This window comes from Elephas maximus, chromosome 12, assembly GCF_024166365.1.
Source record: "Elephas maximus indicus isolate mEleMax1 chromosome 12, mEleMax1 primary haplotype, whole genome shotgun sequence".
NCBI classification, from domain to species: Eukaryota; Metazoa; Chordata; class Mammalia; order Proboscidea; family Elephantidae; genus Elephas; species Elephas maximus.
In genome coordinates this window covers 90,757,184-90,816,490 of record NC_064830.1, presented here as the reverse complement: position 1 = coordinate 90,816,490, position 59,307 = coordinate 90,757,184, and the positions used below count along the sequence as shown (strand labels likewise).

Here is a 59,307-nt window from a genome sequence, read left to right as displayed (position 1 = left end):
TCAGCTGTGCAACCCTAGCCTTGATAAATGCCATTTTTCCATCACTGTAAACTGAACCACAGTACTCTGTAAGCAATAACCCCTCCTTCCCCCTCCCTCCTGCCCCTGGTAACCAAGAAACTTTGGTCTCTATATGCTTGCCTGTTCTTTTTAAATGTGAGGACATGCAATATTTGTCTTTTGTGATTGACTTCCCTCACTCAGCATAATGTAGTCAACCTCCACACATTGTAGCATGTATCAAGACTTTGTTTCTCTTACTGGCTACCTACTATTCCATTGCATGTATATACCACATTTTGTTTATCCATTCATCTGTTGATGGGCATTAAGGCAGTTTTCATCTTTTGGCTATTGTGAATAGTGCTGCAATAAACATTGGTGTACAAGTATCTGTTTGAGTCTCTTTCAAGTCTTTTGGGTATATACCTAGGAGTGGAATTGCTGGGACATATGGTAGTTCTATTTTTAGGTTTTTGAGAAATCATCACACTATTTTCCACAAAGACTGTATCACTGTGCATTTCCACCAGCCATGGATAAAGTTTCCAATTTCCCTACATCCTTGCCAGCATTTTTTTTTTTTTATCTTAGCCATCCTAGTGGGAGTGAAATGGTTTCTCTTTGTGGTTTTGGTTTACATCTCGCTGATGACCAATGACATTGAGCATCTTTTCATGTGTTTGGTGGCCATTTGAATGTCCTCTTTGGTGAAATGTCTACTCAAGTTCTTTGCCCACCTTATGATTAGGTTGTCTTTTTGTTAAGTGCATTTGTAATTTTTCAAAGTTCTCTGGGTGGTTCTAATGTACAACCTGAAAACCAGAGACCTAGACAAATACCCACAGAAGCATAGAGACAGCAAGTGCCAACCTTAGCCCCCTAGAGGCAAAGCCCAGCCAGTGCAGTCCAGCATTCTGAAAGTCAGAGATTGTCCCTTGAGGGTTCAAGGGGATGTGGGAACCGGGTGATGGAGACCCTACCTTGGAAATCAAAGCATTGTGAGTCCTCCCTCATCTGAGTACCAGCCCAGAGCTTTGGCTCTCTCTGAGCATGACCAAGACAGGGCATTAGAGACACCAGGAGCACAGCAGGTCTCCCCTCTGGCAGATGCCAGAACACTTGGCCCAAGAGATGGAAATAGACCTAGACACTTGAAGGCCCAAGGACAAAGTACAGTCAGGAAATGTTAATACCAAGGTCTCAGACACACATGCCTACACACTCTCAGCATCTCTTCTGCATGACCGTCTCAGTCCTGACCAATGGCTGTATCCTCTGGTAGCTGTGTCTGAGCAATGAAGTCCCATGAGCAGGAAGCAGACTTGCCCGGGGCTCAAAACCATATCCTTGGGAGATGCCTGTGAACTGTATCCTATCCCAGGACTCAAGGAACCAACGGATAATTACTTATTAAACTTCTACATGTCAAGAATGGACTATGTCCAACCACAAGAGACCAGGACAAGACCCTGCTTGATGGTTAAAGGGTGGAGGGACTCCCACAGGAAAGTAAGCAGAGACATCACACAATGGGGGTGACCAACTCCAGAGTCTTTTAATCTCAACTCTAGAGGGTTGGGTCAGGCCAGGTTTCTGGGGCCCTGGGCCACTCTTCATCTCTTGGGCCCCATGACCAGGCTCTGGCCATGCTTCTCACTCCTGGGTCTTCATATCCTGGTGTCTGGTTCCATCCTCTCCTTGGTCCTTGATGGTGACTCCTTCTGCTCAACCTCCTCCCATGCCAGGAGCCCTTCAATGTCACCACAGAGGGAGGCCTCCCTCCCAGCTGATCCAGCTGCAGATCCCCTCCCAGGGGGCATCAATAGTCTACACCGGGAATCTTGCCCCCTGCCTCAGCCCCCATCACCACAGCCAGTAAAGCCTCAGTCAGAGGCCCTGCCTCCTCACCCGCTGCCTCCACAAGCCCCACCAGGGCCAGAGCCCGCTTCCGTGGGCACTGGCCCGGCCCCAGTGTCCAGCGAGCACAGTGGGCAGCCAGCCGGGGCCGTCCCAGGCGGAACACCTCACCCACCGACTCTGGGCCACCCTGGGGCCCCAGGTGAATACGGCCCACAGCCTCTTCCAGCTCCTCCTCCAGCCCGGGCAGCAGGAAACGACCAGCAGCCTCCAGGGCCTCCTCAGCCTCTGAGCCGAGCAAGGGCTGGCCCAGTGAGGGCACAGGCCCTAGAGCAGCCCCGCAGCCCCGGCAGCCATGCAAATGATGCAGGACAGGCCAGGCTGCACTGGGTGACAGGCCTCGAAGTGGCACCAGGTCCATCTGAGCTTCAACAAAGCTGCCAGCAAGCAGGGCCCGGAAGAATGGGGAGGCGGTAGCTGAGGTGGCCCGCTGGGCAGGGAGTCGTAGGCCTGAGTCCAGTAGGAAGTGCAAGTCAGGGGCTGGGACAGGGGCCGGACCCAGCAGAGATTCATAGAGGCAAGGGGAAGGCAGGTCTAGGTCCACAGGGATTGCAGGTGGGAGGACTGGGCTCACAGTGGGAGACAACAGGCCTTGGAGACAGGAAAGGGAGTCCGCGGCAAAGAAGAGGAAGAGTGGGTGTGGGGCCGGCCGAGTCAGTGCTGCGAGGAGGAGACGGAGGCCGCCCTGGTCCAGAAGTAGCCGACGCCACAGAGAGGGTTTCCTACAGGGAGAAGGAGTGCCTTTCAGGAGGGCAAAAGGGATGGGATTGGGAAACGGCAATGTTGCTACCCTGACGCCCACAGGCAGGCCCATCCCCCTTACCGGCAGATGAAGGGGAGGGTCAGTGCGCAGGCCACACGGTCCTCAGGGCTCCCAGAGAGCAGCAGATGGGTGAGGGCACCCACTCCAAAGGGAGATTCGGCCTGTACGGTCAGGTTCTGCAGCAGCATCTCGCCTGCAGGGATGGGTAGAGCAGGTCAGGTTGGGAGCTGGTGTCCAGGGCAAGATTGGGGTGGGATGGGCAGGACAGAACTCCAAACCCCCGAAAGGAAGGAAAGCAAAACTTCAGGGTAAGAAATCATGGTGCAGAAGAGGGAGCTGACTGCAGGTTCTGGAGGGGTAGAGTTAGGATGCTAGGAACTAGAGGTCAAAGGCAAGAATAGAAAGTGGGTAGTCAGGGTACAAGTCTGGGACCTCAGGCCTGAAAGGTCTGTGGTTAGAGCACAGAAGACGGGGAAGTCCCTGAAGCATTGGAAGGGGAACAGTGGGGACAACATGGTTCCTGCACCTGGGTTCACAATGTGCCTATGAAGAGGGTAGTCAGGACAATGCACGACCAAGAGTCAGAGTGTGAAAAGAAGTACAGACAGGCAAGATTCTAGTCGTGGGGTCCAAGCCTGGAGTCAGGGTATGTGGACTCCATGGCTGGAGGAGAAGAAGGGGCAGAATTCTGCATGCTGGGGCCACAGAGCAGTAGGGAGTGTGAAGCCTTTCCTTCCCCCCACCCCCTGTGGCCGGGGCTGTGGGAATAGTGGGCTGGAGAAGACAGTGAGAATGCCTGTGAGTGGTAAAGCAAGGTTCTGGGCTGAGGGGCCTCAAGTGTGGATGGGGAGGAGTAAGGACACACCTAGTTCCCGGTGCTGACTGCGGAGGGCAGGCCGGGCACACGGTGCAGGCCAGTCATCAGGAGCGACACCGAGCACAAGCCAGGCTCGCAGTAGCGCTGCACCATAGCTACGCACAAAGGCCTCCAGGCAAGCAGGGTTGCAGGTGAGGCGCGCCAGGATGCGCAGGGCGCGCGGGTTTGGTGGGCCAGGTGCACCTGTCACGTAGGCTAGCAGGCCGCACAGCGCTGGGCCTGTCACAAGCGCCCCACTTGGGTCGGGCACCTGGGAGAAGCGTGACAGCAGCAGAAGCGCTGGCCCCTCACGACCCCAAGGCTCCTCTGTGCTGGTGGCAGAGCTGCGTCTGGGGGTGCACACTACACGTGGTGTCTGCAGCTGGGTCGGGCCTGGGGTAGGGCTGGATGGCTCAGAGGGCTCCAGTGGCGGGCAGCGCTCAGGGGACCAGTCGGGAGAGATGTCTCCAGGGCCAGCAGCATAGCCCTCTGAAATGAGCCATGACCTGCAGAAGGTGAGAAAGTAGGGAAAAGAGGAGATGGGTCCAGAGCTCAATCAATAGAGCAGTAGAAAGGAGGTGAAGCCAAGGGAGAGGAGGTGGGCCCACAGGGGCAGGGGAGAAAGAGAGTTAGCAAAATAAATACCTCTAACAACATTATGTGCCAAGCCCTATTCTAGGTGCTGAGCAGAACTCCACCTGGAGCTTATAAGCAGCTACAGTCTAGTGAGGGAAAACAGACAACAAAATATGTAAGGAAATTATATAACATGTTAGATAGAATAAGGAAACTCTGGTGGCATAGTGATTAAGAGCTACAGCTGCTAACCAAAAGGTCAGCAGTTTGAATCCACCAGGCGCTCCTTGGAAACCCTATGGGGCAGTTCTACTCTGTCCTCTAGGGTCGCTATGAGTTGAAATCGACTCGACAGCATGAGGTTTTGGTTTGGTTTAGGTGGCATAAAACGACATGGAGAAAAATGAGGAACAGAAAGAGCTAGGGGAGGGGAAAGGAGCCCTGGTGGCACAGTGTTTAAGTGCTCAGCTGATAACTGAAAGGTGAGCAGTTCGAATCCACCAGCCAAGAGAAAGATGTGGCAACCTACTTCCGTAAAGATCACAGCCTTGGAAACGCTATGGGGCAATTCTACTCTGTCCTACGGGGCTGCTATGAGCGGGAATCAACTCCACGGCAATGGGTTTGGTTTTTTTTGGTTTAAGGGGAAGAGGGATCTAAAATTGTAAATAGGGTGGTAATGGTAGCTCCCACGGAAAAGGATCAAGTCATACAGGGATGTAAGAGACCAAGGTATGTAGGAGAAACAGTGTTCTAGGTGGAGGGAACAACAAGCAAAGAGGCCCTGACGTGGTAACCAACCTGTTACGTTTATAAACTAGCCAGGAGACCAGTGCAGAAGAATGTCGTGGTCACTGGGGAGAGCGGTGGGAGATGAAGTCAGAGCTGACAAGAAGGCTGACGTTCACTGAGCACTACTAAGTGCCAGGCAAGGTGCAAAATACCCTCATTTAATCCTTACAACCACCCTGTGGGGTAGATATGTTACAGACTCCATTTTACAGATGAGAAATTAAAAGGCTCAGAAAAGTGAATTAACTTTCCCATAATGTCTCAGCTTGAGAATCCACAGTAAGAACTTGGACTCAGAGCCGGTGAACATACTGCCTTCCAGTGAACCTGTCTGGGGCCCAAAGTTCGAGGTACTGGGGTAGGGCCAAGGACAAAAGATGAATCCATGGGAAAGGGGACATATTTAATGGAGACTGAAAAGAAGTCACGTCAGAGAATAATGAATTAGCCGACAGCCAATAAAAGTCATAAACTTTCCCCCAAAACACAGAAAGGTATTTAAAAAAATAAATAAATAAAAGTCATACTAGGCAAAATTGGGTGTGCGTGGGAATAGTGAAGGGGACCAGGGCAGATGCAAAACCACACCCCCCAGCATGGCCCACCCTCCCAAGCCCTGAGGTAGGGCTCACCTGAGGCTTCGGAAGCTTCCAGCCTCTGTCCGCTCGGGGGTCCGCTCCTCAGGGAAGTCCCAGGAAGCAGCTTCTCTACCCTCTTCTTCTTCATCACCAGCCTCACCACACAGCTGCCCAGCCAGGAGGGGAACAAGTCCCAGAGCCTGCAGCCGGCCCAGGGCCCCAGTATCATAGAGGAAGCCCACGAGGGCAGCAACAACACGAGGGTGCCAGGCTCTGGCACGAGAGTCACGAAGCAGGCCCATCAGCAGCTCCAGACCACCAGCGTCACGCAGCCGGGCCCGGTTGATGGCCTCCCTGCACAGCAGGCAGACAGCCCGCACCAGGGGCTGCTGGGAGGCCGGATTGGCCCCATTAGGGCCCCGGCGCCGCCGGAGCTCTCCTAGCAGCACCTCCACGCCACCAGCATTGCCCAGTGCAGGCCGGACCAGGCCCTGGGCACACAGGTTGGCAAGGGTCAGGATGGTTGCCTCACGCACGGCTCGTTTGGGGTGAGAGGCCAGGCTGACAAGTGGGCCCAGCCCGCCGCCCAGACTTAGCTGCTCAGCACAGGCCCGGGAACAGCCTCGGCTCAGCTCCAGGAGGGCACGGACTAGGGCTGAAGTCAGTGCAGGGTCTGGGGCAGCGGCCAAGAGCTCAGCCAGTGGACGCACTGCTCCCTGCTGTGCCAGGGCCAAGCGGTGCTGGGGGGAGTCTGCAAGGTTGCGGAGGGCACGCACCACGCTCTGCAAGCACTGAGAGTCCTGGCAGGCCGTCAGGCTCTCAAGGAGCAGGGGAACAGCACCTAGAGAGGGAAAGGGGAAGTGAGAGGGTCAGCAAGGCCAGGCACCCAAGCCCTTCTCCTACCCCAAGCCCCAGCCCTAACCCCATCCTCTCAGCCTTCTCACCAGCAGAGTGGATGTCCCTACAGCTCTCAGGTTCCATGGCTAAGTTCCCCAGAGCACGGGCTGTTCGGTTCTGGATGCTGTCTGTCTTCACACACTGAAGAATGGTCACTGCAAGGAGAGTGTGGCCACCTATTTTCTCTCTCATCAATCACCTCAGGAACGTAGCCTGAGAGGCTCAGGGAAGGCCTCCAGAAGACAATAATACTTGAGCTAGGTCTGGAAGGCTAAATAGGTAAGAATTTGCTAGAAACATTGGAGGGGTGGCGTGTTCCAAGACATTTCAGGTTTGGAAGCAGTCTACGAAAAGGCCCAGAGGTGAGGCTAGTGTCTGTGCTAGGGCCTCATATGCCAGGCCAAGGGGTCAGGTGAGGACACTGGGAGGTACACAAGGTTTTCAGATGAGGAGTGGCATGATACAATCCAGCAGCCATGTGGAGAAAGGAATAGGGGTGGCGGGGGGTGGTGGGGGGGAGCAGTGAGGAGGCTGCTGTACTAGTCCAGGTGAGAAATGACAACAGCCCGAACCAAGTCAGCTACCAGCACTCTCAGCACACTGGTACCAGTCCCTGGGCATATGGTGGAAGTGGCGATAGAAAAAAGTAGATGGATTCAGCAGATATTTAAAATGCAGAACAGATAAACTGAATGATGTGGGGGTTATAGTGTAGTAACAAAACCTATAATTTATCGAGGACTAATTAATGTGCTCGAAGCCCTGGTGGTGTAGTGGTTAAGAGTTCAGGTGCTAACCAAAAGGTCGTCATTTCGAATCCACCAGGCACTCCTTGGAAACCCTGTGGGGCAGTTCTACTTTGTACTATAGGGTTGCTGTGAGTCGGAATTGATTCAACAGCAGTGGGTTTCGTTTTTTTGTTAATTAATGTGCCAGAATCCCTGCGGGGGGCAAACGGTTAACATGCAAGTTTGAGTCCACCCAGAGGTGCCTCGGAAGAAAGGCCTGGCAATCTAGTTCTGAAAAATCAGGCATTGAAAGCTCTATGGAGCACAGTTCTACTGTGACACATATGGGTCACCATGAGTTGCAATCAATTGGACAACTGGTTTTAATTAATGTGCTAGGCCCCTTGTCAAACAAATTAGGATCCAGATGCATTTTATGCAAATTTGAAATATATTAGTACTTCACTTTATCCAAAACATTAAAATTTTCTCGAAACGGGCATACGGCAATGATGTGTATTGTGTCTGCATCGTTGCCACTCCACCAAAAAAAAAAAAAAAACCCACTGCCGCCGAGTCAATTCCGACTTACAGCGACTCTACAGGACAGACAACTGCCCCATATAGTTTCCAAGGAGCGCCTGGCAGATTCCAGCTGCCGACCTCTTGGTTAGCAGCCTTAGCACTTAACCACTCTACCACCAGGGTTTCCATCGTTGCCACTAGGAGGCGCCAATTAAGCTGGTAAACAGAAAAAAAAACGCTTATTGTTAGGATTTGTTCTTCTGCGCTAGTTCTTAATAACTCGAGGCACCCAGCTCACGCTTAAGAGTACCTGTGTTCTGTGTTTGTATTTCATTTTCTCCCCACTCCAATTGTGAGAGGTAATTATTACTATTTCATTTTACAACAAGGAATCCTAGCATCGGAGGGGCTAGGTGAGTTGGCCAGGTGGAGGCAAGGCAACCCATGTCCGGCTGGCTGCAGAGCCCACCTTTCTGAACCGCTACATCCTCTAGCCTCTAGCTCATCAAGTGGGGTGTCAAAGCCCAGCACAGGGTCGTACACACAGTAAGCACTCCGTGTCTGCTTACGAACGAACATCATAAATGGAGAATAGGAATCATCTGAAAAAGTCACCAAGTTATCCTCTGGTCTCCACTAGCCCAGATGCGAGAGAAGCTCAACAAACCATATCCAGATAATTAAGCGGTCGGGGTCTGGGATTTTTTGAGGTCTGGGAGGGTCGGGTGTAACAGAGTGAGCGTGACGCCAAGGGGCATGACAGCGTGAGAGCTGGAGCACTGCCACGTCACAAAGCAAGTTCTCCCTGGCACACAAAGGACTCAAGGCCCCGCCCAGGCTCAGAGAGGGAGCGGAGGGCGGGTAAGGCCGTTCTAGGAAGTTGAAGCAGAGCACTTACCCAAAGGGAGAATGCCTCCGAGTCTGCGCACTTCCGTCCGGCACGCCCCTTCCGTACAGCAGTTGGCTAGGATGCTGAGGCCCAAGTCCAGCGTCTTGCGCAGGCGCGCTGGCAGCGAAGACGTCGCTGAGGACGCAGAAGGGGCGGAGCCCGACGGGGAGGCGGGACCAGCAGAAATCGCCGAAGGGGCGGAGCCAGGGCTTGCCTGGGGCGGGGCGGGGTCCGCCGCAGCCGCTCGCCGTAGCAGCGCAAGAAGGGGGCGGAGCCCGCCGCGTGCCCGGAAGCGTTCGATTCCCCCTGCTGCCTTGACGTGGCGCGTGCGGAGGGCTAAAAGCGCACGGCCTAAGGGTGTCTCGTTGGTAGCCGTGTCCTTTCCCCCACCCAGACCCTCCCCGGCCGCCGCCGTGAGCTGCGCGAGGCAGAACGAGAGCGAGTCCGTGGGGGCTGGCCTTGCAGCCGCCATCTTGGCTCGGGCCGAGGCTCCGCCCCCCTCCGCCGCTCATCTGAAGAGCGAGACTGAAAGAGAGGGCGTGGCCAGGCACCTCCTCTCTGACGCTTTTTAAATAGCGTCGCCGCGATTATCAAGCAAGTCGGAATTTGTAGTTCTCGATGCCGGAACTCTGATTCTTGCACAGTCGCAGGGAGCACGTCGTGGTTCACTAAGCGTTGTGCGAGTCCAAGAGGGGCGCGCGGTGCGTGCTAGGATATGTCGTCCATGACAAGCTTAACACGCCTAGTTTAGGACGAATGGGAAACTCTCCTAGAGGCCTCCAAATGGGCTGGTGCCCCTGGAGAACCCAGACATACGACCATGAAGTCTCCCTACGGTGCTGCTCCAGGTGATTCGACTACTCCGCCTCTGGTGTGTCCCCGGCAGCGACCGCCTTTCCTCTTCCAGGATCACTTCTCCGATCCCCATCGGTGCCCTTGCCCAGATATTCAGCGTGATGGACTCTGAGAACCCCGACCTAGGCTGACAGTGTCAAGGTCCTGACAGGCCGCAGATGGGGTGCTCTCGCTCGGCTAGGTGAATGAGAGGGTTAAGCCTACCGAGACCGTTTGCCGCCGCTTCCTAGAGCGGCACGGGCGTCTGGGCGTTTCCGTTTCCGTTACTGACTCCCGGGTCTGGGTGGTGGTTGCTTTTCTGCTTGGTGCTTGTGGAGTGACTTATGTCCCGGAAGCAGGGCGCTCTTCGCTCGCAATGGCGTGGGTGGCTCCAGAAGATGTTGAAGGAGAGCCCGGACGGAGCGGAGCGGAGCGGCGGAAGAACCGGACATCAGGATCCTGGGGAACCCCACCGTGTCCCTTCCATTGCGGGGTTGTTCCGCCGGAGCGGCCCTTCCTGGTGTGGCTGGGGCAGCCGGCCGCAGTGCCGGTGCAGGTAAGGCTCTGGCCCTGGGGAGGAAGAAGCCCTTGCCAAGACCTGCTGTCCTCACTCTTCAAAGCTTTCGGGTGCTGGGAGTGTGGGCTGACCGCAGCCTGCCTCCTTGATCTTATTCACCACCAAAGCAGGCTATGCAGATGACGAACCTTACTGCTGTCCGGAATGTGCTAAAGACATCCGACGTGGCCCAGATCTGATTAAGCACCACTGGAAACACACTGGCAAGAAACGTACTCCCGCACAACTGTGGCGGCTGCTTCAGCCCCAATCTCATCCAACACCGTCTTTCCCACTCAGGCCATCGGCCTCACAAGTGCCCAGAGTGTGGAGAGGCCTTTGGACGCAGCTTGGACCTGGCTAAACTCCAACCGGTGCACATGGATGAAAAACCCTACACCTGGGATGAGTATGGCAAGACTTTCAGCGTTCAGTCCCCTACCATTGTTGGGACTGCAGCAAGAACTTCAGCCTCAGCTCTGACCTGTTGCAGCACCTGTAGTCACACACCGGTGAGAAACCCTACTGCTGCGCCTGGTGTGGTGACAGCTTTGGGTGAGGCTCCTATCTGCTCAAGCACTAGTGTTCGCTCACTGGCGAGAACCCCACAGTTGCTGTGAGTGTGGCAAGAACTTCACCAACAGCTCAGACTGCCCATGGCACCATCGTACCCACAAGGGGAGCGGCCCTTCAAATGTCTGAGTGCAGCCTCGGTTTTAGTGAGCCCACTCAGTTCACTGAGCACCAGCACATTCACTCAAGTGAGTGACCTTATGTCTGTCTAGAATGTGGCAAAAGCTTCTAGCATGGTTCTAAGCTTCTAAGCTCCTTAAACACCAACACTCACAAAGGGTAAGATGCCCTGTAAGTGCCTTGATTGCAGCAAGAGTTCTGTGGACAGCCCAAATCTGCTGCAGCACTGACACACTCACATGGGCCAGAAGCCTTCACACTTGAAGCAAGTGCAGCAAAAGCTTCAGCCAGAGCTCTTACCTGCTCATCCACCAGGTGGCCCACAGCGGCGAGAAGCCTTATGTCTGCTTGCAGTGTGCCAGGGCCTTTGCCTGCAGCTCCAACCTCGGGCAGCACCAGCGGATGCTCTAGGGTGGTAGCCCTTGCAAATGTCCTTGGCTTCAGTTTCAGCCCAAACTTTATAGCTCTGAATTGGCCCAGTTCTTGGAAAGCCTGAGGGGACTAGTGTTCTCTAAGCAAATCTCCTTTCTGCTCCTCTATGGCTGTTGATCTGTGAGTTGACAAGGGTATTTGAGAGGGCTTCCACATCCTTTCCTAGGCCTTCTCTGGGCTGAGTGAAGGAACTCCAGGCTGGAGAAATTGGAACACTAGAGCTGTTGATCGCTGCCTTCAAAGAGCCTTCCCAGATGGGAGGGTTTAGATCTGTGAGTCCACCAGTGGGAGGGGGAGTTTTCCAATGTGCTGGCCCAGCTACCTCTAGCTGCAGGACACCTCCAACAGCTTGCTGGCTAGGTTCTCTTCACAGGCCTAAGAGTGATGGGGTCATCGTACCAGAAGCAACAACTGTCTCATCCCAGGGGAGTGGGACCAGAGGCTAGGCAAACCCCTGAGAAATGCAGTGAGAAAAGGTATCCCTAATCTCCAGAAGGGACCATAGGGAAGGCTGTGGTTTGACAGAGGGACTAGAGAATTTAAACATGGACCATTATGGGAGCTCTGGGCTGTGTGGTCTCTTTGGAAGACCTTTCCCCACGTGAGGACTGTCTTTATGGGATAAAGCTACTAGGGCTCATGGTGCCCAGAGCCAAAGCAAAGGACCAGGAGACCTGTCTGTTGAGTTCAGGAGGTGCTTTATGGCATTCCTAGGCTGAGCCAAAAGGTCTAAGGTTTGTCATCCCCTTCCTTTGCCCTGTTTCTTGCAGGTTCCCTAGGCCTTTTCTCTGCTTCTGTGTCAAAAGGGGAAAAAAAGTTTCATTCATGCCAGGACACTGGGGACTGATCATGGCCTGTTTGCTTGGCCTGGGGGTGTGTGTGCACCCCAAACAATGAATTTCTACTGGTAAAACATAGGGTATATGGGGGCCAGAGAGAGCCTTCCCAAACGACTTCATAATCTGTGCCTAGAGCAGAGAGTACAAGCTGTGGGGCCCTCTCCTTTCCTCCCCACGGCTTTCTGTGTACCTGGGAGAGACACAGGCCATGTAGCCTTTTTGGTGCCAGGAGAGGGACCTGTCTGTTTCCAGGGCCTAATTATCACCCTTGGACGACTGTCCTTCCACCATTAGCCCCACGCGTCTGGTCCCGTACCCCCAAGTTTTGCAACCTTTTACAGGTTTAAAGGCCTGTACCCACATAGGGTAGGAGCTAGAGGGAAGGAATGTGAAGTAACCCCTTCCTCGGTTTTTAGTACAATACCTGGATTTTTCTCTTCCTAACTGTGTGACCTTGGACAGGTCTACCTCTTCTGAGCTTCAGTTTCTTCATCTGTAAAACAGGAATGATGATAAGCTACCTCACAAGGTTATGGTGAAAATTCCACAGGATCATCTGTGTCAGGGGAGCAACTCTAAACCTCACTTGCCCTCTTTTCCTCCTTCAAGTCTACAGCCCTGGCTGCTGCTGTCAGTCAAGAATTATTATGTCAGCTCACACACCAGCTCCTGCCTGAGATTACAGAAATGAGCAAGACAGAGGCCTGGTCTTGTGGAGGAGATGGACTCAGGACTAATAATAACAGCACAGAGAGAGCAATGCTGGCAGTGGAGCAATGCTCGCCTCACCTGGAGCGAGTTTGGAGGTACCATCCAATGGATAGCACTTGTCTACTCAAGCTGGGGCACAACAAACATCCCTGGGCAGGAAATCAGCCGTGGAGGAAAGGGTTCATACCATGTTCACCATCAACAGCACTTCAAATAACACAAACCAGGGTTTTGAAATTGTAGGCCTGAGCCTAGCACATAGTAGGCACTCAATAAATAATTGTTGTGATCCGGTCCTGATTATAGTGCTTACTAGTGGCCTTTGGGCCTCGGTTTCTTCATTAGAGGATAATTCCTGCTCTCCCTCCCCTGCACAGCTGCACTGAATGTCACATGTTACAAACGTACTCTGAAAAATCTGAAACCATGTACAGATGGTGGGTCCATGGTGGAGATGGGGGTGGAAGGAGGATTTGTTTGCACTGTCCTTTGCAGAGGGCTGGAAGCTAATTTCTCACATTAAGGCAAATACCCATTTTCTCCCAAACTGCAGAAACCGGTCCTCCCCAGAGCAGAAGGGCAGGCCAGACGGTGGAAGCAGGAGAGGTGGGTTTAATGCAGCAGGTGTTTATCCAGCCTTCACTGTGCCCTGAGCTGGGAGGAGAGACAACCTCACTGTCCAAGCGCGTGACCAGAGCTTAGGCCAGAGGTTGCAAACACATCTGCTTGGCCCTCGTGGTGTGTGTGTGTTTAAACAATTGAGCCAGCATTCATATTGGGAGGTTTCGCATCACAATCTGGATTTCCAGATTTTTTTTTTTTTAATTAGAGGGTTTAACAACACTGGATCTTTATAGCAACACCTTGTTGACCAGAACTGAATACTGGCTGCCCCTGACCTGTACAGTCCCCATCACCCTGTTGTATCCCTGACTCAGCATGTTTCATTTCTGTTACTTGCCTGATACCTACAGAAAGGTATTTGGGGTTACAATCCGATCCTACACTGCCATGGGTGAGAAGGACCATCTTGCTGTAGGGCGATATGTGCTAATCTGACACACCGTCAGAATTGTTAAATGCGGTGGGAAGTGGTGGAGTAGGGAGATGATTAGATGATTCTCCCTCAGTCTCCCTCTAAGCTCAGTCAGGAGGATGGAAGGACTTAAGATCAGGCACACGTGACTCTGCCAGCACCTCACCAGGTAAGTCTCAGCCAACTTTGGGCTTGATCCATCCAGGAAAATGGCTTTGACCTGTAAGAGGTCACTGGGACACAGGACTCCGAACATTCCAGTATCAGTGGTGCAGAGACTACTCACCAGAATGGCTCTGCTTAGAAATCCTTTACCCTGGGGGTCTGTATCCCTCAGCTGATGAGGGTGGTTTCTCTCTGGTTCCTTCAGCTGCCCCTATCCCTGTGGGTGTTTGTGAGAAAGGCATGCTTCCTATAGCATTTAGACTATGCCTTTCCAAGTCTGTGCTGACCTAAAGGAAGGAGCACCTTCCTCATTTCATTCATTCATAAAGTCTTGAGGCCTTTTCTGGGTCCAGTCCTTCTAGCACTTAGGGTCATTGGGAATTCAGACCCAGCTGCTGACCTGAAGGGGCAGGGCTGGTAGGGGAGAGGCTGTGATGGGGGGACTGTAGAAGCCCACCCTGGGGCCAGGGGAGGCTGCCTGAAAGAGTGGATCCTTAGGTTGGACCTTACCAGATGAACATGAGCTAGGCTGGTGAGGAAATGAGTGGGTATTCCAGACAGCGCAACTGGGTGGAGCCCTCACCCCTCAGTACTACACTGGGGGCTATGGACTGAGATGCTACCCCTCCATACAGTGGAGCCCAAGTGTCCCCAATTTCCCCTTGCCCCTTCCTGCCCCCTAGCCTGTTATTTGCCTTCCCCTTCCCAGTGACAGACCTGCCTCCTTCCCTGAGCCTGCCTGCCTCTACTCCCCACCTAGATTAAAAAAAAAGAAATACGTTCCTGTCGAGTGGATTCCGACTCAGTGACCCTATAGGACAGAGTAGAACTGCACCATAGGGTTTCCAAGGAGCGCCTGGTGGGTTTCAACTGCTTAACCGCTATGCCACCAGGGTTTCCCCCACCTAGATATCATCCCTTAATTTTGAAGCAGCTTCTCCTGCCAAAGGGTGTGAAGGCAGAGCGTACAGGCCCAGCTAGGGAAGGCAATCCTCTGTGTACCGTAAGCCGAAGTCAGAGTGTTGGGGCCCTGCCTCTGTGGGCCTCGAGACAGTCCCTGGTATACATTCCTCAAAGGGCTATTGGATCAAACATGGGAGCAAGCAAATGTAGAAGTGCTTTGTAAAACACTAAGGAGGGGTTGGGGGTGGGTAATATTGTCTCCCTTGGGCAAGCCCTCCTCCTGCCTAGTTATGTACATGAGACTGATTCCAATACAGACCGTTTTATCACTGATCTCACCCAGCCCAGGGACACGGCCTTCCACCCCACCAAGCCTGATAGCCATGCACAGGCTGGCGCTGCTCAGTGGCTATGGCTATGATTTGGGAAGTGGAGTCTTGCCTACCTGTAAGCTCGCACTGTGGTGTAACAGGTGCTTTGGGAGAGACATGGGGCTACTGGAAAAGCCCCTTCCCCCCAGCTGAGGTCCCTTCTTTTTTCTGGACAACCACATAGGCATCTTCCAGAAAGATAGGGACAATGCACTGTTCCTGCTGAGTCCCCAGTATCCGACACAGGACAGGCACAGAAAGCTTTGAGGAAGGTCCATTCACTGCCTGGGTGACACAGTTTCCCACGGGGTTCATGCCTAAGGGTCCACACCCTTGGGTGGACCCAGAGAAGAAGGAGAGATTGTCACAGGAAGGGCTGAGGAGGGTAGGCCAGCTCTGGGCAAACCTGCCCACTTTCTGTTCCCTCCCCTCCCCCATCCCAGCCCAGCTGCGGGGCTGAATGAAGGTCCCAGGGCTGTTAACTTCTGAGGGTGAATCCCTGAATAGGAACAAAGACTAAGGGGCCATTTGGGAGTCAGATGGTAGAGGGATATTTGGCCAGATCAAAGTCTGCAAAAGGGAGGGCTCGGATTCCCTGACCTTGGCTACCAATGGACTTTGGGGTGTAACAGTAGGGCTTGCTGACTTTTTGCCCAGTGCTGGGGAGAAGGGGCAAAAGATCCAGGAGTATGACAACCCCTTCTAGCATAATGGGACACTCTCCTCCCCAACCTGTCTTCTGGCCAGCTTTGATTCCAGGGATGCAAAGATCTCTGGGAACATCCAAACTAGATCCTGGCTTAAGAATCCCTGAGTCCTGGGAAATACTTATGGAGTCTCTGTCCTTCCCTTCTTCCATGGCTTGCACCCTGGCTCCCCCCACACACTGTTCCATGTCATGGACATGCTGCTTCTCACCTCTCTTGACCCTAGACCTGCTCATCCCCGGTGCTGCCACTACTAAGAATTGGAAGGGAGGAGGGAGGAGACAGAGGCTCCATCTGGGGCTGTGACTGTGAGAAATTCTGGGATGGAGAAGTTTCATTAATCATGATGGAGGAGAAGGAACTCCAGTTATCATCTCCAAGCAAAAATTCTGACCCAGATTTGTATAATGTATTCCCCCAGGGTTGGCTGGAAGAAGCCAAGATTAGTATTTCAGCATCCTTAGTGGAGGACACCTGCCACCAGGGAATGCCAGGCTTCTCTCCTGCACCACAGGGCTCACACCCAGCAGATCATCTACCACTCTCCACCAGTGCCATCTAACCACAGACTCTCTGAGACTGATCCTAGGTTCTTCTGGAATGATGGGATAAAGAGAGGGACCAACATTATGTTTGCCACATGTGACCCTTCCTAGGCTTGCCTATCTCCCCCATTCAGAATCCAGCTGAGTTCTAGGAGTAAAGTAATGAGGACCTCTGGGAGTTGAAAACAGATATCTCCAAATCCACGTGTAACTGAACGCCGCTCCAGTTCTTGTCTTGTCCTGTTAGCTGATCTAAATAAGACGGACTCTAATTGCCAGGCAAGTTTACTGTCTGCACAGACAAGGAACAACTCAGGGTCTGGTGACCATAAGACCATGTGCTCCCCGTCTAAGGGGGTTGGGAGCTTTATATTTCCAGTGGCTTCCAGACGGTTGGGTTTGGTACCCAGAACCCTCTACCCTTAGCCCTCCCATATCCACATTTGAAGGTCCGGATGTTGAATCATCTTCTGTTGGATGTCTGTGTGGTGGGACCCCTTGCTTTTCAAATGGGCTCAGGTGAAACTGTGGGCTGGGAAGTATCTTTCTTTCCAGTGGCAAATGAGTCTGAGGTCCAGTGAAGGTCACGATCTCCTCAATCTGTGCATGCTCCAAGGTCTACCTCAGGCCAGTTTAGTGGACAGAGCCACTACCTGCTGCGACTTCCTGAAAAATGTTTCTCAAAACAAGCTCATGGTTAGCAAGACAAAGAAAGGAGGGAAAGGAGTGTTGATTGGTGATTTCATATGCACCAAAGCTCATGCACTCAACTCACAGGAAAGGCCTCTCTCAGAACCTAGGGCTTCTAAGTTTACTGAATAACAAAAAGCCTTGTATCATGAAAGAGTAAATGAATGAATTAATGATGCTGGTTTCTAAGCCAGTGACTTACTAGAAACAGCAAATTAGAAGAAGGAAAGAATGTTGCTAGGATTACCCAAAACCCAGTGCCATCAAGTCAATTCTGACTCCTGGCAACCCTATAGGACAGAGTAGAACTGCCCCAAAGAGTTTCCAAGGAGCATGTGGTGGATTCAAACTGCTGACCTTTTAGTTAGCAGCTGTAGCACTTAACCGCTACACCACCAGGGTTTCCAAGGAATAAGCAAGAAAGGAAAAAGGAAAGAAAAAGAAAAATTCTTCAAAGATGCTCTTCACCTTCCACTCCCCATTTCCTTTCTGCCCCTTCCTGAAAAATTAAGTCTTTAAGACTTTTAAGAGACAGCATAAGGTAGGAATCTCCTGGTGGGGGAGGGGAGTGAGACACAGTAGACCAGAGCAATGTGTCAGAGCCCTGCAGGGTGAGGAAGTCATCCATGTGAGAGCGTGTCCTAGCACACACAGCACAGGGAGTCAGACCCTGACAAGGTTAGGAGGGCATCCATGAGAAAAAGGAGATGGAAGAGGAGACAGGAGCCTCGTTCCACTGGTATCTTAGTTATCTAGTGCTACTATAACAAATACCACAAGCGGATGGCTTTAACAAAGAGAAATTTGTTCTCTCACAGTTTAGGAAGCTAGAAGTTCACATTCAGGGTGCAAGCTTTAGGGGAAGGCTTTCTCTGTCAGCCCTGAGGGAAGATCCTTGTCATCAATCTTCCCCTGGTTGAGGAGCTTCCCAGCGTAGGGACCCCACATCCAGAGGACGTGCTATGCTTTTGGCTTTGCTTTCTTGGTGGTAGGAGGCTGCCTGCCCCTCTCTGCTTGCTTCTCTCTTTAATATCTGAAAAGAGATTAGCTCAAAATACAACCTAATCTTGTAGATTGAGTCCTGCCTTGTTAATGTAACTGCCTCTAATCCTGCCTCGTTAACATCATAGAGGCAGGGTTTACAACACAAAGAAAAATCACATCGGATGACAAAATGGTGGATAGTCACAAAATACTGGGAATCATGGCCTAGCCAAGTTGACACATATTTTGGAAGGACACAATTCAATTCATAACAGCTGGGTATTGATCAAATAAGTACATATATTAAGGATAATGAGAGCCAGGGTTCTCACAGTCAGAGAAGAGAAACACAATTACGGAAAGGGAGAAAACTGGGATTTTAGATTGGAATTGGAGGTATTGAAGTGAACTTGTGGATTTCAATAAATGCACAGCAGTGGGTTTTATGGCTATATATAGAAATGAACATAAATGTAATTTTATAAATATGTAGATGCATGCACATGTGTATATATGTCCATACATTCCCTAGATCTGGAGGGCCTTGAAGCAGTGTCGCCTCAATAATAAAAAAGTAATACGGTAATTAACATCAAGAAAACGCTGAGGAACTGCTCTAGAATAGTGAAGACTAAAGAGACATGATAGGTAAATGCAATGTATGGTTCTGAATTAGATCCCTTTTCTGCGAAGGACATTTTGGGTTTATTGCCAAACTTGAGTAGCGTGTGATGTTCTGGTGGCAGTTAATTTCCTGGTTTTGATTTTTTTTTTTTGTGTGTGTGTGTGGTTATATAGGAGAATGGCCTTGTTTATAGGAAATGCACACTAAAGTATTCAGGGTAATGTTGCATGAGGACAGCAAGTTTTTCTCATGCAGTTTGGGGGAAAGAGTTCTTTGTACTGGATTAACAACTTTTCTTTAAGTTTCAAAATTTTTAGAAAAATCTGAAGACTCAAAGAATATGGTAATTTGAGAATATTTAGTCTAGGGATGTTGTCTTAGTCATCTAGTGCCGCCATAACAGAAATACTACAAGTGGATGGCTTTAACAAAGGGAAATTTATTCTCTCACAAGTCCAAATTCAAGGCATCATCAGCTCCAGGGGAAGTCTTTTTCTCTCTGTCAACTCTGAAAGAAGGTCCATGTCCTCAATCTTCCATTGGTCTAGGAGCTTCTCTGCGCAGGAACCTCAGGTTCAAAGGACATGCTCTGCTCCCAGCACTGCTCCCTTGGTGGTATGAGGTTCCCCTGTCTCTCTGCTCGCTTCTCTCTTTTATATCTCAGAAGAGATTGGCTTACGACACTATCTAATCTTGTAGATCTCATCAATATAACTTCCTCCAATCCATCTTATTACATCATAGTGATGGGATTTACTACACATAGGGAGATCACATCAGATGACAAAATGATAGACAATCATACAATACAGGGAATCATGACCTAGCCAAGTTGACAGATATTTTGGGGGGACACAATTCAAGCCATGACAGATGCTTAGGCCTACACACCTAAACATAGCCACTGTATTAAAGGGTGGCAGGAAAACTGCTGCCCTTAATATCATCAAAAAAGGCTATGTCCTATCTCATGTTCTACTTTTCTCAACTCTCAGTCACAAACCTAGGCTAAAAATAACTTTCTTACCTCCACCCTTGTCTTAGTAATCTAGTGCTGCTGTAACAGAAATACCACAATGGGTGGTTTTAACAAAGAGAAATTTATTCTTTCACTGTCTAGTAGGCTACAAGTCCAAATTCAGGGCGTCAGCTCCAGGGGAAAGCTTTCTCTCTGTGTCGACTCTGGAGGAAGGTCCTTGTCATCAATGGTCCCTTGGTCTGGGAGCATCTCAGTACAGGAACCTCAGGTCCAGAGGACGCACTCTGCTCCCAGCTCTGCTTTCTTGGTAGTATGAGGTTCCCCTGTCTCTCTGCTCGACTCTCTCTTTTATATCTCAAAGAGATTGGCTTAAGACGCTATCTAATCTAGTATATCTCATCAATATAACTGCCACTAATCCATCTCATTTCATCATAGTGATAGGATTTACAATACAAAAGGAAATCACATAAAATGGTGGATAATCACACAATACTGGGACCCACCGCCCAGCTAAATAGACATATTTTGGGGGGACACAATTCAATCCATGACAACCCTCCACCAAGAAATGAGAATATTGGGAACTCAGTTTCTTAAAAACAAATCCTTTCTTATGATAAACCAGTTGCCCACAACAAGTGTCTTAGTCATCTAGTGTTGCTATAACAGAAATACCACAAGTGGATGGCTTTAACAAAAAAAAAAGTTTATTTCCTCACAGTAAAGTAGACTAAAAGTCCAAATTCCGGGCATCAGCTTCAGGGGAAGGCTTTCTCTCTGTTGGCCTTCTCACCAATCTTTCCCCGGACTAGGGGCTTCTCTGCACAGGGACCCTGGGTCCAAAGGACGTGCTCTGCTCCCAGCACTGCTTTCTTTTTGGTATGAGGTCCCCCTGTCTCTCGGCTAGCTTCTTTCTTTTATATCTCAAGAGATTGTCTCAAGGCACAATCAGATCTTATAGATTGAGTCCTGCCTCACTAACACAACTGCTGCCCATCCTCCCTCATTAACATCATAGAGGCAGGATTTACAATATATAGGAAAATCACACAATACTGGGAATCATGGCCCAGCCAAACTGCTAACACACATTTTTTGGGGACATAATTCAATCCATGACACCCAGTGATGCTGGTTTAAAAAAAAAAAAGTTTAAATTATACTAAGTAACTTTATTTATTCATTCCTAATCATGTTTTTTTTTAAAATCATATATCGAATGTTTGCCCAAGGCTGTATTCTATGCCAGGCTCTGGGAATATAGCAGTGAACAAGGCAGATGTTGTCTCAGCTTTCAAAATTTTTCAGTCTAGGAATAAGTTATGATCTCTGCCCTCAAGGAGCTCACAGTCTAGTTGATTCTAAGGCAAGAGACAAGTGAAGTCCTGGTGGTATGAACTGGGCCTTGAAGAACACAGAGGAGGGAGCAACTCCCAGAAGACAAAAGGCAGACTTCCCAGAGGAGGTGGCCTTTGAGCTGGTGAAAGGCCCTAGGTCTTGGAGCCCAAACATTTTTATTCGATTTAAGAAGACAGGAAAGTCAGCATCCCAAATAATGACAGCGCAAATGGATTTAGACCTGAGAGGGGAAAACCCTTTCTGCAAACAAAACTCAGCTGTCCAAGGACTGCCAGGAGCTCAGGTTTTTGATGTGTTGTGTGAAGGATTTGTCCCGTATCCCCCTTTACACCTGCCTCATCTTGGGCTACGTGGGCAAGTTTGGAAATGAGAGGCCTAGGGCCAGCGATGAGAGTCTAGACTGAATTCATTCAGGTGCAAGCTGAGGGCTATACTTTGGAAACTTGGCACCCACTCTTCTGAACATAGTTATTGCTGTCTATTGGGTAGAACAAGGGCCAGAGTCCAAGGTCACCTCAGAAAGATGGAGGTGGGGGGACTAGGGACTAGGACGGGTGTCAAGCCTGGGAGGTACATGGGAAAGGACAGCCTCATCTGCGTGGTCCACATAGTTTTGAAAATCTCAGCCTAACCTGGCTCCGGAGAGCCAGCTTCCTTGCCAACTTTGGTCCCAACACTTTCACAAAGTGAAATATGTGAACTCTTTCCTTAACACTGGAGAGAGAACCATGGTTCAATTGCATGTATAAAAAGAGAATGGATTATTTTCTCCGTGTATTAGTTATCTATTGCTGCAACACTGCCACAGAAAACCCCCGTGTTGCCTCTACTTCACTGGCCATCTGAAAACTGTCATTAGCAGCAAGAAAATGGCCCGTATCTCATTTCCACTAAGTAAGAACAGCACACATTTGTACTTACACTTTCTGTGAGTCAAGGAATCCTGGCGGTGCAATGGTTAAGTGCTTGGTTGCTAACTGAAAGGTTAGCAGTTCGAACCCACCGGCGGCTCCACAGGAGAAAGAGGTGGCAGCCTGCTTCCATAAAGATTACAACCTTGCAAACCCTACGAGCAGTTCTGCTCTGTCCTAAAGAGTCTCTATGAGTTGGAATTGACTCAGTGAGAACGGGTTTGGTTTTTGGTTTTGGTTTCTGTGAGTCAGGAATTTAGGCTTAGCTGGGTGCTTCTGGCTGCAATCAAGTTGTTGGTCAGGGGTATAGGTATATTACGGCTCAACTGGGGGAGGATCCACTAAGCTCACTCTCATAGCTTTAAGCAGGCCTCAGGTCCTCCCTGGCTATTGGCCAGAGACATTAGTTCTTTGCCACATGGGCCCTAAAGACAGTTTTAGGGCAACTCATAATATGGCAGAGAGGGTACCCAAGTGAGAGCCATAGTCTTCTGTAATCTAATCTTGCAAGGGCCATCCCATCACTTCTGCCATATTCTATTGGCTAAAAACCAGTCACTAACTCCAGTCCACACAAAGGAATGAAAACTAGGAGGCAGGAATCATTTGCAGCTGCCTACCACAGTCCATGACCTGTTATGGACCAAGCACGTGTCCTGTGAGCTGTCTCTCTCTGTCACAAGTTCCCTCACCAGACAAAGCCACAACTTCTTTTCTCTGGAGCTCTGTCTGGTGTCACATTTCAGGGTGAGGCAGCCTAAGGTGGTGGTAGCATTTTTCTGGGCAAAAGGCCCTGGAAGAACTGAGAAAACCTTAGTAAGAGTCAGGAGGTGGGAGTGTGGAAGAAGTCAGACAAGGGCAGAGCAAAGAAGACTGCTTCCAGAGGCTTCATCTTCACACCTATTTGTGCTGCTGGTCTGTACCAGTAGTAGGTCAGGCTTCCTAAGCAATTGGTTACAAGTCAGAAGATTCTCATAAATAAGATGTAACAGTGTTTCCAACCTGAAGAATTTGAGCTTCCTCCGCATCCTGGACAGATTAATAACCTTGACCCTCCTTATGAGTTCAGAAACTCTGGACACCAAGAAGTTGCCTGCAGATTTTTCTTCCAGACTCCTCCGTGCCAGCCTCTTTATGCCACGATTTACTACTTCCAAATCCATTCCTGTCTCTGGCCCTCAGTTTCTTTATCTGTAAAATGAATAGATAGGGTGAGATGACTGTTGAGGCCCCTTCCATGAGGCCCCCTTCCCTCAATGAGTTTAGTTTCTACTGTGTGTAGGATGCATGCTTGTGAACACAGGTTCATAACTGCACTAAATCTTGGCTTTCTCACTGTGATGGGTGTCAATCGACACTCAGCATCCATTCTCACCTCCTTCTGAGTATCCCTGGGCTGGAGATTTCAGAACACTAAAAACTACATTTTCTAGACCCTCTTGTAGCTAACGTTCTGAAGGCATATTAGGTTCTGCCATTTAGAATTCCTCCCATGAGACTTAGAAGGTGGGAATGAGACAGGCGTCATTTTTTCTTGCTACTATCAGCTGTTTTCTGATGGCCAATAGGTAGAGGAGACATGAGGGTTTTCTGTAGCTGTGTTGCAGTGTCTCATCTGCAGTCTGTGGGTGTCACGAGGCAGGTGTAGAGGCAACTTCCTGATTCCTGGTTTGCAGGTATGACAGCAACTTCCTGACTTCTGGTTTGCAGGTATGATCTGAGTTCCTTCTAGTTTGTCTGACTTCATTGTAAAGAAAAAGGTGCCCCCTCCGGGGGTGCATGACTTAGAGAGTAAAAAATGCTTCTGTGCAAAGGAAAGGCTTCCCCTTCCTACTGGTAGTTGCAGTCTCATTTCAGGGTGCATGGCTTGGTGAGCAGAGCATGGGCTTGACTTCAATCCCCACTCACCCCTCATCCAGGAACCTCTGTGCGGTGTACAACCTGCACACAAGTGGCCTTGGCTACAGTTGTGTGTGTGTGTATGTGTGTTTCACTCAGTAGTTCCAAAGGCAGCTTTCCTGATTTCCAACTTTCATGATTGCAGAAGAAGCTCCTCTAGTGGGCCAATCTGATAATGTTAATCGAGGCATCCTTATATGTTAAGCCTGGCCAAAAGTTTTGTAATAAACTATTTCCCAGCTTAAAATACCTAGAGTAGTTTTGGTTTCCTGCCCTGACGCTGTCACTCACAGAGTATGCTAACCTATTTAAACCTCAGTGAACTCACCTGTACAGTTGGTAAGGTAATGCCTACTGTGAATAATATGATAATGTATTGAAAGTGCCCAACACATATGGGCCCTTAGTGGTGGTATCTCTCACCATTATAGTTCTAGGGAACATAAGGAAGTGAAATATGAAATACAGACTGACCCTGCCCTCTTGAGATTAAAAACTCGTTGGAAAGGTTAGACCTTTCGCATGAAGTGATAAGGATGGTAATGAATGATAAGGGGCAAAGGAATGGGATAGAATAGCCGGGCTCTGGAGGCATTTAGGAGAGTGTTGAGCACTTTCTATGTGTTAGGCACTTTATTCTCTCATTCACTCTTTACAATCTCCCCACAAGTAGGTACCATTGTCCCCTTTTACAGGTGAGAAACTAAGTCTTAGAGGGGAAAGTGACCTGCCCAGGGTCACCCAGCTAGAAATATTAGAGCTGGGATTTGAACCAAGCGTTGTTGTTAGGTGCTGTCCAGTAGACTCTGACACATAGCGACCGTATGTATAACAGAACGGAACACTACTCAGTCCTGCGCTATCTTCACAATCATTCTTATGCTTGATTCCATTGTTGTAGTTACTGTGTCAACCTGTTTTCTTGAGTCTTCCTCTTTTTTGCTGACCCTCGACTTTACCAAGCATGATGTCCTTTTCCAGAACTGACCCCTCCTGATAACATGTCCAAAGTATGTGAGAGGACGTCTCACCATCCTTGCTTCTAAGGATCATTCTGACTGTACTTCTTCCAAGACAGATTTGTTTGTTCTTTTGACAGTCCATGGTATATTGAGCATTCTTTGCCAACACCACAATTCAAAGACGTCAATTCTTCTTCAGTCTTCCTTACTCGTTGTCCAGCTTTTGCATGCTTGTGAGGAGATTGAAAACCCCATGGTTTGGATCAGGCACACCTTAGCCCTTAAATTGATATCTTTGCTTTTTAACACTTTAAAGAGGTCTCTTGCAGCAGATTTGCCCAATGTGATGTGTCGTTTGATTTCTTGACTGCTGCTTCCATGGGTGTTGATTGTGGATCCAAGTAAAATGAAATCCTTGACAACTTTAATCTTTTCTCTGTTTGTCATGATGTTGCTTATTGGTCCCTTTGTGAGGATTTTTGTTTTCTTTTGTTGAGGTGTAATCCATACTGAAGGCTATAGTTTTTGATCTTCTTTAGTAAGTGCTTCAGGTCTTCTTCACTGTCAGCAAGCAAAATTGTGTCACCTGCATAATGCAGGTTGTTAATGAGTCTTCCTCCAATCCTGATGCTCCATTCTTCTTCATATAGTCCAGCTTCTCACATTATTTGCTCAGCATACAGATTGAATAACTATGGTGAAAGTATACAAACCTGACACACAGCTTTCCTGACTTAAACTATGCAGTAACCCCTTGTTCTGTTCAAATGACTGCCTCTTGATCTATGTACAAGTTCCTCATGAGCACACTTAAGTGTTCTGGAGTTCCCATACTTCACAATATTGCTCATAATTTGTTATGATCCATGCAATCGAATGCCTTTGCATGGTCAACGCAGGTAAACATTTTTCTGGTACTCTCTGCTTTCAGTCAGGATCCATCTGCCTTCAGTAAAGACATCACTTGTTCCATGTACTCTTCTGAATCCGGCTTGAAATTCTGGCATTTCCCTATTGATGTACTGCTGCAACTGCTTTTGAATGATCTTCAGCAAAATTTTACTTGTGTGTGATATTAGTGATTATTTTTTTGACAATTCCAACATTTGGTTGGATCAACTTTCTTTGGAATAAGCATAAATATGAATCTCTTTCAGTCAGTTAGCCAGGTAGCTGTCTTCCAAATTTCTTGGCATAGACAAGTGAGCACCTCCAGTATTGCATCCATTTGTTGAAACATCTCTGTTGGTATTCCGTCAATTCCTGGAGCTTTGTTTTTCACCGATGCCTTCAGTGCGCTTGGATGTCTTCCTTCAGTGCCACCAGTTCTTGATCATATGCTACCTCCTGAAATGATTAACCGGTTCTTTTTCGGTATACTGACTGTGTGTATTCCTTCCATCTTCTTTTGATGCTTCATTTGTTATTCAGTATTTTTCCCATGGAATCCTTCTCTATTGCAACTCAAGTTTTGAATTTTTTCTTCATTTCTTTCAGCTGGAGAAATGCCAAGTGTGTTCTTCCCTTTTGGTTTTCTAACTCCAGGTGTTTGCACATGTCGTTATAATACTTTGTCATCTCAAACCACCCTTTGAAACCTTCTGTTCAGTTCTTTTACTTCGTCATATCTTCCATTCTCTTTAGTTACTTGATGTTGAAGAGCAAGTTTCAGAGCCTCTTCTGACATCCATTTTGGTCCTTTCTTTCTTGACTTTTTAATGACCTCTCATTTTCTTCATGTAAGATGTCCTTGATGTCATTCCACAGCTTGTCTGGTCTTTAGGCATTTGCATTCAATGCAACAAATCTACTCTTGAGATGGTCTCTAAATTCAGGTGGGATATACTCAAGGTCGTACTTTGGCTCTCGTGGGCTTGTTCTAATTTTCTCAGCTTCAGCTTGCATATGAGCAATTGATGGTTCATTCTGCAGTTGGCTTCTGGCCTTGTTCTGACTGATAATACTGAGCTTTTCAATTGTCTCTTTCCACAGATGTAGCTGATTTGATTTCATTGATTTATATGTCTAGTCTTTTGCCAATACCACATTATTGTTACCACTGTAGCTTGATAGTAAGTTTTGAAATGGAGAAATTTGAGTCCTCCAAATTTATTCTTTTTCAGTATTGTTTTGACTATTGAAATTCTGTATGAATTTTAGGATCAGCTTTTCCACGTCTGCAAAAGAAGCTGTTGGAATTTTGATAGGATGGTGTTGAATCTGCAGATAGCTTTGGGTAGTATTGACATCTTAACAATATTAAATCTTCCAAAGCCATTAACACAGATTTCTTTCCATTTACTTAGGTCTTTAATTTCTTTCGGCAAAGTTTTATAGTTTTCAGTGTACAAGTCTATTACATTCTTTGTTAATTTTTTCTTAAGTATTTTATTCTTTTTGATGCTAATGTAAGCAGAGCTATTTTAATAATTTCTCTCACTTGGATTGTTCATTGCTAGTGCTAGTATACCACTGATTTTTGTGCATTGATCTTGCCAACTTTATTTATTAGCTCTAACAGCTTTGTGTGAATTCTTTGGATTTTCTATATATGCGAGATCGTGTGATCTATAAATGGAGATAGTTTTGCTTGTTCTTTTCCAATTTGGATGCTTCCTTCAAAGCATTCTGGTTGTACAGATTTGTTTGTTTTTTTTGGCAGCCTTCACCAACACCACAATTCAAAGGTGTCAATTCTTCTTTGGTCTTCCTTATTCACTGTCCAGCTTTTGCAAGCATATGAGGAAATTGAAAATATCATAGCTTGGTTCAGGTGCACCTTAGTCCTCAAGGTGACATCTTTGCTTTTTAATGGTTTAAAGAGGTCCTTTGCAGAAGATTTGCCCAATGCAAAGTGTCTTTTGATTTCTTGACTGCTGCTTCCATGAGTGTTGATTATGGATCCAAGTAAAATGAAATTCTTCACAATTTCAATCTTTTCTCAGTTTATGATGATGTTGCTATTGGTCCAGTTGTGAGAATTTTTGCTTTCTTTATGTTGAGATGTAATCCATCCTGAAGACTGTGGTCTTTGATCTTCATCAGTAAGTGCTTCAAGTCCTTTTCACTTTCAGCAAGCGTCATCTATGTCTGTCAGTTTGTCATACTGTGGAGGGCTGTGTATTACTGTGATGCTGGAAGCTATGCCACCAGTCTTCAAATACCACCAGAGTCATCCATGGCAGACAGGTTTTAGCTGAGCTTCCAGACTAAGACAGACTAAGAAGAAGGACCCAGTGGTCTACTGCTGAAAAGAATTAGCCAGCGAAAACTTCATGAGTAGCAGTAGAACACTGATGTAGTGCCAGAAAATGAGCCTTTCAGGTTGGAAGGCACTCAAAATATGACGGGGGAAGAGCTGCCTCCTCAAAGTAGAGTGAACCTTAATGACGTGGATGGAATCAAGCTTTCAGGACCCTCATTTGCTGATGTGGTAGGACTTAAAATAAGAAGAAACAGCTGGAAGCATCCATTAATAATCAGAACATGGAATGTATGAAGTATGAACCTAGAAAAATTCAAAATGAAGTGGAATGCATAAACATTGATATCCTAGGCATTAGTGAGCTGAAATGGACTATTATTGGCCATTTTGAATCAAACAATCATATGATTTACTATGCTAGGAATGATAACTTGAAGAGGAATGGCATTGTATTCATTGTCAAAAAGAACATTTCAAGATCTGTCCTGAACTACAACGCTGTCAGTGATGGGATAAAGTCCATATGCCTACAAGGGAGACCAGTTAATACCGCTATTATTCAAATTTATGCACCAACCACTAAGGCCAAAGATGAAGAAATTGAAGATTTTTACCAACTTCTGCAGTCTGAAATTGATTGAACATGCAATTAGGATGCATTTCTTCCTAGACTGTGAGAGAATAAAATTCATTTTGTTAAAGCTGTTCACTAGTAGTATTTCTGTTACAGCAGCCCTAGATAACTAAGACAGAATTTGGTACAGAGATATTGGGGTGTTGCTCTAACAAATACCTAAAATGTGGGAGCAGTTTTGAAACTGAATGGAAGAGTTTTAAAGTGCATAATAGTAAAAGCCTAGATTGCCTTGAAGAGACTGTTGGTGGAATTATGAACATCAAAGACAATTCTGGTGAGGACTCAGAAGGAAGTGAGGAGAGCTGGAGGCAGCACAGACGGTGAGAAGCAGCAGCACAGAAATGGCAGCAGCAGAACCAGGAGACCAGGGTGAGACAGCTCTGGAGCTGACCCATGGAGCCAAAGTTGAGTGCCTTTGCACAGGAGGCTTCCTGGTAGAGTGGGATGCCTCCAGGCACTTATCGTTTGAGCTAAAACTTGCCCCAGTGGGCAAATGGGGGTGGTGAGGTCCAAGGGGCCGAGAGGCCAAGGAACCAGGAAGCAGGAACTGAAGAGACAAGGAACACAGGAAGCAGAGCTGCTTGAGTCTCAAAGGGCAGGACTATGATCTCTGGGGTCTCAAAGGGTGGAACCCCAGCCTCCTAGGTTTCAAAGAGTCAGATCTTCACCAGCTTAGTTCTGCAGTGTGGGGCTGCCTTTCACAAATGCCTGTGAGATGGGGCCAGGTCCACTGCCCAAAATTGTGGGGGCAGGGCTGCCATGCCTAAGGGGCAGAAGAATGGGGTCTGCCAGGGCCAATGGAGTAGGGTTGCCACTCAGATGAACTAGGAGAATGGGGCTGCCCAAATATAGGGGAGCAGAGTTGCCATTCCAGGGGGCCTGGAAGGCAGAGCTGAAGCCCAGAGCTGAGAGGCCTTCACCCAGAATCTGGAGGGCAGGGCCATTGCTTAAATGGTCTCAGAGAACAGAGGATTATTTTCAATTGTTGAGAGCTAATGTAATGTATTCTGCTGGCTTGCTTGGTGCCTGTTACACTTTTTTCCCTCCAATTTCTCTCATTTGTAATGGAAATTTCTACCTTGTACCTGTTCCACTATTGTATTTTGGAAGTAGATAACTTGTATTCTAGATTTCACAGATGAAGAGGAATTTTTGGAATTTGGACTTGGAGTTGGTTTAAGACTTCTGCTATAATATGGTGGGGTGAATGTGTTTTACATGTGGCAAGGACATGAATTTGGGAAGACCAAAGGGTAGGGTGTTATGGATTGAATTGTGTTCCCCCAAAATTTGTCTCAACTTGACTGGGCCATGATTTCCAGTATTGTGAGACTGTCCACAGTTTTGTCATCTGATGTGATTTTCTTATGTGTTGTAAATTCAGCCTCTATGATGTTATGAGGCAGGATTAGAGGCAATTTTGTAAATGAGGCAGGACTCAATCTCAAGATTAGGTTGTATCTTGAGTCAATATCTTTTGAGATATAAAAGAGAGAACAACCAGAAAGACAATGGAATCTGCTACCACCAAGAAAGCAGAGCCCAGAGCAGAGGGTCTGTACACTGAGAAGCTACTAGACCAGGGAAAGGTTGATGACAAGGACCTTCCCCCAGAGCCAACAGAGAGACGAAGCCTTCTCCTGGAGCCAGCATCCTGAATTTGGACTTCTAGCCTACTAGCCTGTGAGAGAATAAATTTCTCTTTGTTAAAGCCATCTACTTGTGGTATTTCTGTTATAGCAGCACTGGATAACTAAGACACCATTCAACTTGCCTAATTTGGTCTGCAAAAAAAAACAGATGGGCCTTGGAGAATGGCAATGCCGTAAACTTAACCAGGTGGTGGCTCCAATTGCAGCTGTTATTCCAGATGTGGTTTCATTGCTTGAGCAAATCATCTCCTGTTACCTGGTATGCAGCTATTCATCTAGTGAATGCCTTTCTCTCAATTATGATTTTGAAAGAACACCAGAAGCAGTTTTCCTTCAGCTGGCAAAGCCAACAACCCACCTTCACTGCCCTACCTCAGAAGTATATCAACTCTCCAGCCCTATGTGATAATTTAGTCTCTAGGGATCTTGATCAACTTTCCCTTCCACATGACATCACGCTGGTCCATTACATTGATGACATCGTGTTTCTTGGACCTAGTAAGGAAGAAGTGTCAGCGACTCTACACTTATTTGTAAAACACTTTTGTGTTAGAGGGTGGGAAATTAATCAAAGAAAAATTCAAGTGCCTTCTACCTTGGTGAAATCTAGGGACCCAGTGGGGTGAGGCATGTGGAGCTATTCCCTCTACAATGAAGGATAAATTATTGTATCTGGCTGCTCCCACAACTAAATAGGAGGTACAACTCCTGGTGGGCCTCTTTGGATTTTGGAGACAACATATACCTCATTTGGGTGTGCTAATTCTGGCCTATTTATCAAGCGACTCAAAAATCTGCTAGTTTTGAGTGGGGTCCAGACCAAGAGAAGGCTCTGCAACAAATTCAGCATATTGTGCAAGTGGCTCTGCCACTTGGGCCATCTGATCTGGCTGATACTACGGTGCTTGAAGTGTCAGTGGCAGGTAGAGATGTTTTTGGAGTCCTTGGCAGACTCCTATTGGTAAATCACAACACAGACTCTTAGGATTTTGAAACAAAGTCCTGTCAACTTCTGCAGATAACTACTCTCCTCTTGAGAAACAACTTTTGGCTTGTCACTGGGCCTTAGTAGGGAATGAACACTTAACCAAAGGCCGTTAAGTTACTATGCAGCCCGAGCTGCCCATTATGAACTGGATCTGACCCACAGAGCCGTAAAGTCAGACATGCACAGCAGCACTCCATCATTAAATGGAAGTGGTATATATGAGATCGGGTCCAAGCCGGACCTGAAGGCACAAGTAAGTTGCATGAGGAAGTAGCCCAAATGCTGATGTCTCCACTCCTGTCACATTACCTGTCCTCTCCCATTCTGCACCTATGGCCTCATGGGGAGTTTCTTATGATCAGTTGACTGAGGAAGAGAAAACTTGTGCCTGGTTTACAGGTGGTTCTGCGCAACATGCAGGCACCACTCGACAGGGGACAGCAACAGCACTACAGCCCCTTTCTGGGACCTCCCTGAAGGGCAGTGGTGAAGGAAAATCCTCTCAATGGGCAGAACTTTGAGCAGTGTACCTGGTTGTTCACTTTACTTGGAAGAGAAATGGCCAGATATGTGATTGTGTACTGATTCATGTGTTGTGGCCAATGGTTCGGCTGGATGGTCAGGGACTTGGAGGGAACATGATTGGAAAAGGTATGGGGAAGAGGTATGTGGATAGGCCTCCCTGAATGGGCCAAAGAAGTAAAGATATTTGTGTTTTATGTGAATGCTTACCAAAGGGTTACCTCGGCAGAGGAGGATTTTAATGATCAAGTGGACAGCATGACACGTTCTGTGGAAAACAGTCATCCTCTTTCTCCAGCCACTGCTGTCATTGTTTAATGGGCTCAGGAATAAAGAGGCCATGGTGACAGGGATGGAGGTTATGCATGGGCTCAGCAGCATGGACTTCAGTTTACCAAGGCCAACTGGGTTACAGCCACTGGTGAGTGCCCTGTCAGCAGCAGAGACCAATTCTGAGTCCGTGATATGGCACCATTCCTCAAGGTGATCAGTCAGCAACCTGATGGCAGGTTGATTACGTTGGGCTGCTTCCATCATGGAAAGGACAGCATTTTGTTCTTGCTAGGATAGACACTTACTCTGGATACTGATTTTCCTTGCCTGCATGCAATTCTTCTGCTAAAACTACCATCCATGGACTTACAGAATGTCTTATCCACTGTCATAGTATCCCACACAGCATCATCTTGCATCAAGGGATTCGCTTCACAGCAAATGAAGTGTGGCAGAGGGCTCATGCTCATGGAATTGACTTGTCTTACCATATTCCCCATCATCCTGAAGCAGCTGGCTTGATAGAATGATGGAATGGCCTTCTAAAGACACAATTATGATGCCAGCTAGGTGGCAGTACCTTGCAGTGTTGGGGCAATGTTCTCCAGAAAGCTGTGTATGCTCTAAACTGGCATCCAATATATATTGCTCTTTCCTCCGTAGCCAGGATTCATGGGTCCAGGAATCAAGGGGTGGAAATTGGAGTTGCACCACTCACTGTTATGCCTAGTAATAATAACAAGTTATTATTAACAAAAATAACAAGCGTCTACCACCTAAGAAAGTGATTCCTCCTGCCCCAACCCACCCCTGGCAACCTCCAATGAACGTTCTTTTCTGCATGTATACCCAGTGGCTCACTCACAAAATTTTTGTTTCCTGTCACTGTGACCCTGTGCTCTGCGGGCCTAGAGGTCTTAGTTCCAAAGGGAGGAATGTTCCCACCAGGATACACAACAGTGATTCCATTGAGCTAGAAGTTAAGAATGTCACCTGGCCACTTTGGGCTCCTCATGCCTCTGGATCAACAGGCAAAAAGGGAGTTACTGTATTGGCTGGTGTGATTGATCCTGATTACAAAGGGGAAATCAGACTGATATTACATAATGGAGGTGAAGAGAAGTATGTCTGGAGTACAGGAGATCCCTTAGAACATCTCTTAACACTACTATGGCCTGTCATTAAAGTCAATGGAAAACTAAAATGTGGTTTATCCTGGAGAATGTTCCGTGTGAGTTGGAGAAGAATGTTTACTGTGCTGCTGTTAGGTGTTGTGTTCTATATATGTCTGTTAGGTCCAGTTGGTTAATAGTGTTAGTCAGTTCTTCTGTATCTCTATTGATTTTCTTTCTAGTTCTTCTATCCATTGTAGAAAGTGAGGTATTAAGACTTAATATTATTGTGGAGCCCTGGCAGTTAAAAGCTATGGCTGTTAAACAAAAGGTTGGCAGTTCAAATCCATCAGCCACTCCTTAGAAACTCTGTGGCGTGGTTCTACTCTGTCCTATAGGGTTGCTATGAGTCAGAATCCACTCGGTGGCAATGGGTTTAATATTATTGTAGATCTGTCCATTTCTCTCTTTAATTCTGTTAGAGTTTACTTTATCAGTTTTGGTGTTCTGTTATTGCATGCATAAATATTTTTAATTGTTATGTCTTCTTGATAAATTGTCCCTTTTTTCATTATATAATGCTCTTCTTTGTCTCTTATAATGGATTTTGACTTAAAGTCTATTTTGTCAGATATTAATATTGCCACTCCTGCTCTCTTTTGGTTACTGTTTTGCTTGGTATAAAAATTTTCTGTCCCTGAATTTTTTAACCTATTTATGTCTTTGCATCTGAGGTGTGTCTCTTGTAGACAACATATTGACGGTTCCTTTTTTCTAAATCCATTATGTCACTCTCTGTCTCTTGACTGGTGCATTTAATCCATTTACATTCAGTGGGTAAGGATTTACTGTAGCCACTTTGTTATACTTTTTTTTTTTTTAGTTGTGTTAATGGTTTCTTTGTTCTTTACTTTCTGTGCTTAGTTCTTTTTGTATGTAGATTTTATTTTCCTTTCATTTACTATTGTTGTTTTTGTGTTTATTGAGTCTTGTTTATTTTGGTGAGTAGATTTATTAATTTTCTTTTTGGTTATCATGAGGTTTACATGTAATATTTAACATCTTAAATTTATATCTTGAAATCACCTGACCTACCTCACCATAGGAAACCCTGATGGCATAGTGGTTAAGTGCTACAGCTGCTAACCAAAAGGTCGGTAGTTTGAATCCACTAGGTGCTCCTTGGAAACTCTGTGGGGCAGTTCTACTCCGTTCTATAGCGTTGCTATAAATTGGAATCGACTCGACAGCAGCGGGTTTACCTCACCATATGGAAATTCTATAACCACACCATTCATTCCCTCTTTTGTTTTGATGGTGTTGTTGGTTACATCTTTGTGTCTTAGATTTTCTGTAATCATTTCTTAATTTTATATTACTGTCGTGATGTCTTTACCTGAGTTGGTATTAGGGTGATGTTATTGTGTGTCTACCTCAAGTTGTTGTCTGATGTTGTTGGTTTTCTCTCTGAAGAACTCCCTTTAATAGTTCTTGCAGGACTGGTCTGGTGGTTACAAATTTCTTTAATTTCTGCTTATCTGGCAGTGTTCTAGTTTTGCCCTCATTTTTGAATGATGGTTTTGCTGTATACATAATTCTTGGTTGACAGTTCTTTTTTTTTTCACGGCTTTGTATATGGCATCCCATTGCCTTCTTGCCTGCATAGTTTCTGATGAGAAATCAACTCTTATTTTTACTGAGGCCCCTTTGTAGGTGATGTTTCACTTTTCATATGCTGTTCTCAGAATTCTGTCTTTGTCTTTGGATCTGGAAGTTGATTCTGAGATGTCTTGGTGAATTTCTCTTGGGGCCTATCCTATATGGACTTTGTTGAGCTTCTTGGGTGAAAATCTTCTAGTCTTTCGTGACGTTTGGGAAGTTTTTATTCTCTGTACTTGTTTTCCTCTTTTCCTCTTCTGGGATTCCTAATGTTATTCCGCTTGATGGTGTCCCACATAACCCGTAGCTTTCTTCATTTTTCTTCAATCTTTTCTCTGTTCCTCAAACAGAGTATTACAAGGGTTTTGTCTTCTATTTCACTGATTCTTCCTTCCATTGTTTCCATTCTACTTTTGTGACCTTTCACAAAGTCATTTCTGTTATTTTATGATTAAGTTTCTGAATTTTTAGTTTAGGTTTTTTTATTTTTGAGTCTAGGGATTTTTTATTTCATTTTTTTATTTCTTCTATTACCCAGTGGTTTTTAAGCAGGGTGTTATTCAGTTTCCATGTATTTGATTTTTTTCTTTATTCTTCCTGTTATTGATTTCTAATTTTATAGTGTTGTGATCTGAGAAGGGAGCCCTGGGTGGTGTGGTGGTTTAGATTAGAGCATGGCTGCTAACCAAAAGGTCAGCAGTTTGGATCTTTGGAAACCCTATGAGGGCAGCTCTACTCTGTTCTACAGGGTCACTATGAGTCAGAATCGACTCAATGGCAACAGGTTTGGTTTGGGTTGGAGCTGAGAAGACACTTTGTATTATTTCAATGTTTTTGAATTTATTGAGGCTTGCTTTGAGGCCTAACATATAGTCTATTCTGGAGAATGATCCACGTGCACTGGAAAAGAATGTGTACCGAGCATTGCTGGGTGGAGTGTTCTGTATATGTCTATGAGATCAAGTTGGTTAGTTGTGTTGTTTAGATCTTCTGTATCTTGTTGAATCTCTTTCTAGTTTGTCCTTCATTGAAAGTGGTGTGTTAAAGCTTCCTATTACTATTGTGGAGTTGTCTATTTCTCTTTTCAATTCTGTTAAAAGTCTGTTTTATGTATTTTGGGGTTCTTTCATTGGGTGTGTAGATATTTATGATGATTACGTCCTCTTGCTGGATTGATCTTTTAGTCATTATATAATGCCCTTCCTTGTCTCTTATGCTGGTTTTTGCCTTAAAGTCTATTTTATCAGAGATTAATATTGCCACACCTGCTGTTTTTAGTTGCTGTTTGTTTGGCATTTTTTTTCCCTATCCTTTGATTTTTAGTTTATTTTTATATTTGTGTCTAAGCTGTGTCTCTTTTAGAAAGTGTATTAATGGGTCCTGTTTTCTTATTTATTCTGCCATTCTCTGTCTCTTGACTAGTGCATTTAATTCATCTGCATTCAGTGCAATTATCAGTTTTCTTGTGCTTTTTTTTTGCAGTGCTGATAATTTCTTTGTTCTGTATACTTTTCTGTGCTGAGCTTTTTATTTACGAATTTTCTTTTCATTTCCTTAGTTGCGGTTGATTTTGTGTTTACTGAGTCTTTATGATTCTTTTTTATTTTGGTGAAAAAGTTTATTCATTTCCTTTGTGGTTACCCTGAAATTTACTTTTATCTTCCTAAGTTTAAAACAGTCTGTTTTTTCTTGATATTGTCTTGACTTCCTCTCCATGTGGAAGTTCTGTAACTACACCATTTATCCCCTCTTTTTGTTTTGAAGTTGTTGTTGCTTACAGATTAACTTCTCTGATTCCCTATTTTCAGTCTTGTAGTTTTGTTTGTGAAATTTCTTTATCTGGGTTAGTTTCTGAGTGAAGTTGTCATGCGCTTTAATCTCAAGTTGTTCTGACATTGTTGATTCACTGTCTGAAGAATGGCCTTTAGTATTTCTTGTAAGGTTGGTCTGGTTTTTACAAATCCCCTTAATTTCTGTCCATCTGGAAATGTTTTTAATTTTGCCATCATATTTGAGAGACGATTTTGCTGGATATATAATTCTTGATTGGCAATCTTTTTCTCTCAGGGTTTTATATGCCATCCCATTGCCTTCTAGTCTGTGTGGTTTCTGCCAAGAAATTAGAGTTTAGCCTTATTGGTTCCCCTTTTTAGATAACATTTCATTTTTCCCAAAGGTGCTCTCAGGATTCTTTCTTTGTCTTTGGTTTTGGAAATTTTGATTATGATTTCTATTGGGGTCTATCCAAGTTGGGGTTCATTGAGCTTCTTGGGTGGATATCTTCTGGTCTTTCATTATATCAGGGAATTTTTCTGCCAGCAAATCTTTGAAAATTTTCTCTCTCTCTCTCTCTTTTTTTTTTTTTTTCGTCTCTTCCTGTTTTGGAGTTCTGATCATGTGTAAATTATTCCTCTTGGTAGTGCCTCATGTAAGTCTTAGGCTTTCTCCATTCTTTTTTCTGATTGTTCCTCTAACAGATAGTTATTAATGGATTTGTCCTCTATTTCACTGACTCTGTATTCCATTTATTCAATTCTACTCCTTTGTCCTTCCAATGTGTTTTCTGTTTCTGAAATTTTAGTGTTACTCTTCCGGATTTCTAGTTGCTGTTTTTGTATGGTTTCTAATTCTGTATTTATTTTGTCATTTTGTTCTTGTATTGTTTCCTGAATTCCTCTAGAATTTTGTCCGTGTTTTCCTTGATTTTGCATGTGTGTTCCTTGATCTCTTTTTTGATTTCTTGGAGGGCCCTATACATAAGTCTTTTGAATTCCTTATTAGGTAGTTCCATTACCATTTCTTCCTCAAGGAGGTTTCCTGGTTCTTTATTTTGGTCACTTGCTGGAGCCATCTTGTCCCGCTTCTTTAGGTGATTAGATATTGTGTGTTGTTTCCAAGGCATTAAGGTGTTATATTTAGGTATCAATTGTGTGTTTGCTGTGTCCTGATTTTTTGCTGTTTTGTTTTGTTTTGATGTATCTTGGCAGATGGGATGGGTGTGTTACTCTGGTCACTAATCTGGCCTCACTGGAGCACTTCCCACCTGTCTCTGGGTGCGTGGGGTAGTGGCTGTGTATATGAGCATGGCTCTTGGTTCCCTGCTCTTGTGTTCAGCTGAGGGGGGGTTGGGCAAGCATTGGCCACCATCTGTCATCTGTCTGTTGGCTCAGGAACAGGAAGTGGCACTCACTGAGTGGGTGGGGTGGCAGATGTGGTGGGTGTGGCTGGCTAGTGGGGGCGTGTCACCACCTCCCACCAGATGGAGGGTTGTAGCAGGTGGGTGTGTGCACGGTTGTGCTGCCACCGCCTCTCACACAGTGGGACGATTGTGAGTGGCTTGTGGTTGTGTGCATGTGGTTGTGTGGCTTGCCACCCCTTGGTGGGTGAGGGGGCAGAAGAGGGGAGAGGGGGGTAGGAGCAGCAGGTGGATGCAGGCATGGTCAGCTGCCACTGCCTCATGCAGGGCTGAGTGGGGCATGGATTGTGGGTGGGTGCATGTGTGTGCATGTGGTTGCTGCCCCTGTCCAGGGGGTGGGGGAAGGGGTTGAACGGTGGGCAGGTGCATGCACGGTCATGCTGCCTCTACCTCTCGCTAGGTGGGGGGGGAGGCAAGCAGGTTTGTGCAGGGTTGTGCTGCTGCTGCCTCTCACTAGACAGGGAAGGGGGAAGGAGCTTGGCTAGGTCAGTGGGTGGGAGAGGGTGAGCAGCCAGTGCTACTCAGCAGGGTCATCAGGTGGAGAGGGAGGGGTGGCAGTTGGGGCTGTGTGAGGGGGAAAAGGGGGCTGCTCATACCTTGTCCCCCAGCTGTCAGGGCTGCAGGGGGGTTGTGCCACTAATCACCAGGAAGATGGGGAGGGGGAGTGTGCTTCTCTGGTTACCAGGCAAGTGTGCCCGGGTTCTTCCCATTGGCTGCAGCTAGGAGTTGGGACCTTATTTCACTCCGGGTATGTCTACACAGTTACTCTGTGTCATGTTGGAAAATTCTGTGAAGTTGCCTTCTGTGCTCCTCACCCAGGATTGTTGCTGTGTTTGTCTCAGGATGGCCACACTATGCTGGGCCAGCTAGCAGGGCCCCTCTGCTCCGTCTGTTCTCATTTGTTGTTTTCAGTCAGTTTCTTCTTCCAGGCAGTGTTCCATTTAGTTCTTTGTCCTTTCATTTGATGCTCAGGGTTCCAGAATTGTCATCTGTACCTGTTTCACTTGGTTTCTCAGGTGTTTGTTGTACAGGAATGTCATGGTATGTCTGTCTAAGCCACCATGTTGGCCGGAAGTCTCTTAGTTTTTTCTTTTTTTATTGTGCTTTAAGTGAAAGTTTACAAATCAAGTCAGTCTGTCATATAAAAACTCATACACACCTTGCTAATTTACTCCTAGCTGCTCTCCCCCTAATGAGACAGCACACTCCTCCTCTCTACCCTGTATTCCCCGTGTCCATTCAACCGGCCCCTGTCCCCCTCTGCCTTCTTTCTTTCTTTTTTTAAGGATTCTATTTCTTTATTGTGTTTGTTCTTTTATTGTTTCCCTGAATTCTTCTAGAGATTTTTTCTGTATTTTCCTTGATCCCTTTAAGGAGCCTTAACACTAGTTTTTGAAGTCTTTGTCAGGTAGTTCCATTATTAGTTCTTCCTCGGAGAGCTCATCTGTCACTTTATTTTGTTCATTTGGCTTGAGCCATCTTTTCCTATTCCTGTGATTTGTAATTGACTGTTGTCTCCAAGACATTAAGGTTTTATTAATATATATTTTTTCATTATTGGTTGTATGTTTATTTTTGTTTTGACATATCCGGAGCTTAGCTTCTTTCCTTCCTCTTTAGATTTCACACTTTCTCTTGTATTACTTTAATTGTTGTTGTTTTGTGAATTTGGTCTATGTATAACTTTGGTGCTGCTTGTTGGCTGGGTGTGATTTCCTCTCACTATTGTGTATGGTGTGTTGCCCACACATGGGGCTCCTCTGTTGTTAGGTGTATATGTCTTCCTTTAGAATATTGTGTGAAGATAAGAGGGCAGATCCCTTCCCTGATATGAGATGCCAAGTGTCAGGTGGTCAGGATCCCTCCACAGCTCTTGAGAGACAATGTGGCCCTTCAGCACTGGCATGAGCAACTAGCACAACTGCTGGAGAGCAGATGACTCATTGTCATAGTCGCTGGGAGGCAGTGCTACCCAAATGGACAATGCAGCCCTTCTGTGCAGTCATGAGTTGGTGTCACAGTGGGGGAGGCTGAAGGGCAAAGGGGCTCAGCATATGTGCAGACAGTCTGCAGGATCAGGTAGGGTGTGGGATGGGTGCCGTGAGCCAGGAGGGATGAGATGGGCAGGGCACTAAGGCTCCTGCCAGCACACACGTCTAGTTGGTGAGACCAGTTCGTGAGTGGGGCACCAGGGCACTCTGCTGGGCCCACAAGGCTGGTTAGTGGGCAGGGCCTACTCAAATCAGAGTGGAAAAAGGACACCATGGGGACAGTTGGGGGGATTTCTAGTTGTTACTTTACAGTTTTACTGTTCAATTGAGCAGTTCTCACCCAAATGGACAGGCATCCATTGATAAGTAGTCTTGTCACTATTTCCTAGCCCCCTCTCTTCTCTGCGCTCGCTAGGGACACCGGACCTCTCAATTGCCTACCTACGCCTTCCCTTTGCCCTCCACAGAGGTGCACTCCCTGTCTCATCTATCCCCTGTCCTGAGGTTCCAACAGTTCAGTCTATCTCGCTTTGCTCCAGTATCACTTCCTTGTGACTCACTAGTTTTAAGACTACGGTGCTCCCACACATCACACTCTCGGGCTGGTTCAGACCCAGCATGTATCCTGTTAACTTCGTTTTCTTCCAACTTTGTTCGCACAGTACCTCTTCCTCTGGCTGTGTTTTCCTCTGAAGTTGCTTTCCTGGGCTCTTCACCCTGGGATGCTGCTTGCTGTCAACCCAAAATGACCATGCTGCCCCAGGCCAGCAGGCAGAATGCAGACGATCCATAGATCTGCGTGTTCCCACTGTTTTTTGTTCTCTCTTTCCAGTCAGTGCTCAGTCCAGTTCTTCAAACTTATGTTTGGTGTTCTGCATTCTGAGATTGCTATTTGTATCTGTTTCACTTAGTTTCTTGAATCTTTGCTATAGAGGGACGTTATAGTGAGTCTGTCTAAATGCTGCCATCTTAACCAGGACTCCCCAACACAGTTTTTTTTTTTAATCCTTGTCCTCCCAAGATACAATGTGCACACACTTGGAAAGTTAACCAACATGACCATGAAAGTGACCACACTTAATCTATGCCTTCCTGTTCACTTTGCCTGTCATTTGATTAGTCTATGGTTATTTCTATAGTGGTAACAGAAATGCAACTGAAAATGATGCTGTTTACTTAGGGCCAGTGCATGTCATTCATACATTGGTAGTAATGAGAGTACCGCAAATTGCCAGGATGGACACATCAAATTTTCAGCAGCATCAGTGATAGTACAGAAAAGTCTTTTGCTGTATCTTTAATAATCAACATTCGTGGTCACAAAATCCTGGCTTAGAAAATATCAGATTAATGAGTCATCGTTTTAGGGTCTCTCTCTCTCTGTCTCTATCTGTCCATATATATACATATACCACCTGGACTAGTGAGCACAGCACATAGCGTGTGAGATGATGAAGGCCTCAGTGAGGGAAATAGTGTCAAATTCTGTTCCATGGTATAATAACAGTCTGGGCTTCAGTTACACAGTCATGAGGCTCCTTCACATAGAGGGCAGCACTGAAGTCTGTTGTGGCTGTGTAATAAAAATTGTCAGTGTAAAGAGAAGCACTAGATACAGATTTGGGAGAAAATGCAGTACAAGTCTTTTTTTTAGCATTTGCTTTTCTATTTAAAATTTTGAAACACAAAAATTCACTTTTTATGATGTATAGTTGTCTGAATTTTTACATATGCATAACTTCTTGTAACTGCCATCACAGACAGGATACAGAAAAACTCCAACATTCTAAATTCACTTGTATTTAGATGCTCCCCTCCATCTCTGGCAACCATGGATCTGTTCTCTTTTTCTATATTTTTGCATTTTCCAGAATGTCATATAAATAGAATTACACAGCATGTAATCTTTTGAGACTACTTGGTTCTTTCACTTGGCATCACGTATTTGATTTACCTGTGTTGTTGTCCTGTGTTTATCTATAGCTCCTTTTTATTTCTGAGCAGTACTTCATTGTGTGGATGCACCACAGTTTGTTTATCCATTCACACATGGCAGTGCAAAGGTTTTCTCTTATATACCTATGGCCTTTCTGGCGTTGGGTTTATAATTCTGCCAAAAATAATTGGCTGGGCCACAGCTTGCCTTGTGATTGGTCTATTTTATGCACCTTACAGGGATTGGTCAGTCTGCTATGCAAATAGGGTGCATAAAACAACCAGGTAAGGATTAAGTGACCTTGTGGGGATTGGTCAGTTTGTGGCCCAGCTGGGAAGGCCATGCTTTGAAATTGAATATAAAGGCCAATTCCACAGAGATTGAGGGGGACCTCACTACCATCGAGAAGAGTCTGGAGCAGAGTGTGCCCTTTGGACCCGGGTGCCTACATTGAGAATTTCCTAGACCCAAAAAAGAGAGCTGTAACACTAAAGATGGTGAGAAATTGCTGCTGCTGTTTCTCTGCTGTGCCAGAGAAGAGCCCAGTGGCAGAGAAATGGCAAACAGCAATATGAGCAACAGGAACCAGGAGACTGGCACAAGACAGCACAGTGGGCTTGCTAGCTCACAGAGAGAGAGAGAGCTGAATTCCTTCAGGTAAGAGGCTTGCTGGCGGAGCTAAAGAGCTGTAACTCTTACCTGAGCAAGACAGAGGCTAAGAGGGGCCTGATGGCAGAGGTCATCAGCTGGCATGGCTAAGAGAGGGGCCACTGTCTGGCACAGCCAAGAAGAGGGCCTGCCTGCAGCCATGGCCAAGAAGAAGCTGAGAGCTGTCTTAGTTGGAAGCTATCCTGATTGACAAATTGTATCCACTCTCCTAAGTTGTATCCTGTTATTTCCAGGTTGATCTGAATCCTGAGTTGTAAACTGTTACTTCCCTAATAAGCCATATGATTGTAAGTATGGTCTGTGAATTCTGTGTGGCCCTTGCAATGAATTATCACACCCAACAGAGAAGTAGAGAGTGCTGTGGAGAGGATGGCTGGTGTCAGAAATGGTGAAAAAGTTGGAGAGTGGAGGTATGTCTGACCTCTACCTCATAGGAACCATTTTATGCTGATCCTGATTCTTGTCCCTCCTCATGGATGTAGACGAGGTCTGACCCCAGTAGAATACACCCATCACAGGACATTTGGGTTGTTTCCAATTTTGGGTGATTATGAATAGCACTGCTATATACATGTACAGGTTTTTGTGTGAACAAAAGCTTTCATTTCTCTAGGGTAAGTATCTAGAAGTGGGAGTGCTAGATCATATGGTACGTGTTCCAGGTCTTGGTTTTTTTTTTTTTTAATTAAGGTATAATGTATACATGGTAAAGTGCCCTAATCCTACGCATACAGCTTGATGAACTTTTACACGTGTATACACTCACATAACCACCACCTAAATCAATATGTAGAACATTTCCAGCACCCTAGAAGCCTCCTTCAGACCCTTTTCTAGTCAATATTGTACAGCCCCAGAGGTAAACACTGTTCTGACTTCTATTTCCATCCATTAATTTTTATACTTCTTTTTACTTTGTGAAGTTTAAAATGGTAGCTATTGAGTCTTCCCAAGACCCCAGTTCATATTTCCAAAATTCACAAAAAGCGATGGGGACAGTATGGAAGGACGAAAATGATAGGGAAAGGAGAATGAATATAGGATGTATCTCAAGGCTCATTGAGTTGAAATGATAGAGAACCTATCTCAAACTGGCTTTTAAAAAAAGATAATGTTCTTTAACTGGCTTTTGTTTGCATGTTAAATGAATAATTTCTTTTACAAGCATCAACACAAAGCTGGTTCCTATGATAGGGAGGTTAAAGTTGTCCCAAATGCCTAACTTTTGCAAGCCACAGTACCACTCCATCATCTCTAACATCAACTGCTCCTCCGCTCCTCAGTACTCTCCCTCCAGTCTTTAGGTTCCCTAATTTGCCGCAACATCTCACAGAACTCATGAACTGTATCAAGGAAATGGCTCACGCTGTTGTGGAGGCTGGAAAGTCCCAAATCTGTGGGTCAATGTCGGCATCTCCCAACCCACGTGGCTGCAGGGGCTGATGAACCCCAACTATGGTCTGACAGTTCAGACCACAGGCTGCTGACTCACAAGGCTGCAGAAGCTGGCAAATCAGGTCAGATGATGGGCCACCAGCCCACGGGGCTATGGAGGCTGGCAAATCCCAGAATCAGCAGGTGAGACAGTAGGCCTCTGGTTCAAGTCCAAAGAACTGGAGGTTAGACAATCACGAACCAGATGTGGGATCCAGATGCAGAGAAAGAGACCCCTGCCAGGGTATCCATATACCTTAGATGCAGACCACGCCCCAGGGAAGGGTGCAACTTGATTAGGGGTGGGACCTGAGTGTCACACCTTCTTGCAAGGCTTTGACCCAAGGCACATCCCACACCAATTCTGCTCATCGACATGTAGAAGTCAGGATCCATAACACATAAAATGGAGGACAACCACACAATACTGGCAATCATGGCCTAGCTATGTTGAAGCACAACCCCAACCCTCACAGGTTCCATATATATTATTTGCATAGTCCCACCCAATCATTGTGTGTGACTCACAAAGACCATGGCTAGAAGGGCCACGTAATTTATTGCACTACATATGTGTGAGGTTTCAACTTTCAATAATAAAATTCAAAAATTTGATTCCTTAAACATAAAAACTTGCTGTACACATTATTTACATGTTGAGAAAATCTACAGCTATATAAAACATCATAAACATTTAAGTAACTCTATGCACCTTTTTTTTTTTTTTTTTTAAAACTTCAGTGTTTATTTTGAAGAGCAATGACCAAAATTATTTGATGTAGAAACAATGAAGATATGAATATAAATAAAATCAAAGTATAAAATGACATTACGTCTTACTAATCTCTTCCCATACATGTCCCTCTAGGTCTTAGCTATACTATAAGGACTCAAACCTTACATTTATATCACAGCTACAGATCAAAACCAAACCAAATCCATTGTCACTGAGTTGATTCTGACTTACGGCGACCCTGTTGGACAGAGTAGAACTGCCCCACAGGATTTCCAAGGCTGTAATCTTTTTTTTTTTTTTTTTTATAATAACTTTTATTAAGCTTCAAGTGAACGTTTACAAATCCAATCAGTCTGTCACATATAAGTTTACATACATCTCACTCCCTACTCCCACTTACTCTCCCCGTCTTGAGTCAGCCCTTTCAGTCTCTCCTTTCTTGACAATTTTGCCGGCTTCCCTCTCTCTCTATCCTCCCATCCCCCCTCCAGACAAGAGTTGCCAACACAATCTCAAGTGTACACCTGATATAATTAGCTCACTCTTCATCAGCGTCTCTCTCCCACCCGCTGACCAGTCCCTTACATGTCTGATGAGTTGTCTTCAGGGATGGTTCCTGTCCTGTGTCAACAGGAGGTCTGGAGAGCATGACCGCCGGGATTCCTCCAGTCTCAGTCAGACCATTAAGTTTGGTCTTCTTATGAGAATTTGGGGTCTGCATCCCACTGCTCTCCTGCTCCCTCAGGGGTCCTCTGCTGAGCTCCCTGTCAGGGCAGTCATCGATTGTGGCCGGGCACCAACTAGTTCTTCTGGTCTCAGGATGATGTAGGTCTCTGGTTCATGTGGCCCTTTCTGTCTCTTGGGCTCTTAGTTGTCATGTGGACTTGGTGTTCTTCATTTTCCTTTGCTCCAGGTGGGTTGAGACCAATTGCTGCATCTTAGATGGCTGCTTGTTAGCATTTAAGACCCCAGACGCCACATTTCAAAGTGGGATGCAGAATGATTTCATAATAGAATTATTTTGCCAATTGACTTAGAAGTCCCCGCAAACCATGTTCCCCAGACCCCCGCGCTTGCTCCGCTGAGCTTTGAAGCATTCATTTTATCCCGGAAACTTCTTTGCTTTTGGTCCAGTCCAATTGAGCTGACCTTCCATGTATTGAGTGTTGTCTTTCCCTTCACCTAAAGCAGTTCTTATCTACTGATTAATCAATAAAAAAACCCTCTCCCACCCTCCCTCCCTCCCCCCCTCGTAACCACAAAAGTATGTGTTCTTCTCAGGTTTACTATTTCTCAAGATCTTATAATAGTGGTCTTATACAGTATTTGTCCTTTTGCCTCTGACTCATTTCGCTCAGCATAATGCCTTCCAGGTTCCTCCATGTTATGAAATGTTTCAGAGATTCGTCACTGTTCTTTATCGATGCGTAGTATTCCATTGTGTGAATATACCACAATTTATTTACCCATTCATCCGTTGATGGACACCTTGGTTGCTTCCAACTTTTTGCTATTGTAAACAGAGCTGCAATAAACATGGGTGTGCATATATCTGTTTGTATGAAGGCTCTTGTATCTCTAGGGTATATTCCGAGGAGTGGGATTTCTGGGTTGTATGGTAGTTCTATTTCTAACTGTTTAAGATAACGCCAGATAGATTTCCAAAGTGGTTGTACCATTTTACATTCCCACCAGCAGTGTATGAGAGTTCCAATCTCTCCGCAGCCTCTCCAACATTTATTATTTTGTGTTTTTTGGATTAATGCCAGCCTTGCTGGTGTGAGATGGAATCTCATCGTAGTTTTAATTTGCATTTCTCTAATGGCTAATGATCGAGAGCATTTTCTCATGTATCTGTTGGCTGCCTGAATATCTTCTTTAGAGAAATGTGTGTTCATATCCTTTGCCCACTTCTTGATTGGGTTGTTTGTCTTTTTGTGGTTGAGTTTTGACAGAATCATGTAGATTTTAGAGATCAGGCGCTGGTCGGAGATGTCATAGCTGAAAATTCTTTCCCAATCTGTAGGTGGTCTTTTTACTCTTTTGGTGAAGTCTTTAGATGAGCATAGGTGTTTGATTTTTAGGAGCTCCCAGTTATCGGGTTTCTCTTCATCATTTTTGGTAATGTTTTGTATTCTGTTTATACCTTGTATTAGGGCTCCTAGGGTTGTCCCAATTTTTTCTTCCATGATCTTTATCGTTTTAGTCTTTATGTTTAGGTCTTTGATCCACTTGGAGTTAGTTTTTGTGCATGGTGTGAGGTATGGGTCCTGTTTCATTTTTTTGCAAATGGATATCCAGTTATGCCAGCACCATTTGTTAAAAAGGCTGTCTTTTCCCCAGTTAATTGTCACTGGTCCTTTGTCAAATATCAGCTGCTCATACGTGGATGGATCTATGTCTGGGTTCTCAATTCTGTTCCATTGGTCTATGTGTCTGTTGTTGTACCAATACCAGGCTGTTTTGACTACTGTGGCTGTATAATAGGTTCTGAAGTCAGGTAAGGTGAGGCCTCCCACTTTCTTCTTCTTTTTCAGTAGTGCTTTGCTTATCCGGGGCTTTTTTCCCTTCCATATGAAATTGGTGATTTGTTTCTCTATCCCCTTAAAATATGACATTGGAATTTGGATCGGAAGTGCGTTAAATGTATAGATGGCTTTTGGTAGAATAGACATTTTTACTATGTTAAGTCTTCCTATCCATGAGCAAGGTATGTTTTTCCACTTAAGTATGTCCTTTTGAATTTCTTGTAGTAGAGCTTTGTAGTTTTCTTTGTATAGGTCTTTTACATCCTTGGTAAGATTTATTCCTAAGTATCTTATCTTCTTGGGGGCTACTGTGAATGGTATTGATTTGGTTATTTCCTCTTCGGTGTTCTTTTTGTTGATGTAGAGGAATCCAAGTGATTTTTGTATGTTTATTTTATAACCTGAGACTCTGCCAAACTCTTCTATTAGTTTCAGTAGTTTTCTGGAGGATTCCTTAGGGTTTTCTGTGTATATAATCATGTCATCTGCAAATAGTGATAACTTTACTTCTTCCTTGCCAATCCGGATACCTTTTATTTCTTTGTCTAGCCTGATTGCCCTGGCTAAGACTTCCAACACGATGTTGAATAAGAGCGGTGATAAAGGGCATCCTTGTCTGGTTCCCGTTCTCAAGGGAAATGCTTTCAGGTTCTCTCCATTTAGAGTGATATTGGCTGTTGGCTTTGCATAGATGCCCTTTATTATGTTGAGGAATTTTCCTTCAATTCCTATTTTGGTAAGAGTTTTTATCATAAATGGGTGTTGGACTTTGTCAAATGCCTTTTCTGCATCAATTGATAAGATCATGTGGTTTTTGTCTTTTGTTTTATTTATGTGATGGATTACATTAATGGTTTTTCTGATATTAAACCAGCCTTGCATACCTGGTATAAATCCCACTTGATCAGGGTGAATTATTTTTTTGATGTGTTGTTGGATTCTATTGGCTAGAATTTTGTTGAGGATTTTTGCATCAATGTTCATGAGGGATATAGGTCTATAATTTTCTTTTTTTGTAATGTCTTTACCTGGTTTTGGTATCAGGGAGATGGTGGCTTCATAGAATGAGTTGGGTAGTATTCCGTCATTTTCTATGCTTTGGAATACCTTTAGTAGTAGTGGTGTTAACTCTTCTCTGAAAATTTGGTAGAACTCTGCAGTGAAGCCGTCCGGGCCAGGACTTTTTTTTGTTGGGAGTTTTTTGATTACCGTTTCAATCTCTTTTTTTGTTATGGGTCTATTTAGTTGTTCTGCTTCTGAATGTGTTAGTTTAGGTAGGTAGTGTTTTTCAAGGAATTCATCCATTTCTTCTAGGTTTTCAAATTTGTTAGAGTACAATTTTTCATAATAATCTGAAATGATTCTTTTAATTTCATTTGGTTCTGTTGTGATGTGGTCCTTCTCATTTCTTATTCGGGTTATTTGTTTCCTTTCCTGTATTTCTTTAGTCAGTCTAGCCAATGGTTTATCAATTTTGTTAATTTTTTCAAAGAACCAGCTTTTGGCTTTGTTAATTCTTTCAATTGTTTTTCTGTTCTCTAATTCATTTAGTTCAGCTCTAATTTTTATTATTTGTTTTCTTCTGGTGCCTGATGGATTCTTTTGTTGCTCACTTTCTATTTGTTCAAGTTGTAGGGACAGTTCTCTGATTTTGGCTCTTTCTTCTTTTTGTATGTGTGCATTTATTGATATAAATTGACCTCTGAGCACTGCTTTTGCTGTGTCCCAGAGGTTTTGATAGGAAGTATTTTCATTCTCGTTGCTGTCTATGAATTTCCTTATTCCCTCCTTGATGTCTTCTATAACCCAGTCTTTTTTCAGGAGGGTATTGTTCATTTTCCAAGTATTTGATTTCTTTTCCCTCGTTCTTCTGTTATTGATCTCTAGTTTTATTGCCTTGTGGTCTGAGAAGATGCTTTGTAATATTTCGATGTTTTGGACTCTGCAAAGGTTTGTTTTATGACCTAATATGTGGTCTATTCTAGAGAATGTTCCATGTGCGCTAGAAAAAAAAGTATATTTTGCAGCAGTTGGGTGGAGAGTTCTGTATAAGTCAATGAGGTCAAGTTGGTTGATTGTTGTAATTAGATCTTCCGTGTCTCTGTTGAGCTTCTTACTGGATGTCCTGTCCTTCTCCGAAAGGGGTGTGTTGAAGTCTCCTACTATAATTGTGGAGGTATCTATCTCGCTTTTCAGTTCTGTTAAAATTTGATTTATATATCTTGCAGCCCTGTCATTGGGTGCGTAAATATTTAATATGGTTATGTCTTCCTGATCAATTGTCCCTTTTATCATTATATAGTGTCCTTCTTTATCCTTTGTGGTGGATTTAAGTCTAAAGTCTATTTTGTCAGAAATTAATATTGCTACTCCTCTTCTTTTTTGCTTATTGTTTGCTTGATATACTTTTTTCCATCCTTTGAGTTTTAGTTTGTTTGTGTCTCTAAGTCTAAGGTGTGTCTCTTGTAGGCAGCATATAGATGGATCGTGTTTCTTTATCCAGTCTGTGACTCTCTGTCTCTTTATTGGTGCATTTAGTCCATTTACATTCAGGGTAATTATAGATAAATAAGTTTTTAGTGCTGTCATTTTGATGCCTTTTTATGTGTGTTGTTGACAATTTCATTTTTCCACATACTTTTTTGTGCTGAGGCGTTTTTCTTAGTAAATTGTGAGATCCTCATTTTCATAGTGTTTGACTTTATGTTAGTTGAGTCGTTACGTTTTTCTTGGTTTTTGTCTTGAGTTATAGAGTTGTTATACCTTTTTGTGGTTACCTCATTATATACCCCTATTTTTCTAAGTAAAAACCTAACTTGTATTGTTCTATATCGCCTTGTATCACTCTCCATATGGCAGTTCAATGCCTCCTGTATTTAGTCCCTCTTTTTGATTATTGTGATCTTTTACCTATTGACTTCCATGATTCCCTGTTATGTGTATTTTTTTTTAATTAATCTTAATTTGTTTGTTTTTGTGATTTCCCTATTTGAGTTGATATCAGGACGTTCTGTTTTGTGACCTTGTGTTGTGCTGATATCTGATATTATTGGTTCTCTGACCAAACAATATCCTTTAGTATTTCTTGTAGCTTTGGTTTGGTTTTTGCAAATTCTCTAAACTTGTGTTTGTCTGTAAATATCTTAATTTCGCCTTCATATTTCAGAGAGAGTTTTGCTGGATATATGATCCTTGGTTGGCAGTTCTTCTCCTTCAGTGTTCTGTATATGTCGTCCCATTCCCTTCTTGCCTGCATGGTTTCTGCTGAGTAGTCAGAACATATTCTTATTGATTCTCCCTTGAAGGAAACCTTTCTTTTCTCCCTGGCTGCTTTTAAAATTTTCTGTTTATCTTTGGTTTTGGTGAGTTTGATGATAATATGTCTTGGTGTTTTTCTTTTTGGATCAATCTTAAATGGGGTTCGATGAGCATCTTGGATAGATATCCTTTCGTCTTTCATGATGTCAGGGAAGTTTTCTGTCAGAAGTTCTTCAACTATTTTCTCTGTGTTTTCTGTCTCCCCTCCCTGTTCTGGGACTCCAATCACCCGCAGGTTATCCTTCTTGATAGAGTCCCACATAATTCTTAGGGTTTCTTCATTTTTTTTAATTCTTTTATCTGATTTTTTTTCAGCTATGTTGGTGTTGATTCCCTGGTCCTCCAGATGTCCCAGTCTGCATTCTAATTGCTCGAGTCTGCTCCTCTGACTTCCTAGTGTGTTGTCTAATTCTGTAATTTTATTGTTAATCTTTTGGATTTCTACATGTTGTCTCTCTATGGATTCTTGCAACTTATTAATTTTTCCAGTATGTTCTTGAATAATCTTTTTGAGTTCTTCAACAGTTTTATCAGTGTGTTCCTTGGCTTTTTCTGCAGATATCCTAATTTCATTTGTGATATCATTAAGCATTCTGTAAATTAGTTTTTTATATTCTGTATCTGATAATTCCAAAATTGTATCTTCATTTGGGAAAGATTTTGATTCTTTTGTTTGGGGAGTTGGAGAAGCTGTCACGGTCTGCTTCTTTAAGTGGTTTGATATGGATTGTTGTCTCCGAGCCATCACTGGGAAACTAGTTTTTCCAGAAAATCCGCTAAAAAAAAAACTGCAGTCAGATCCCTATCAGAGTTCTCCCTCTGGCTCAGGCTATTCAGATGTTAATGAAGCCGCCTGGGGAGGGTGGGGGAGGGAACAGAGAGATAGGAGAGTAGCACTTCAGAATATAGCCAGAGTTGCTTGTCTTGCTTGGAAAGACTATTATATCTGAGATTCCCGCGGGCGCGTCGCCTATGTGTGCTGTCTGTGTGGAGATTGCCCCCGGGGGGTCTGGCCCGCTGGAGTCACGGTCAGATCCTCCGCTTCCAGCCCCACGCCCAGCGTCAAGGCTCCCCTACTGGGACGGTGCACTCTCGACTCCAAAATCAGTCGCTGCCTCCCGGGGACTTCTCGTCCCTCCAGCCGCGTGGCCGTGCCGCCCCCGTGAACCAGGTGGGCCCCCTCCCGGGGTTAGTTCAGATGGGTGGAGTAGCTCCCCGTGCTTGTGCCGCGACCGAGTGTTCCGGCTGGAACGCTGTTCTCCCCGCTCCAATACCAGTCGCTGCCTCCCGGGGACTTCTCCTACCGGCTGCGTCCCACGCCGCCCGCGCGACCCGGATGGTCACCTTCCCGGGGTTAGTTCAGGGGGTGGAGCAACTCTCCGTGTTTATGGCGTACCTGCGTGCAGTCCAAATCCCTGTGGGACGGTTCCCCGGCTCAGGTGCTGCTCTTTCTGCTCCAAGATCAGTCACTGCCTCCCGGGGACTTCTCCTAACGGCTGCGTCCCACGCCGCCCATGGAACTGGCTAGTCCCCCTCCCGGGGTTAGTTCAGGGGGGTGGAGCAGGTCTCTGTGCTTGTGCCGTACCTGACTGGTATGCTGGCTCCAGGCTCTGGAAACAATCGCTGCTTCCCCGTATTAGTTCGTTCTCCGTCTCTAAATCTGTGTTTGTTGTTCAGGGTTCGTAGATTGTTATGTATGTGATCGATTCACTTGTTTTTCCGTGTCTTTGTTGTAAGAGGGATCCGAGGTAGCGTCTGCCTAGTCCGCCATCTTGGCTCCGCCTCCCCAAACCTATGCACCTTTTTTAAAAAAAAAAACTTTTTTTTTTATGCATCATCACACAAAAGAAAGACGGAGCTAATCAGGTTATATACATTCAAAGAATAATTGTAGATATGGACGATGCATTTGACACTGTTCATAAATATTATAACACCTTCCAAGATAAAAAAAAATCAAACCCGTTGCTGTCAAGTCAATTCCAACTCATAGCGACCCTATAGGACAGAGCGGAACTGCCCCAGAGGGTTTCCAAGGCACAGCTGGTGGATTCGAACTGCTGACTTTTTTGGTTAGCAGCCGTAGCACTTAACCACCACGCCACCAGGGTTTCCAAACATTGTAACAGTAATCAAATAATTTTAAGAAACTTAAAACACAACCAGAAATGGAAATGAAGTGCAAACCTTTCAACTTCTTGCTACGCTCCAAACAGCCACCATCCATTAAGTAAATTTAATTTGGTGATTTTACCATTGTGGAGATTGTCAAAAAGAAGCAAGTTAAAGACAACATTCTTCAATATACATAAAGACTAACAAAACTTTTCTTTAAAATTATTTTTTCTTGAGAGGTTCATCAAAGAGAGACCTGATGACGTGTAAGTCGAGATGATTCTGGCAGGAATTGTAGGTGGACAATTATTAACAACCAATGGCATTAAAGTTGTGAAGATTACAATAACGGTTGAGCTCACATACAGAAGATTCTGGTACTCCTATATCCAGATTCAGACACTTATCAACTTGTTTTAAGGGTCTCTTCCTAGGAATAAAATAGACTTAGGTCACAATTTATAGATTTATTTTGATGTGTACCAGTATTATGAAATGGAGGGAGAAAAGAAAAGCACAAAGAGTCAGTTAAACCTTTAGCAACTTGGACTGTATCCCCAATGTGTAATATATTGACATCTTCAGTTAGGAGCTACAGCTGCTAACCAAAAGGTCAGCAGTTTGAACCCACCAGCCGCTCCTCGGAAACCCTAGGGGGAGTTCTACTTCATCCTATAGGGTTCCTGTGAGTTGGAATTGACTTGACCGCAACGGCTTTTGTTTTGTTTTTTAACTTCATTTTAACAAATATTAAATCCCTTCATTTAAGTAGGACTTGTTAAGTTTAATTAATTAAAATCATACATATTCCAGAATTTTTATAAAAGGCAGTTATATCTATCGTATCTATAGAAGATATAAATCCAATCTTAAATTAAGGGGAAAAGCATCAATAACATGGATCACTGTACCAAAAGAAACCAAAACCAAAACCCATTGCTCCCCAGTCAGTTTTGACTCATTGGATCCCACGTGTTACAGAGTGGAACTGAACTCCATAGGGTTTTCTTGGATGGAATCTTTATGAAAGCAGATCTCCAGGCCTTTCTCCTGCCGCGCAGCTGGGTGGGTTTGAACTGCCAACCTTCTTGTTAGTAGTCGAGTACAAACTGTTAGCGCCACCCAGGGATCTTCGATCACAGTACAGGAAAAGAGAAATCGGAAATCTGCGGGGAAAAGTTTATGTTGTAGATTCTAATTTCACAAAAATGTTTAACAATTAATTAAGACTTTAAAACCCATCTTAAACTGGATTTTACAAATGGGGGATCTGTTGTTTCAGTAACTGAAAAATCTAAGGGTACAGATCTTTTTCAATTCTGACACATCTTGATCCAGGGGTTCAAAGAACATTGACAAGGTTAGACCTCTCCCCATCTTTCAAGTCTGCTCTGAAAAACAGCTTCGATATTGGCTTCCATCCATGGCTCCAGCCTGAGGCTCCAGCAGCTCCAGGTCCAGTTGGAGTACTATTGTGTCTCAATAGTTCAAGAAAGAAGTCCCAAAATTGAGACTCACGGGCTCTTTTCCCTCCCTAAACCAATCACAATGGCCAGGAAAATGGAACCCTCTGATTGGTTAGATCTGGACCATGTGACCCCCCCCTTTTGAAGAGCAGGTGGGAGTTAGAGTCAACCCCACCTAAACTGTGAACTTAAAATGAGAGAATTGAGCTCACAAAGAAAACCCAGGGTGTTATTATCAGAAGATGGCGTGACTATATTGCCCCACCCCCGCCAAAAAAACAAACAAAAAAAAACCTCATTGCGGTCAGGTTGCTTCTTACTCATAAACCAAACCCGTTGCGGTCAAGTGGATTTCTACTCATAAAAAAAAAAACTCATAGCAACCGGATATATTGGGCAGATCACACAAAACAGTAGACTTCCATTAGAATGTTTCCAGCCCCTTCCAAGGGCAGAGGAAACTCGTCATCCCTCTTTAGACCCTATTCATCCTATTGCCATTAGCTCACTGGTGGGGTCCTCCCCGATTCTGTTTTATCTCCAGCTCCTTTTGCCGTTTATCCTAGTTAACCCGTGCCATTGTCTTTCTGGGACGGTTCTGATTTCAAATATTCTGTCCTAGGGCTCTCATAAGCAAAATTCATACTTAATAGACCACACGTTATGACTGGTCTTTGCTTTGGGAAATAGGTTCATAGCATGTAAAAAAAGCATGTAGCGTCCCTGAAAAGAGGCACAAGAGAAACTGACACTGAGTCTTTGCCCCACTTCCTTCACCACCAGCAGCCGAGGTATGTCTGAAAAAGGGCTAAGATGCAGCCCTCTGGGATTTACTTAACAACTGGTAAGTTTGTTCTTCCCTCTGCCTAAAGTGAAGACGAAGCTAAACCTGTAAAAACTGGAGGCTTTGGCCATGGCCCAAGTAATTGTGTGAGAGGTAACTTGTGCAACAGTGGTGGGTACAAAGTCTGCAGGAGCCGGTTCTGCCCAGCTCAACATAGAGGCAGTAAGACAAAACCATGATCAGCCTAGAAAAGGCTGCCTCAGTAGAAGTCTTTGAGTACTTGGATAAGTGCACCACATGAGGGCGGTATCAGCAGAGGATGGTAGCAACCTCAAAGCATTCAAATCCCGGCGGCGGAGAAAAGCTCAGCTCAGGAGGGAGCTTCCAAGCTGAGGGGATTGTTTGACAGTGACCCAGCAAAACTCAGGGGTTATTTAAAGGAGAGAAGGAGCCTATAACCTTTTTCAAGTAAAAATACCCCAGAAATGGATTTCTATTTTCTTCATAAGCTATAGTCATAAGTGGGGAGCAGTTTTGAGGAAACTGTATATGGAGGGCACAGTGATTAAGTGTTGGACTGCTAACCAAAAGGTCAGCAGTTCGAATCCACCAGCTGCTCCTTGGAAACCCTATGGGCCAGTTCTACTCTGTCCTATAGGGTCACTATGAGCTGGAGTTGATGCGATGGCAGCGGTCACCATCTTCTTGGCTGCTATTCCCAAGTCCTACTGGGAAAAAGCAACGTAGAAAGAATTTCATTATAACTCAGTGAGGGCTCAAGAATGATTTAGCAATGCTATGTAACATTTGACTGTCCTACAGGTTATCAAAAAAAAAAAAAAAAACACTAAGGAAGTGTAAGCAGGTATGGAGACCCTTCTTAAAAATCTACCTTGCTCCTTTTTCTCTTATATATTAAATTCAGGTTATGTACATATGACCACATCAGCCTTTGATCAGATCTTGGGGCATCCAGTTGGATTGTGGTGCTAAAAAGGTATTTCTGTCGGTTAACCAAAGTAACATGGTTCAAATGTTGCTGAATCCTAGAATATGGGTTCTGTCCAGTGCGTTCAGACTTTCCAATAATCTGGGCACCCGCTTTTGAGAAAGAGAAAGTAACTTTATGGTAATGTGCAGACCAAGGAGCCAGGAGGGAGCTCTTCAGATCTGACTTCCTGAGCTATGGAGAAGCAGGGTTTATATGTGATTTGGGTAGCAAAAAGGTAGCTGTACAAGTGCACTGGGGAGGAAAAAATCTAGAAGGAATGGGTAGGGAAGACATTGCAGGAATTACGGCAGCCAGGAAAACAGGAGGTAACGTGGTTCTTGTTGGACCTCTCGCTTTGGAATGGGGTCCGAGTGATGATTTTCTTTCTGATTTGTTGACCTGTTGCTGCATCCTCCGTTGAGGCCAACTGATGGTCACAGCTGGCCTTTCTGCACATGTGGGGCTGGGCCAAATCTGGCTTGGGCTGGTTTAAAGGGAGTCTGTTCTGTTCTGACTAAATGGAAATTTATTTGCATTCCTAGGGTCAAGTTATGCAAGCATTCACTAAATACATATTTTTTGAACACCTAGGTCATGCCAGGTTCTGTGCTGGGTGCTGAGGATAAAACAGTGACCAAGGCAGACATCACCCCTGCCCTGTCTTGCAGCTCTCCACTGACCTTTTTTTTTTTTTTTTTTGCCAGTTCAGCTTTTCACAGGTGTACAACTTATTGACAGCAATTACAATGATCAGCTGTGCAACCCTACCCTTAATGCAATTTTTCCAGCACTGTTAACTCTCCCCTCCTTTCCCCCTACCTCCCACGCCTTGGTAACCACTAATAAACTTTGGTCTCCATACATTGCCTTTTCTTGTCTTTTTATATAAGTGAGGTCATAACAATATTTGTCCTTTCGTGATTAACTAATTTCACTCAGCATAATGTCTTCCAGCTCCATCCATGTTGTAGCATGTATCAAGACGTTTCTTCTACTGCGTGAGTAGTATTCCATTATACGTATGTACCACAGTTTGTTTATCCAGTCATCTATTAATGGGCATTTAGGTTGTTTCCACCTTTTGGCTATTGTGAGTTGTACTGCCATGAACATCAGTGTACAAGTCTCTGTTTGAGTCTCTGCTTTCAAGTCTTTTGGGTATATGCCTAGGAGTGGAATTGCTGAGTCATAAGGTAGTTCTGGTTTTTTGAGAAATTACCACTGACCTGCTTTTATACAGGCTTTATATAGGCATGAATAGGCTTTCTTCTTTTTCCTCCAAGTAATCAGATTTTTCAGATTAAAATAACATACTTTGCAGTAGACACTTGTCAGATTTGTGGCTGCCCAACATCTTTTGAATACTCTTTCCATATTTGAGGGCTTTCCCCACAACAGAATTTTTGCCTCCTTAAGGCGGTAGCCGGAAACCCTAGTAGCATAGTGGTTAAGTGCTACAGCTGTTAACCAACAGGACAGCAGTTCGAATTCACCAGGCGCTCCTTGGAAACTCTATGGGGCAGTTCTACTCTGTCCTTATACGGTCACTATGAGTCGGAATCGACTTGAGGGCATTGTTTTTTTTTTTCTCTTGGAAAGCCTATGGGGCAGTTCTACTCTGTCCTGTAGGGTTGGTATGAATCGGAATATACTCAATGACAATGGCAACAACAACAAAAAGGCAGTAGCCAGAACTCATTTCCCAGCCTTTCTTGCCAGTAGGATGTGTTGACTAATTGGTGCACCTATGTGATTCTTTGATTCAGAAGAGAGTAACTTGAGGATACAAGCTTTATGAAGAATCCATTTTTATGAGAGGATGGGGTGAAAGAATCTGGGTTTCCAGGGCAGCAATGATGCCATTTTGGGCATCCAGTGTCCAGCAGTGTAAACTGTGCTGGTGTCTCCCTGCAGCTGGCCCACAGAATGGTTTGTTTCTGGCTGTGCAGATTCTAGGGCTCTCTGGCTTTTTTTTTTTTTTTTAGTAGCTCACAGCATCTGTGGTAAGGCCAGAAAAAAACTGGCCTTACCACAGATACTGTGAGCTACCTAAGATTCTTAGTTGCTTCTCTTTTAAAAATGGAGTGACTTCTGATCTTTGCAAAAACATGAGACAGTGAACTACATTTCCTATATTCACAAAAATCATTTAAGGTAAGAAGTATTACAATTTTACAGATACAAAACTGACACAAAAAGACAATTCACTAGAAAAATATTTATTAAAGGCCTACTGTGTGCCAGGCACTGGAAATAGAGGAGTATTGAACAAAATCATTTCCTGCAACCTTAAAAAAGAATGACATATTGTATGTTAAAGGTCCCCTTGCCAAAATAAGAGCCAAAGTACAGCAGTTGTCTGGAGAGGACTTCATGCCAGGCGGCCCCTTTTTAAATATAGAAAACCCCTAAAAATAGCCACTGGTGTTCCAGGCTCAACAAGTGATTGGCCCAAAATGAGGGGAGGGGAACCTAAGCCCCAGTGAAGGAGACTGAAAGGACAGTGCTGTCGTTTTCAGCTTCTGTCACAGCAATGGCTCTGCCTCTGAGGTCCTTGAGCCGGGGCTTAGCGACTGCAGCCAAGGGAGACCACGGAGGAGCTGGAGGTGAGTGGGGCCGGGATCTGACTCTGTGACTTCCTGACGTTGCCCACCTACCTCCACCCCCGCAGCCCCCGCCAACCTCCAGGACCGGCAACACCCCCAGCAGCCAACCCCTCCCCCTCAGACCTCCCGAAAGCCCGGGCCCAGCCACCCATTTTTGCCCTTCCCGCTTCTCACTCATCTCACACTCCTCTTTCCCTGGGCCCAGCCAAAACCTGGCGCCTCCTGAGCTTCATGCTGGCGCTCCCGAGCGTGGCCATCTGCACCATCAACTCCTGGCTCCACTCGGGCCACCGCGCGCGCCCTGAGTTCATCCCCTACCACCACCTCCGTATCCGCACCAAGGTAACGGGGCCCGAGGCTTCGGCTCAGGGGCGGGAACGAGCGGGTGGGCGAGGGGACAGCAGCGGGGACCCCCGGAGCAGCCCTGACAACTTGCTGGCCCTCTTTCCACAGCCCTACTCCTGGGGTGACGGCAACCACACTCTCTTCCACAATCCCCGCGTCAACGCTCTTCCCACCGGCTACGAAACTCCCTGAGGCCCTGGCGCAATAAAGGACTAAACGCTTCGTGTCGGCAGGCTCAGTGGGGAGAATGGGGTGGCGCGGTGGGTGCGTGGAGGCTTTGGCAGGAGTTGCATTTGGCTCATGCGCACAGAGTGGTCTGCGTTCCACGTGCGTCCTGAGGCTGTAGCTTTTCCCACCGTGTCCCTGATTTGGAAGGTGCAGGAGGGCACAGTGGTTAAGAGCTAAGCTGCTAACCA

At 45.4% G+C, this 59,307-nt stretch overlaps 2 protein-coding genes and 1 long non-coding RNA gene across 3 annotated transcripts; 2 read left to right on the top strand and 1 right to left on the bottom strand.

The window, feature by feature from the left end:
• Positions 1 to 1,496: 1,496 nt before the first annotated feature.
• On the bottom strand, positions 1,497 to 9,101 carry ARMC5 (armadillo repeat containing 5). Its single transcript, XM_049904433.1, has 6 exons — positions 8,534 to 9,101; positions 6,430 to 6,537; positions 5,540 to 6,326; positions 3,549 to 4,045; positions 2,744 to 2,876; positions 1,497 to 2,642 (listed from the first exon to the last, which is right to left on the bottom strand). Exons 1-6 carry the CDS (start codon positions 8,994 to 8,996, stop codon positions 1,823 to 1,825), a joined length of 2,808 nt encoding a protein of 935 aa, XP_049760390.1. The 5' UTR covers positions 8,997 to 9,101; the 3' UTR covers positions 1,497 to 1,822.
• LOC126087260 (uncharacterized) lies at positions 9,042 to 10,103 on the top strand. The gene is made up of 2 exons (XR_007519697.1): positions 9,042 to 9,914; positions 10,046 to 10,103. It is a non-coding gene; the product is annotated as an uncharacterized LOC126087260 (long non-coding RNA).
• A 13,455-nt stretch (positions 10,104 to 23,558) lies between these two features.
• LOC126087254 (cytochrome c oxidase subunit 6A2, mitochondrial) lies at positions 23,559 to 59,106 on the top strand. Its single transcript, XM_049904542.1, has 4 exons — positions 23,559 to 23,577; positions 58,460 to 58,546; positions 58,752 to 58,888; positions 59,000 to 59,106. The coding sequence occupies exons 2-4, from the start codon at positions 58,474 to 58,476 to the stop codon at positions 59,081 to 59,083; spliced, it is 294 nt and encodes a 97-aa protein (XP_049760499.1). The 5' UTR covers positions 23,559 to 23,577; positions 58,460 to 58,473; the 3' UTR covers positions 59,084 to 59,106.
• The last annotated feature ends 201 nt before the right edge of the window (positions 59,107 to 59,307 follow it).

Bases quoted from the DNA above. Each gene is read 5' to 3' on its own strand.
- ARMC5 (XM_049904433.1), bottom strand. From the start codon at position 8,996: ATGGCGGCTGCAAGGCCAGCCCCCACGGACTCGCTCTCGTTCTGCCTC. The intron at 6,327-6,429 runs GTGAGAAGGCTG...TTCCCTCTCTAG, and splicing joins TAGGGACATCCACTCTGCTG to GTGCTGTTCCCCTGCTCCTT. The intron at 2,643-2,743 runs GTAAGGGGGATG...TTCTCCCTGTAG, and splicing joins ACCCTCCCCTTCATCTGCCG to GAAACCCTCTCTGTGGCGTC.
- LOC126087254 (XM_049904542.1), top strand. From the start codon at position 58,474: ATGGCTCTGCCTCTGAGGTCCTTGAGCCGGGGCTTAGCGACTGCAGCC. The intron at 58,547-58,751 runs GTGAGTGGGGCC...CCCTGGGCCCAG, and splicing joins AGACCACGGAGGAGCTGGAG to CCAAAACCTGGCGCCTCCTG. The intron at 58,889-58,999 runs GTAACGGGGCCC...CTCTTTCCACAG, and splicing joins ACCTCCGTATCCGCACCAAG to CCCTACTCCTGGGGTGACGG.